The sequence below is a fragment of the Trachurus japonicus genome, chromosome 7 (assembly GCF_045865225.1).
Source record: "Trachurus japonicus isolate A0001 chromosome 7, Traja_1.0".
Classification (NCBI taxonomy): Eukaryota; Metazoa; Chordata; class Actinopteri; order Carangiformes; family Carangidae; genus Trachurus; species Trachurus japonicus.
Window position 1 is genome coordinate 600,773 of NC_140913.1, and position 71,851 is coordinate 672,623.

General features: G+C 44.6%; 2 protein-coding genes and 2 long non-coding RNA genes across 4 annotated transcripts in view; 3 read left to right on the forward strand and 1 right to left on the reverse strand.

Moving 5' to 3' along the window:
- Positions 1-657, forward strand: part of LOC146983897 (uncharacterized) — a 1,410-nt gene extending 753 nt beyond the window's left edge. The window contains exon 3 of the long non-coding RNA XR_015036125.1: positions 541-657. This is a non-coding gene — a long non-coding RNA (uncharacterized LOC146983897). The remainder of the gene's footprint in view (positions 1-540) is intronic.
- On the reverse strand, positions 516-19,788 carry mthfr (methylenetetrahydrofolate reductase (NAD(P)H)). Its single transcript, XM_085780725.1, has 12 exons — positions 19,687-19,788; positions 17,362-17,623; positions 16,763-17,001; positions 16,451-16,561; positions 10,205-10,398; positions 9,875-10,125; positions 8,485-8,619; positions 8,206-8,386; positions 4,961-5,143; positions 4,762-4,863; positions 4,550-4,669; positions 516-807 (listed from the first exon to the last, which is right to left on the reverse strand). The coding sequence occupies exons 2-12, from the start codon at positions 17,607-17,609 to the stop codon at positions 586-588; spliced, it is 1,986 nt and encodes a 661-aa protein (XP_085636851.1). The 5' UTR covers positions 17,610-17,623; positions 19,687-19,788; the 3' UTR covers positions 516-585.
- A 1,861-nt stretch (positions 19,789-21,649) lies between these two features.
- Positions 21,650-53,311, forward strand: clcn6 (Cl-/H+ antiporter 6). The gene is made up of 23 exons (XM_085780714.1): positions 21,650-21,801; positions 23,904-23,963; positions 24,082-24,147; positions 24,544-24,609; positions 24,699-24,765; positions 25,020-25,126; positions 25,217-25,343; positions 26,140-26,207; positions 26,874-26,932; positions 27,025-27,157; positions 28,801-28,914; positions 31,762-31,928; positions 37,158-37,269; positions 37,389-37,518; positions 38,300-38,453; positions 38,665-38,821; positions 40,556-40,662; positions 44,486-44,672; positions 45,084-45,244; positions 46,504-46,660; positions 50,256-50,363; positions 50,475-50,600; positions 52,623-53,311. The coding sequence occupies exons 1-23, from the start codon at positions 21,727-21,729 to the stop codon at positions 52,701-52,703; spliced, it is 2,589 nt and encodes an 862-aa protein (XP_085636840.1). The 5' UTR covers positions 21,650-21,726; the 3' UTR covers positions 52,704-53,311.
- A 529-nt stretch (positions 53,312-53,840) lies between these two features.
- Positions 53,841-54,964, forward strand: LOC146983900 (uncharacterized). The gene is made up of 2 exons (XR_015036204.1): positions 53,841-53,960; positions 54,067-54,964. It is a non-coding gene; the product is annotated as an uncharacterized LOC146983900 (long non-coding RNA).
- The last annotated feature ends 16,887 nt before the right edge of the window (positions 54,965-71,851 follow it).

The following is a 71,851-nucleotide window of genomic DNA, read 5'->3' on the forward strand; positions in this document are numbered from 1 at the left end:
GCTATAAAAGCGCCGCTGTTTCACTATTTAACTCAGTATCAGCTGCGTCACCTTTACTTTGAAAGTCCAGTGGAGCTGGAGCAACTTGATAACCAGCTTGATAACCAGCTTCGTAGTACCGTGTTAACTCAGACCGGGACTTGAGGTTTTGTTAAGCTGGAACATGAACACAAAGCTTGGCTATGTTGAGCCTCCTTCGCAGTACAGGCCGGAGGAGTCGGTGTTTTTTTTTTTTCCCTTTCCTTTATTTTTAAAGGACAGCTGGAGAGAGACAGGTAGGCTATGCGGAGATAAAGTGAGGGAGGATTGACCATGGATGTATTATATTATAGATCCATGGGATTGACACGCAGTTCCATTATTATCTGAAGCTTTCAGGCAACATTATCACCCCTAAAAATACTATATTGGTGAGAAATGAACGAGGAGGAGGAAGAAGAAAAAAAGACGTGTAAACGGCTATTGATTTTTCGAAACAGTTATGATTTGTTATCCGTGTACCCATTTACACGTGTAGATGTTGACACCCCTACTCCATAGTGTTATTTTATTTTCCTTAAAAAAACCTGTGTGAAATGTGGGACTTTATTCAGACACTGTCAGGTCACTGAGTGTCTCTGGAGGAGCATCGAGAAGCTCAAACATATCGTCAATCACCTGCCACAGACAGTTCTCTAGAGGAAAGTCATTGTCCACCAGGTTAACCAGGAAGTAGTTGTCGTGGATATACTTGATTATCATCCGCGAGGGAGACTCATCTTCATACAGCTTGGCCCATTGCTCGATCCACAAGGCGAAGGCCTCGTCCTGGGGACAACATGGGGACAGTCAGACAAGATCCACCAGACCAAAAAACTGCTGGTGACATCAATCACACAAACACAACATGGTGACAGTTCTGCCCATTTATGGAAGAGGATTAGGGCCGCAGTGGAAAAGAAAATGAGTTCTGACCTTTTCCTCAGAATTCAGACTTTTTTTTTTATTGTTAAAAAAAAAAAAATCTCCTAGACTGTCTCTGGAGCAAAGGGGATTTTTTCTCTCTCAAAATAAATCTCAGAATTCTGACTTTAAAATCAGAACTCACTTTTTTCACCCCACAGCGGCCCTAATCCTCTTCCGTAGCCCATTAGACCTTTTCATAATACAGGGATTTGACCCAGCCCCCCAAACTTCATGTGTGAACCTTTCACAACTGCAGGAGATGAGTGGGGACTGAACAATCATCTCAACAATCTTCTTTTGTGGACAATCTTACTTTACCATGATCCATCTACACAATATATTACTACTACTACTACTACTACTCAGATTAATCTAGATATAGTTAGAAATTACATTTAATAGGTTCAATGCCCATTGGCCCACTGGCCTGCTAACTGCAGCTGGTGACAGCACCTCTTGCTCTGCTCAGTAACCTTGGTGAGTCTGGCACAGTGCCACTTGTACCAGCTCTCCAGCTGAGCAGAACCACAACTACTGTCCCCAGCAGCTGTCCAAGTCTGAGGAGTTTCAGTGCATGTGGGAAACAGGAGGATGGACAAGAGCAATTAATGAACTCTCAAATTAAAATTTGTACATATAGCACTTCATGAATACTCTGTATAAACTAAGAAGAAAGTGTGACAGAGGACTGTGGGAAGAAAAGTGGCGAGCAGACAATCATTCAAAAGAAGCACTAAAGTGTTGGACAGGTAGGAATCACAATTTCTCTTCAAGATGTTGATATAACACCAGGGAAGAGACAGGATGCAGATCAATTACCAACAAAGATTGTCATGATCTTTTGGCCATTCTCCTAATCAAAGGTCCTCACCATCCACACAGTTTTGGACAAATGGATTAAAATCTTCTGCAGTGATGAACCGAATCAGGACTGTGATCTAATCTTGATACTGTGAAGGATTCAGGGCAGAGTTCCAAAATTGGACCCGTGCAGGATTTTGATTCAGGGTTCTTCTTCTCATATTTCATTTCAATTTAAAGTGGGGATATACTATTAAAGAGGAACTATGCAGGATTTTTACCCTAGCAATGCTACATTTTTTACCTTAATTAAACAGCTTTGGAGTAATTGTTATTGTTTAATAAATGACAAGCAGCTTGTTAAGAGGCAGAATGGAGGCTGTTACAGGATAGGTCTGGGGCCGTATTCACAAAGAATCTTAAGGTTAAAAGTAGCTCCTAAGGGCCGAATTTAGGAGCAACTCCTAAAAAAAGTGGGTGTGTCAGTCTTAAATTTAGGACTCCTAGTTTTTTAAAATAAGAGTAATTCAAGTATTTTATGCCTAAAAGTAGCTCCTAAGTCTGGGAGAGCTTAAAAGTCCTCGTGAGGACTCCCAACTCAGTAAGACCTATTCACAAAGAATCGGAAATGGCTGCAGCCAGGCAAATGTATGGAGGACTGCGAATTGCTGCAGAGGGGGGAGCTGGAGCACCTGCCCCTTTGCCCTTTGATGCCCAACGTGCCTTTTTGTCTGTGTTTTTTTTTTTTTTTTTGGGTCATCTACAACATTTTCGCTATAAAACGGGAGTAGTGACGGTGACGAACTGTCCAATATAGGCGTCACAACGGTCGGACCGAGGTGACTGCGACTGCTGCGATGCAGTCATGCTGATGTGAGCCAAAAATATTTTTAAAAAGTTGGTGGGTGCGCTAGACACACACATCTGTTAGTAGTAATAGCTCATGTGATAAGGCTGCTCCCCCAGTATACTAAACTTATTGTTAGTCTGGGTTCAAATCCTGCTATAGGCCACAAATGTGGGTAATGCATTTTCTTTTCTCATCATTATTATGATCACCATATAGGGCTGTCAACGAATGTGAAAATTAATATTAAAATGTGGGAAGAAAAAAAACCAGCGGCTGCTTTGCGAGTGGACGCACTGACCCTCATTGCATTTGCACAGCGTCACACTGCAGAAAGTGAGACGCGACAAAAACTGTCGCAGAAAGATGCAGATGGCAGAGAGAAAGACAGAAAGTTCAGAGCCCAACTTGGCAGCAGAGAGAGTGGTTTGGACTCGAAGCAATCTAAAAAGCCCCGTCGGACCTGACGGCAAAAAAAAAAAAAAAAAAGTGGAGCGGAGCGGCCGGCGGCGAGGAGGAGGAGAAGGAGGAGGGAGGGGAGGGGAGGGGGGGCGCCGCCGCACTCAACAACCAATCACCGTGTTGAGAATTCGTGCACGAGAATTGACGTAATCCATAGCAACGGGGCGTCACCAGGGGCGTCACTCTTAGTTTGCTCTTAGTGATTTATCCTTAGTAAGAGTAGGTCTCAGCGGCTTTGTGAATAGCTTTTAAGAAAAAACTCCTACGTAAAAACTTTTAGCGCGAGTTAGGAGCACTCCTAGCGGTAAGATAAAAGGCTTTGTGAATACGGCCCCTGGAGAATTGTCTCAAATTTCTTAAACATTTGAACTTTTATGTAACATTTGTATATGTGTTTTCAGATTGAGCATATATATGATTTTGTATTGTAACGTAGGACCCCAGGAAGAATAGTTGCTGCTGAGGCAGTGACTAATGGGGATCCACAATAAACTCAACTAAACTAAATCTTGGCTGAAAAACAACTTTGTAAGATCAGCGCCACTGACCCGATGTCCCAGCTCTGGGCACCGCGACACAAACCCTAATCTCTTGTTTATGACAGATAAGACTACACAAATATACACGTCCAAACATCATATAACGTTATCCACCGCTCTATTGATTGATTTCTCGCCGGCTTCGTTGTAAACAAATGCACATGGAGGTGAGGAGGGTTAGCAACACAGAGGAAAAACGACCTGACTTGCATAGTTCCCTTTAGGAAATATAGTATATCAATATGACATTATGATGTGATGAAATGTATTATTATTGCTTACATTACAAATAAATGGTTGAAACATGAGGAGGCCAATAGATGACAGTTCTCTACATCCCACAAAAGACACGGAGCACTGTTGTATATTTAAAGGACAATTCCGGGCAAATTCAACTTCAAGTGTACATTTTTTTCCACAGACAGCGTCAGGTGGCTACTCAAACATGCACCAAGAAGTTTTTTTTACTTGAAGCAAGTCAAGAGTTGATATTCCTGTGTTTATGACACAAACGGGAGCTTTCCCACTGCACGTGAACACACCGAGCACGGCAACTTGGGTCTCATGCGAGGCTCCGGGAGACTTTGAATTAGATCTAGTTTTACAAACATGTCGGCTTGCTTGAAGTAAATAAACTTCTCGGTGCATGTTTGAGTCGCCATCTGACGCTGTCTGTGGAAAAAAATTGCGGCTTTGAGGGCTGTAAACAGCAGCAGAACTTGCATCCGCTCCCATTCATTGCTGCCATGGCGACGCGGGGACAGACACAACTACCGCAAAACAGGAGCAATTAAACTGAAAATCTTCAGATTCCTTCTTTTAGACCTAAAATGTTAGGAAAATACACCCCCGAGTTGAATTTGCCCGGAATTGTCCTTTAATATACAAACATATTGTTGGTTACTTGAGGATGGCAGCTAGAACAAGGCTGAAGGACAGCAGGATGGTCTCTTACCTTCCAGGACATGAAGCTGACTGGGTCCACCACCGTGGGCTGAACGATCTCCCTGCCAGGGAAGATCCCCCACGTCACCGCGTTGGGCTGCAGGTCGGGGGCGTTGGTCAGGTTACGGCCCTGAACACAAAATGTTCACCATGATGCGATGTAGACCCAAAGACAAACGTACAAAACGCACAAACTCAGACAAACTCGCTGTTTAAACTTACATGCACATTGACGATATGGTAGTTGACACGGGGCTCGTACTTCTTCAATACTTTAAGGAGAGCATTGACGTTTTCACTGGATGTGAAGAACTCCAGGTAGGCCTGTTGAATTTACAACAAGAGGACCATGAGCCAAACCCCTCCCTCTCCTGAACCACTCCATCCAAAACACACCAACAAGACCAACAGTGTCCACTACCTTCTGGAAGACGTAACCTCCGGCAGGTCCCCAGCCCACTACAGGGTCTGTGGAAGATTTGCCGTTGATGCTGGGCTGAGAGTTGATGGTGAGGACTCCTCGTCTGTTCACCTTCTCCAGCTCATCCTTCAGTAGGTTGGTCTCTGGGGCCAGAGGCTCATCGTTCCACGGCAAACACATCACCTGGCACAAGGAGAAGAAACCTGGAGTCTTGGATATGATGACAGTTTGTGACCTGATGTCTTTGTCCAAACCTAGCTGTCTCCCCACTTCCAGTCTTCATGCTTAGCTAGGCTAACTGTACCCTGACTCCATGGGACTCAAGTTTGAAAAACACTACATGACTGAAGGTCTTTGCACACCGAGTCCATTATTTTCGTATGCGTTTTTTTAAACCAACACTGAGGAACTTTTCAACCTTCATATAATATTTTCATAACTTTTGTGATGGTACATCGACTTACAACAGGTTGAATGACACCTCTGTCATGGCCTGAGGGGGTCTGTATTGCCTTCACTGGCACTAAGCAGCTTTGAGGAGCATGGTAGGACACCGGCTCTCACTAAAGTTTCACTTTCACTTTCGCGAGTGACGACGAGGAGGGAGCAGGCAATGCGGCACCTTTCCGTCGGATTGTGTATGTGTGTTTACTGTGAAATGATCCGCTGGTGACACAAACTTAGTTTGGACGTCTTCTGTTAATTTCCATGCACCGGGAGATCAGGATGTTTACTGCTGTACGCGCTAGTGCTCATGGGAAATGGAGTCTTCCTTCAAGCAAAACACTACCGCTTTGGGCCACTGGCGCCGCCAAACTCAACCAAAACTGAAAGTTCTTTAGTACTGCTTTAAAGGAGCTTGAGGCAAGATCAAGGAATAAAACTCATTAGCGATACAACGGCCATAGCAGCCGTCAGGGTTACTGCAGCCATCAGCCAAGCTGGTGCGGGAGCGCGCATCAACTCTCCACAGCAGTGCAGCTGATGATGTGACAGTGACACTGTGGCTGAATTGGAAACGGCATAACGTTACTATACCAGTGTTTTCCATTAATCAGCCGCCACAGTTTCGTTTGGGTCCGCCGCAGCAGTCTCTTACAGAAAAAAAGAACAGCTTTCACTATCTCTCATCTCTGCCAGTCAGCCCCTACCTGCTGTCTTTCTCACGACACACACACACACACACACACACACACACACACACACACGTCGCGCTTGGCTGTTAATAAACAGTAAATGCGCCATGCCGCGCTCGTTGTACAGTGCTCAATTTACCACGACACCCGGAGGTTGACCGCCCAGGCATCAGGTCAGCAGCACACCGGCCGCCGCCGCCGCCGAGCCGCTGGTGCCGCTCGGCTGCTCTAGTGGCTCTGCACTCCTCCGAACACGTCGGAGAATTTCCTTACAGGCGTTGTTTGGATAAACTGACCACGGATGAATCAATCGGCTCATTGTAAAACTATTTATTCATTTATTGAAGTAGCCTAAATATGGTGATTTTTGTACAGAGCCCCAAGGCTGCGCTGCTCACACACACCTGAAGCTTCACTTTTCATTCAAATGAACTAATGCGACTGCCACAATTGTTAGATTTCATCAATGAGACCAGCATTTATCTCCTAAAAACAATTCAACCAGCCGGCAGAAAACCTCTAAAAACCTGTGGGGAAGTTACTCGGCTCGTTTTCTTCCCTGGGAGGAGAACAGAGGCTGACCGGCCGATGAGCTCAGCTCTCCGGCTGCAGCCTCTGTGACGAGCCACTGCTGCCGCTCGTGTGTGGCTCTGCACTCCTCCGAAAAACAGATTGGGAATCTAAACTGTCACTTTCTCGCATGAAAAAATATTAAAATTTAAGAAAGTGACGTTATTTCTCTACTCGCTGCTCACATAACTGTTTAGACTGCAAGACATCCGCCGACCACCGCTGGTCGCAAGCGGTGGAAAACCAAAGCTGTCGAGGACGCGCATGCAGCGTCATTTGATGTCACATCCGCGGACAGCGCGGGAAATTCGGACCCAGAATTGCAGCGCATTATGCAGCACACAGCCTGTTCAAGGCAACGGAGAGATACGCGAGTGGGCTCATTCTTTTTGGTTTTGAACGCTTCATCGCCCATTAGCAGTAAAAAACTTAAAACGCATGTTTCTTCACAAATCTTGCCTCATGAACCTTTAATCTGTCACCTGACAAAAATCATTACGTACAGACGTCTTACACACCGAGTCCGATGTGTTTCAATCGCATGCATTTATATTCTGTTCCAAACTTGGGAAAGGGAGACAAAAGTTGTCACTCAGTGAGGGTGACTTTGTGGTCCTCTCACTTGTCAAGAAATAATAATAAGAGGACGTCAAGAGCAAAGAGAGCTGCTTCTAAATGAGCTGTTGAATTATCATGATCAGTTATCTCACACACACACACACACACACACACACACACACACACACACACACACACACACACACACACACACACACACACACACACACACACACACACACACACACACACAACACACACACACACACACACACACACACACACACACACACACACACACACACACACACACACACACACACACACACACACACACACACACACACACACCAGGACCTAACAGCCTCGAAACACTGATGTGATTGGCCAGAAAGCATTGTCACGGTTGTGGAAAACACTGAAAATCAAACCTGTTTCGAAAACTTAAATGACAGACAACAACATGAGGTCTTTTTTTTTTTCGTGCCGCAATCTCGGACGAAAAAAACGGACTCAGTGTTCAAAGGCCTTAATACACTGTGAACATGCTCTCATTCAGTTTCCCCCACCTGTAAGTCTCAGGCTCCGCCCAGTGGCCCACAAAACTCCCAGTTAACCAGAAATGGTCAATTCCCCGGTGAGCATGTTTTTCCTTCAGTTCATGTCAAGTGAACAAAGCAGGTGGCAGCTTGGTGACCGTCAAGGTCACGTGCTGTGATTGCCACGTTTGCACAACAGCAGTGTTTGATTTGTGGCGACTGAAATTCACACACATGTGAACCACTTACACTACATGTACTACAGTGTCTGATTTGAGACAGCAAAAGTGATCACACCTCGTTGCTTTGTCAGAGATTTTAACATCGCAGTCTCACACAGGAATTCTATAGTTGGAGTTTCAGTAAGTAGTGATGATGTTGTGACTGCATCAAGAGACACTGCAGGACACCGGGTGTTGTCCTGTAGTGTGTCTCTGTTTACCTTGTGTCCACTGCGGTTGGGCTGAGCTGTGATGTAGCAGGTGAACACCTCAAACACACTCTCCTCGTTCATCAGCTCCTCCCCCCACATCTGCAGCAGAGCATCTTTGGATGACTTGCTCTTCAAGTAGAACAGGTAGTAGTCGTTTAACTCGCCAAAAGCTGGAGATGAGGAGTTGCCCCTGAAGAAGTCAAACAGATTTGACATTTATTCACTGATACTGAAACCACTACTTCACTTTTGTCACTAAAAATCTGTCGAGGGTGTAATGGAGCTTGCCATCTGCCGTTGGGGAACTCATCCCAGTCCTGGGTTCTGTATATGTAACTCTTGGGTCTGGAGGCCCAGAAGATGGGTCGAACGTCCTCTACCTTTCGTTTGGGATGGGCGCTGACAGCCCAGGGAAGAGGCCGCCTGGAAACAAAGACAATCGGAATCGCAGCCAAAAAGCAGGAACCCTCTCTCCACACAGCCAGATTCACCAAGTCAGCTCTTTGGTTCCGTTTAAACCTGTTTAGACTTGATATTTCGTTTCGTTTCGTTTATTTCGGTCAATACATGTCATTAAAAGAGAAGTACAAGAAGCGTCTTTGGGTCACTGAAAAAGCGCTATACAAAATTAATGAATTATTATTTATTAAGTAACAAGACCAGAGAGAAAAAAATAAAATAAAAAAATAACATCGATCAGAGTAAACAATAAGTAAACAGAAAAAGAAAATTTGGACCGAAAAGGCATAGGCTGAAGCATAGCTTATTACACCTACCCTGTTACTCAAGTTAATTTAAAAGTTTTAAGATGTACAATTTGTTATTTATTAATAAAAGAAATAAGCAATCACAAAAGAGTGAAAAGAGAGAAGCTGCTTAATTTGATTTCCCTTTCTTCTTCCTTTCCTTTCCCTTCCTTCTTCTTCTCCTTTCCCTTCTTCCTCCCCTACTTCCTTCCTCCTCAAAAAAATAGGAAAAAAAGAAAAGAAAAAGACAATCAAACATACAGAACAAAACAAAACAAAAATAGCAGCAGCATAGCACGTGTCACCACTCATTACTCTAACTTATATAAATTAACCATCCTGTTTTTACGTACTTTTTAAAATAAGATTATGGTATTGCATGTTTTTAAGTCATTCTCCAATTTGTTCCATAAATTAACAGCTGTTACCGTAGTGCATTGTAATTTGGTGTTGGTTCTGGTTTTTAACTTTCTAAATATACATACCCCTCTGAAATTGTAATGGCTTTGTCTTAGATTTTCTGAATACAGTCAGGCAGCATGTTGTTGTTAATTTTGAACATAAGCTGTGCAGTTTTGAAATCCACCAGTTGTTTGAATTTGAGTTCATTATAATTGATTAGTTGGATGCTTATAATCGACTTTGTTTATAAGTGTCATAGCTTTTTTTTTTAAGTAGAAAAATTGGTTTGGTGACTGACTTGAATGTGTGTCCCCACACTTCTATACAATAAGTTATGTATGGTTTTATTAGGGATTGATACAAAAAATTTTTTGAATTTGTTATTAAGATATTTTTACATTTATATAGAATTGCCATGGTTTTTGATATTTTATTCTTTAAGAAGTTGATATGTGGCTTCCAGCACAGCTTATGATCAATAACCACTCCAAGGTCAATCAGATCTGTGAGCAGACGGAGGGGTCACTGACCTGGGGTCTTCTGTCCACAGCCCCAGCTGCCGGAGCACCTCCATGGTGGCCACCTCTCGGTTCAGAGTGTAGAAATGGAGGCCTGGTACCTTCCCACTGTCCAACAGCACACGGCACATCTCCACTGCCTGGTGGATGCCATAGTTACGGATAGCAGCGTCGTTGTCTTTGATGGGCTCAATGACTCTGGTGATTTCCTCAGGTATCTCCAGTTTGGACAGCTTGACCAGCTGACGCAGGGACTGATAACCCTGGAGAGAAACAAGTTCAAGTCAAGCTGAATCCTGAATTATTAGTTGGTTTGTTTGTTGTTCCTGGACTAGTGATTACCTGAATGGGGAAGACTCCAGGTAGGATGGGACATGTGATGCCAATTGCCCGGCAGTCGTCCAGAAACTTGAGGAATGTGTCCGCCCTAAAGAACAGTTGGGTGATGACAAAATCTGCTCCTGCATTCACCTTCTCCTTAAGGTGAGTCAGATCCTGCTCATAGCTCTCTGCCTCAGGGTGACCTGTGGGGTAACCTGGATACAGCAGCACATTTCAATCATTTCCTCCACGTTAAAGGTATAGTTTAACATTTTGGCTAATTCACCCACTGCCATAATCCCTATAGTCACAGCAGTAGGTTTATTACCTTTAATTGTCAGTGCATGCCGTTTTGCGATCGGTGGGACAGAACAACTCCAAAACGCTCTGGTGGACAAGTTGTGACCTGAACATTTATCACGCTATGAGATAATAATGGAACATTACTAAGTGGAGTTGTTTTCGAGGTAAATACGTAGCCGGAACTACATTTCAGACTCGGCTGCTTGGCAAAGTGATTTCAAAAGCAAGTAGTTCAGAGTATTTGCTTCATGTGTCGTAGTGTTACATAATTAGGGCCCGAGCGGCGACTGCAAGTCTCTTATTATTCTTACCCGTCAAAGATCGCATTTTTGGGGACTTTCCCATGCTCGAAAAGTTATGCACATTTGCACACATGTCCAGAGTGCGCAAAATTTTCATATTTTGGTGCCATCGCACATGGGCGTGGCCAAATGGCTAAATGGCGCCCCCTAGGCATATTAAAAAAATTCAGCCCCTCTTGGCAGTTTCACCTAGACTAGGGATGTGAAGATTCACCGATTCATATCGGTGGTCCGATATAAACGTATGCGATGCGACTGCACCGGTATATTCAGGGTACATCGGACATAATTTATGGTTGAATTTGCGATGAATCTCTTCTAGCCTTCTACATCGGTAAATTCCATGGTTAAATCGATCATTTCATTTTCAGAGGCAACCTGAATGCACCATCGTGGAAGCCGTGCGCAGCCTCCTGCCCAGGCTCTGACAGCAGCAGCAGTAGTCAGAGCCACCGTCTTGGCATGATCTATAATAGTGCTGCACGATTTGATAAAAATGTGCGATTATGGTGAAAAATATTGCGATTTGCGATTACGATATTGTAAATTAATGCTGTAAGGAGTCTATTTGCTTGATTATCAAGCACAGCACAGGAAATAACCATATTTTAGGAGTGTATTTCTCAAATAATAAGTGTTTCCTTACAGTATCTTTGTATTAAATAAAAATAGGTAACTTTTTGTGCAGTTTCATAGTCTACTGCGATGCCATCATTTATTACAATGCCTTTCTCCCCCCTCCCTCCTCTCACAGCACACAGGTACACAGGTAACACAGAGACAGACAGACAGACAGACAGACACACACACACACACACACACACACACACACGCGCGCGCGCGCAACGGAGGAGACGAGAGGAGACGGCAAATGAGTGTGGCTGTTACCGTAAAATAAAAATAAACAAATAAATAAAAAAGACAGTTAAAAGAAAACCAAACACCGAAGCTTTCTGGTCGTTCGCCCCAACAGGCATATACCTCCTCGTTTTTTAAACGCACTGCACATGTTGCGGAGGAAAACACAGCTCCGTGACGCTAAAGCCCCACACCTGCTGTAATCACGGGGAGACGGTCCTGCACAAGGGGGTGGATCTGACTACACGCAGGCGTAGCTCACAGTCGGCCATATGAGGACGGGCAACTCTCTCTGACTCTGGCTGCAGTTACAGTGCAGTAGATAGGTGATCCAGTCATCTTTACTAAAAAAACGATTCATAACTCTGTGAAAAATAAATCAGTATGTAGCTATTACTTTAACTATTTGCATAATGTCACTATAATGTTACTTTTACAAAAAAATATACATTATTAAAATTATCCGTGATTCTAAATATGCTGCATCATAACTGCATAGACGTTCATAAAAATCAAACCGTTTTGAAATCGGACAAAAACTGAGCAAGTTATGGTCATTATAGCAGAACATGCACCATAGGCTTAATGCTCTGGGGGAGAGAGTTGCCCGTCCCAAGATGGCCGCCGTACTGGCTACGCTTTGTCATTGGGAAACAGCTGCGGGTGAGTCATCTAGTTCTTATATATATCTATGGTCCTGCAGCACACGGAGCGCTGTCTGCCAGCTGGGTAGTCACGTGATCAGACCTGCTGGTCACATGACTACTGACGGAGTCTGCTATGCTGCACACATTAGCGGCTCTGCTCCACACACTACAGGAGATAAAGTCCCGTTTACGCACATTTATGTACTTTAAATCGCCAATCGCACTCTTTCGTGCAATTACGTAATGACACGGCGTGACATCGCGTTTGCGATTGCGATTAGATTAATCGTGCCGCACTAATCTATAAACCCACCAATTAGATCCTGCCAAGACGCACAAAAAAAGCCTCTTAATGTCATGGTGAAATCCCAACAGGAAGTCGGCCATTTTGATTTGAATTTTCGCTGATGGCGTGATTTTGGCCATTCCTACACCTCGTATTTTAACGAACTCGTCCTAGGGATTTCACTCGATCGTCTTTAATTTTTTATTCCAGCATCAAGACCCCACGGTGATCTTATCTTGTGCTGTACAGGTGTGTAGGTCATAGGGCGTGGCTGCTAGGGCTCGATGAACTTTGGCAACTGTTTTGGAGCACGCCATCCAAATTCTAACAGCTCTCACGCCCACATACTTTATCTCAGCAACTTCAAACTTGCTGGACATGGCGATGACTCCGCAGCTGACACACACACAGCTGCTATCAAGTTCCCACGTAACACATACCGCCCCCCGGTGGTAACAGGAAGTGACCAGTTTTTACTTTTACAGGTACTGATGACACATAGTTGACCCCATCAACTTCATTCCACTTCTAAAACATGCAGAACAAGTTGAAGCTGCATCATGAATGCTGTGAAGCTACGAGTAATGGCGTCCGCGTGGCGTCCGTGTGGCGTTGCGGCGACTATCGATCCCTCGCCAAGAAAATACGTTTAGCTTTTTAATGTCTTCATGAACTCGCATCATCATGAAAATTGATACAGAGGTCAAGGGTGGCAAGGTCTTTCATCTGATAGGGGCAATGCCCATGGGCGGGGCAAAATGCCTCTATAGCGCTCCCTTTAATTTTTACAATACCCCTCACCATAGGTCTTTTTTTGGACTAGGAACATGAAAATCGGTACATAGGTGCGAACAAAAAAGTCTCTGACAGCAATGCTCTACTCCAAACAGGAAGTCAGCCATTTTGATTTTGGCGTGATTACCACATGTTGTATTTTAACGAACTCGTCCTAGGGATTTCACTCGATCGTCTTCATTTTTGTTTTCCAGCATCGAGACCCCATGGTGATCTTATCTTGTGCTCTGCAGGTGTGTAGGTCATAGGGCGTGGCTGCTAGGGCTCGATGAACTTTGGCAACTGTTTCGGAGCACGGCATCCAACTTCAAACAGCTCTCACGCCCACATACTTAATGACAACAGCTTCAAATTTGCTGGACATGACGATGGCTCCGCCCTGAACGTCCTGATATATTAACTTCCAACTTTATTCATAGCGCCCCCCGGTGGTAACAGGAAGTGACCACTTTTTACTTTAACGTGTACTGATGCCACACAATTGACCCCATCAACTTCATTCCACTTCTAAAACATGCAGAACTAGTTGGTGAAGCTACATTATGAACGCTGTGAAGCTACGAGTAATGACGTCCGTGCGGCGATGCGGCGACCATTTCTTGCCATGAAAATACGTTTGGCTTTTTGATGGCTTTAATGAACTCGTATCATCATGAAAATTGATACACAGGTCAAGGGTGACGACCTCAACGTCTCCATATGCTCGTAGGTGATCTCACTCGTGTCGCCCCCTAGTGGAAACAGGAAGTGCCATATTTTACATCAACATTGTGCGATTTCCACGAAACTTCACATGTGTAATGACTGTCCCACCCTGAACACAACACAACACCCATGTTTTGTTACACTCTACTGCCCCCTGGTGGATGAACCATCAACCTCTCATAACTCCTTCATGCTTTGTCCGATTCACTCCAAACTTCACATGACTGATGAGGGGCCACCCCTGAACGCACCCACCCACAACTGCTTTGCGCCACCTGGTGGATGAACAAAACACTGCATTTTTTGCCTCCTCCCAGGTTTTTTCTACCTTTCTGCTTCACGCCACAGCCCCGACATGCCTCAGGCCCCCGTGGTCGCATGGGAGAGCGAGGGCCCGTCATCGCTGCTTGCGGCTTTAATTATACGTTATTATCTCATAGCATGGTGAATGTGCAGGTCACAACTTGTCCACCAGAGCGTTTTGGAGTTGTTGGATTGTGTATTTTGGATTGTTTATTTAGGGCGGCACGGTGGTGCAGTGGTTAGTACTGTTGCTTCACAGCAAGAGGGTTGTGGGTTCGAACCCGCCGGCCTGCTGGGGCCCTTCTGTGTGGAGTTTGCATGTTCTCCCCGTGCATGCCTGGGTTCTCTCCGGTTATTCCGGCTTCCTCCCACAGACACATGCAGGTTAGGTTAATTGGCGACGCTAAATTGCCCATAGGTGTGAATGGTTGTATGTCAGCCCTGCGATAGACTGGCGACCTGTCCAGGGTGTACCCCGCCTCTCGCCCGAAGTCAGCTGAGATAAGCTTCAGCTCACCTGTGACCCTAGTGCAGGATAAGCGGTATAGTAGGGATGGGCATTTCGAATAATTTTCTAACCGAGTAACCTAACCTTGTCGTACCCGGGTAACCGAATACTGTTATAAAAAATAAAATGACGTCATGTCTGACGGACAGAGCGCAGCCAGTCCGCATTACTGACACACAGCGTCGTCAGACAAAATATCAGGTGGATAGTAAGAGTAGAGACTGGAGTTTAAGTTGCACATATGGGGCATATGTGCACCTTTATGCCGGGGAATAAATGCGCTGCATGTGCTCTGAGCGCTGAGCGCAGCGCATTTATGCCACGGCTACCTCGGAGGAGAAAACGTTTTCTTCTTCTTTCTAAACCATTAGCGGTGCTTATTTATTAGTCCACACTACATTTTGGTGCCTTCGGTCCTCTCTACCTCGCATCGTTCCAGGAAATAACTGGGAAGGTTTCAGAATGTTTGTAAACTGAAAGCATATTTTCTAACAGACTTGATGACACCTGTCGTCTCCCTGCCGACGGTTTACGCCGAGGGAACCACCACAGATTCTTGTAAAAGGTTTGAAAGTCCGAGCTCTATCCAAAAACGCTTTTACACAGCAGAAAATCACGTTGCTTGATCCGAAACTGTTTAACACTACAAAAAGCTGAACCATGGCATGGTATAGTAATGTAGTTTGATCCGACACTAGACTGCGCTCTAACGTCAGGGTTTCCCGCAGCGCTTTCCTGTTAAGGCGGCCGTCAACAGATCCGCGCCCCCCCCCCCCCTGTCAACAGATCCGCCCCCCCCCCCCCCCCCCCCCGTCGACAGGTCAGACACCACCTTAACTAACAAATTTTCTGGGGGAAACACTGAACGTGCCGTTTTTTTAATCCTAGGTTAACCGGATAATAAATTCATAACCGAGTAGCAGATTGCCTACTCAGGTACCCAGGTACTCGGGTAACCGTGCACATCCCTACGGTATAGAAGATGAATGGATGAAAAAAGTATTGTGTATTTAGTTTGATGAGTGAAATGTGGAAATACCGAAGTGTTTCCCATTAATTAACGAGTCTGTGGCGGCCCGCCAGTCTCTCACAGAAAAAAAATAATTTTTTTTTTTCTCTCACGTATGCGAGAGAGGTGGCAGTTTGAGAGGCTGACTGGCATGAGATGAGAGCTGGTGCGCTAGCATGGTTATTTAAAACACCATCTCTGATCTCTGCCTGCACATAGATACACAGACACGGGCGCACGCTAAATGCGCTATATCGCGCTAATTGCTCAGCTGCAGCGCTATATCGCCCCCCTGTCGGACCAACGACCCGTAAACCCCCCCCCCCCCTCCCGTCGCGCCATGGTCTCCTGAAATCCTGTGGGAAACACTGTACCGTGCAGCTTCCGTACTCCCCTGCCAATCTAAAAAAAAAAAAACAGCTTACACCGACAATTAAAGGTAATGAACCTACTCCTATATGACTATAGGGATTATGGCAATAGGCAAATTTGCCAAAATGTTGAAATATCCCTTTAACTGTCTACCAGTGATCTGGACGTTGAACACATACCAGCTACGCAGATGTCAAAGTAGTCATCAAACTCAGATCGGATGTGTTTAACAAGGTCGATGGCGTAGTTGAAGCCTCCCTCTTCCTCCTCCCAGTCTGCCCCCACTGGATCTGTGGAGACATCACAATACAACACCTCAGCTGGCAGCCACATGTTAGGAGGACTGCTACAACTACAGAAATCCAAAGTGATGTAGAATAGTCTCCGATAAGGGACTTAGCACTTGGTTCTGCTGTCAAAGTGTTCAGTTTTGGCCAATACACCGGTTGAGGAAACAGGAAGGAATAGGAACATCTCCTACAGTCTCCTACCTCCTCTGAGGGCCATAATATTCTTGAGGCCCAGGTGCTTTGCTTTGGCCAGGTAGCCAGTGATCTTGTCTTTGGTCTGGTTGCAGCAGGTCAGGTGGAGGACGCTCTCCAGGCCACAATAGTTGACCGCTGTACTGGCAATCATCATGGATGAGGTTTCCTTGTCTGAACCGGGATCCCCTGCTGGGTGCCAGGTAATATCGATGAACAGAGGACCTCCGGAGCCCATACGGTCAAATCTGATGGACAGGGGTGTGAAGAAAGAAATGGTTAGGGAAACCATGAGGACAATTTCTGATTAGTGATGCCTATGGTCTTTGTACTTTCAAGCGGCTTCTATTCTACAAGTTTAGCTAAATGAAAATAGGTTACTGTAACATTAGGGCACACTAAGCTCTCAGATGTTTAGCTCCAAAGATTACAACAAGCCTCTTGGAGCTACTAGCTCGCCATTCCTGGACTAGGCTGCAAGAGGACAAAGAATTTGTGAGCTCTTTAACCCTGTCCCTGTGTCCCACTTTAGTACAGGCAATGTTGTTTCTATACATCATGCTTCCTGGATGAAAGATTTCATTCTGGCCCGGTTTGATTCGACATGCCTTGAGATGAGGTTGACAGCTCCACTGGCCGTGCGGGGAGGAAAGAACTCCAGTGAGAACCAGCGGTCTCCAGACTCCATCCTCCTCCGCATCTTGTCCCGCAGCCTGTCTGTCCGGTCTGCATCCAGCACCGGTGTGGAGCAGCGGGAACTCTCCTTGGAGCTCTCCCCGCCACTGTTGCTGGCTCCACTGGAGTCGCTCTTGCATGACTGCCAGCTGCCATCCCCTCGCTGCACCTGGTTTACCATGATGGTAGATTACACTGAGACACTGAGACACTGAGACAAGGAGACAAAAGTTGATGACAAAAGATGAATCAGACTCTGCTCATCAGTGCTGCAGACATTACGACTAACTACTCCCAGGCTGGTCTAGAGGTCAGCTGATAATAGATTAGTCTGATTAAATGGCACCAACAGGACATTTTATAAACTACTGTTGTCAGCAGAAGTTACAACTCTGACAGTGGCCAGTGGCTGCACGCCCTCCACCAGTCACACATAGGGCCTTCACACCGTTCTGGTTCTCAAACCCAATTTTGAACTGGCCAGCGCAACCAGACCGAAAAAATAACAGATTCCGAACCTGAGAAGTCAGTTCTCAATGGAACCAAAAAATAGTTGGTTCTTCCCTGTGAACCGTGACCTCATCAGTGGGCGTGTCGTATTCTCGGCTGTGAAGACGAGCAGGAAGGAGGAGGAGAGGACAGCGACTGACAACATTGAGAAAAACAATTTGCAGTGGTCTGCTAAAGAAATGCCACCGATTTGGACGTCTGCAGAGTTTCAGGGAAAGCTAGAAAGCAGCACAAGAAAGAACAAGTTGTGTGAATTTCCCTTTGGGCCTCAATAAAGTAAAGTCATTCTTATCTTTGAACTTGGGGAAGAGATGGCCAAGGCTGGGTTCACTGCAATACCAGACCCAATAATTCATTAAAAACTTAAAAAAAAAATCTGAAGAAAGATTACTGAGACAGCAATAAAGCAAAGATGTTGCCATGTTGTGTAAAGCAGACTAACGGACCCCCCCTTTGGTTCCACTTAAACTGGTGTGAACTGGTTCATCAGAAAGCACCAAGGTTCTGAGACTCCAGGATGGAGCCAGAACTAGAACCATGTGCGTCTGAAAGGTAATGGTAATGCCACTGAGTACCTGAGGTCATTTATAGTTTTCTTATGCAAATCTGCCTGTGTTGTCATGATTTTTTTCCAATGGGAGGAGGCTGGGCACAAAAGATGTTCCTGTGATTTCAATGTGTTGCATCACTCATGTGCTGACTGACTGCACTGACTGTCTGGACCATTGACAAGTAATGTGCTATTTCAATTAAATTCAATTAAATTCAAAAAACGTTATTGTCTGTCACAAGAACAGAAAATTGTCATCTGTTTAGGCTCAGTTAAACATAAACATACAGACACCAACATAAAAACTCACATTAAAAGATCTCACATAAAAACCATAAAAATTCTAAAATTCCTGTGGTGCTCACATACAAGCTGCAACAGCAGATAGATCTTGCCCTAAAAACAGGTACCTATTTCTTTTCGTTTAAAATACGCACTGCAGTACGGATAAAAGAGTTCTTGTAGGTCTTTTTTTGGCCAGGGGTACTCTGAACCGACACACACACACACACACACACACACACACACACACACACACACACACACACACACACACACACACACACACACACACACACACACACACACACACACACACACACACACACACACACACACACACACACACACAATCTTGTCTCATTGCTTTAATTCTTTCTCCCTCTCAATCTCACTATATTTCTCTCTCCCTTATAGAGTTGAAAGTCTGTGTTATTCTTGCCGAGTTATTTGTGTTCTGTTTCTGAACATACAACTGTTTCATTACATTACATTGTTTCATTCTGGCATGTTTGACTGTCTGGACACAACACTACACAAACAAAAGCACAGCTAGATGACTTGTTGTGTCTCTTTAAACATGCTGCTTTTGTTTGTTTACATTGACCCAGTCACCAGCATGTTGCCAGCGTCCAGACTGAAAACAGCGAACCTCCGAACCTCCATCCCGTGTCTGTCCCGCTTACACAGACCTTTTGGGAGGAAGAAGAAACATGGACCGGGCGATTTCAGAGGGTCCTCAGAGACCCGCAGAGACCCCAGACTCGTGCGTGTCTCTGTCGGCTGGGCTCAGAACAGCTAGCTAGTAAGTTAGACTGTGTCCACGAGCCACGTTAGCGCTTCAAACTTAAAGGAGAAACGCGGAGTTACCTTCGGTCAGCCCGGGTACATGCAGCGGGGAAGTGAAGTAGCTACACACCGGTTCTCCCACCTGGTCTGGCCGGTTCTCTTCGTGCTTCGAGTGTCCTACACCGGGTCCATCTGAGAAAGCACATTAGCAGCCACAGCGTAGGGGACTGAGGGGACGGGGTGGGGAGGCGCCGTTAAACCACTCGGGAAAGTTAGCTTCACATTCGACGGTTAAGGGAAATGTTAAGTGTAAAGTTTGCTTCACAGTGCAGAAGAGCACCTGTCTGTACTTGGATGTACAACGGAAAGAACATGGAGTCAAGTCACAACTTAAGTCTTAAAAGATGAAGTCAATTTTAAGAAAATATATCAAAATATTAAGAAAAAATGTCATAATTTTTATGGGGAAAAAAGTCACATTATCACAAGAATAATAATAGCCTAATAAGAGTCATAATATCAAAAATTTCCAGAAGGCATACAATTACAAGTTTTTATTAACAAAAGTCACAATATCAAGAGAATGAGTCATAATTTTGAAAAAAAAAAGGCATAAAATGTCAACTAACAAGTATATTGGGAGAATAATGTTGTAATTTTATGAGGAAAAAGTCCTGATATTACAAGTCTTTAAGTTTATGTTCAATTATTTAGGGAAATAGAAGATATCCTAATTTTACCTGTAACTGTAGCCTAATTTCATTTTTTCTATTTTCTAATCCTTAAATCATTATTACTTTTTCATCATCATATTTTGACTTTCTGTTCTCCAAATATTGTGATTTATTTCACACTTCTGACTTCATTCTTGAAATATCATATCTCTTTCTTTTTTCCTTGATGTGGCCTTAACACAATATGGTTGTACTACACTCGCATTATAATTTATTTTATTCATGAAATTAAAAAAAAGAAAAGAAAATTCGCCCATACACCAAAAAAAATCTATTCATATGTTAAAAGTTCCATTTACATATATCTAATAACATCACACTGAGGGGACATTTGACAATAGCTTGTTTAAATTTTCCCAAATTGATTAAATGTTTCAGAAATCTGAAAGTGTCTTGTACTCTCTCTGGAGATTTCAGTCCAGGTGCTGTTTAAAGGCTTAAAGCTTTACCTTAAATGTCTAACACCTATTCACATGAGATGTGAACGATCGAAGTTTTCCTAAAAAACCTTTCCCTTAACTGTCGAATCGAAAGCTGACTTCAGCATCTTGGGGTGGGCGTCAACAATGAGGTGCTGCATTCAGGTCATAATGGAAACCGAAAGTTTGGACACAAATCGAGGTACTTGCACAGATGAGTGCAGCGGGTAGTTCAAACCTCATATGGGCTTGTTACGGAGTTGTACCTCTGATTTTAATTTTGAGCCTTATTCAGATATTCTATTTAACTTTTCACAATGATGACGCGGGCTCATTATATATTTATAGTTGAGTTCTCTCACATAATAATGTGACAAAACCATAGACTGTAAAAAGAAGGACAAAACATATATTTTCTACAAATATCCAGTTGTCTGATAGAATAGCTAATTATATAATAATATATATATCCTAATGGAAGCAAATCTGAAAATTGAACGTGATCGTCCTCAGGATCGTGCCCAGTGTAAACCAGCAGAGAATTTATTTTCTCTGCGCCGGTGGTCTTTAGGGGAATCTGATCTACCCTGCCCACTATTGTAATAACCATAGACTGTAAAAAGAAGGTAATAACATGCCGATACACAACTATTTTGGAGCATAGCCTGGAGCGTAAACCCCACACGTTATTTCGATGTTTTGGAAAACCGTCGAGTGAGTAAACCGTCCGCCTTTGTCGTCACGTGAGGATGAGATGCTCGTGCTGCTTTTAAGTGTAATGGGAACTCTGATAACATTTTCCTGTAGTTTCAATGCTAACAACATACTGTATATCCGAGATCAAATTTTATTGACGCCTATGCATCGGCCGGGATGTTGTTTACTGTAAAATATCACATGTTGTACCAATTAGTGTACTTTTACAAATTCCTCCAGAGGGTTTAGTCCTTGTAAAAAAAAAAAAAAAGTGGCCGGGTTTCTTACGGGCTCTGAACGCAGCATGACACAACAACGAAGATGGCGTGTTGTGGAAACTGCTTTTGTTGCCAATGTTGCTGCAGAGAGGGAGAGACGCGGACACCAGAAGAACTGGTGAGTAAACATGTCGTGACTGGTTAAAGCGAACTCTAATGATTATTTATTAGTAATAATATAAATAGAATGATGTCAGTCTCCTCAGTGTGGTGTATCCTGGCTCTGCTCCACCCCGCTCCACTGACTGTCCCGTTGTCTTCCAGCATTTACAATCACAGCATAATGACCCTACACCCATTAATACTTAACCAGCAGCTGGGCCGACAGGCAGGGACAGGGACTGTCCTCACAGTGGAGTCTGGACGAAGGGAGCAGCAGTCGCTGTTGTTCCTGTGTTTATGTAGAGGAGGCCCGTTTAAACCTGTCAGTGGAACGGCTCCCTCCTTTTCCTTCACTCCACTGTGTTTAGCTAATTGATATTTTTGCCCTCCTCTACCACAACTTTGCTCACCGTCCCCTTAACACATCATGTCCTTCAAATTAAATGTACAGGATTGTGGATGGAGTGTGGCGTGTCCCTCTGACTGTACAACTGAACACACTGCTATAACCAACTGACATACACCTGGCCCATATTACAGCCCAGCCTTGTTTTCCTCCTGCCCCGTAACGTCTGCTTCTATGGACTCACTCTGGCCCATTTAACAACTCATGATTGTCAGATGCTGCTGCCACAGTCTGGTGCCTGAGGGTTCATGTTTCTATCTGGGCTGCAGCCAGTAGCATCAAGACTGAGAAGGGCCTGACTATGGTTCATGTTGCTCTGAAGAGCTGCACTTTGTAGCTGGTTTATTTCAAGGTCCAGTGTCTTTCCTGGTTTGGACATGCCTTCCCTCTGATCGCTAACAAACTTTGCTGCTGATCATCTTTGTGTCACTACTCAGTCAGCAGGTAGCACCTGCACACTGCTGTAAAACTCCCAACACCAGGGGTGCAGATCCGATGTCAGGATTGGGGGGGACGCAAAAGTGATTTAAAAAAAAAAAATTTTTTTTGCCTGTATGCAACTCAAACCATGCCACCATAAATTACAACTTCGTAGAGGCTCGCCATATCATTCAAAAAGTACTGCACAGGGAATCATTTATTGTGCTTACCTTTCTTGTTTATTCGTCCTAAACAGCCAACAGCGCCTACTGCTTACCTAACTGTTAGTAAATCATAATTTTAAGGGTCTCGGGCATGTAATGTCTACTCACGTTCTTATTTTTCGCCCCCCATGACCCTCCCAGATCCCCAATTCTTCTCACCATCTTCCTTTTCTCCCATTGGGACTACTTTATGCATGATTAATTGATGGATGGTTGGTTGAGTATCAAGATTTGAAGCCCTAACCAATTGTGTAAACTAATTGATCATGTTTTTACAATGCCAGTTATGCTGTCTGAAAATACTTTTGTTCAATTTTAAATAATTTAGGGTATTTTTTATTGGGGGGGACAATTCATGTTTTTCAGAAATTGGGGGCGACATGTCCCTTCCGTCCCCCCTGGGATCTGCACCCATGCCCAGCACTCACTGGTATGTAGCGATGAAGCAATGCAGTGATGTGGCATGTCATGCCAGCAGTGAAAACCTGCAATGATGGCTGCTCCTGTTGACTTGGCTGGTGGCGCCAGGCCCAAGCAGCTTCCTGCATCCTCTGTGTCTATGTGTCCTCCTTTACAGTCTATGGTCCTCCCCCTCTATGACCTCTGTCTCTGCCGCCCAGTGGAGCCCGTTGGTGACTGTGTCATAACGTAGTGGGATTCTCCACTGTTATCCTAGCAGCCACCACCACCACTGCAATACATCATAGTAGTGTGTCCTGAATATGTCTCTCTGAAGGGCCCCACATCAGCAGCAACATTCACATGTCCCTGAAGACAGTGCTTTGACTGTGCAGCCAGAGAGGTCAGAGGTGATGCATTGCAGGATGTGTGTTGTGTCTGTGCACATGCCTCACTATGGACTCCACTAATCTTCTCCACAATGAAGCCAAAGAGGGGATCTCGACCTGGTTGTCAGAACATGGTGAATGTCCACCTGTATCATCATGACAGAGTCATCTTGATGGAGTAAACCATGTGCCAAGGCAGATAGAAAGCAACACACTCACTAATGAACTGGATATATGTCCAGTTGCTCGTAGTTATATTATATTTTGCTGTTTTTCCCAGACAATCCTTGGGGAAATCCAGGATGAAGAAGACGAGATCCTGCCGAGGAAAGACTATGAGGTGAAAAACTTGTGAAACACCATCATTACCGCTAGGAGAAGACTGTCCAACCTATGTTGGTTGATGTCAGACCCAGCTAATAGGTAGTTATACAGTCTTTTTTTTTTTTTTTTAATAGAGCTTGGATTATGACCGCTGCATCAATGAGCCCTATGTGGAGGTTCTGGAGGGGATGGACAACAGGGTAAGTAACAAGTGTAATATTTTCTTTGTGTAGCACATTATAAGTATAACATTTGTTTGTAGTTGCTTAATTAAAATTCAAGTGGGAGAAACTTTCTCAAAAATCAAAACAGTGACACAGGCTTGGTGCTCAGTATTTCTATATTTCTACTCGGTTTGTTTAGCATTAACATGGTGTTCCACGAGGGTTATGTTTTGGGTAACTTTTGTTCTTATACTGCATAATTAAGCTAGAATAATTATTTAATAATCAAGTAAACATTCTATACTATATATACATATATATACATACTATACTATATTCACTAGTACATTGTTCTCATTTGAGGAGAGATTAAAATGTTTTTTACTCTGAGTTTGTGGTGTTTTATATGAAATGTTTTTGTGTTGCCAACAGAAAGCCAAAAAGTATGAAGCAGTGCGGTGGATCATGGTGTTTGCCATTGGCGTCACAGTGGGTTTGGTAGGTGTATTTGGAGTATTTAGGTTTTCCTCTCTAGACTCAGACATGTTACTGCAGACCAGAGAATGTTACCTTCTTGTTTCTTTCAGGTTGGCCTGTTTGTGGATTTCTTTGTGCGCCTCTTCACCAAAGTGAAGTTCAGTGTGGTCGGTGACTGTATCCTTTAATAAGTCTGAATTCACTGTCATTTAAAGTGGATTGGATAGATTTTTCTTATCGTAACTAATTAGTTGGCTATGGTGTGTTCATACTATATCATTTTTATGCTTGTATGGAGCATCTCTCCACATTCAAGCCTGTAATGAACCACATCTGCTTGTCACAGCTGGATCACTCATCTCAGTGTCTTATTGAGATGATGAGATAATGCCCTGCTCCACCTTGTTCCACCTTATCTGAACAACCTCCAGCTGTGGAGAAGTGCAGTGACAAAGGCTGCCTCCCTCTCTCTCTGCTGGAGCTCCTGTCGTTCAACATGACCTTCATCTTCATTGCCAGTGTGTTTGTCCTCGTTGAGGTGAGGCAGCTCCGACACAGGAGAATACACACCCCCTGCTGGATCACGTGAGGATGCTAACGTGCTGAGTTCTGTTTCCCTGTTATCCAGCCAGTCGCTGCAGGCTCAGGAATCCCAGAAATTAAAAGTTACTTGAACGGTGTGAAGATTCCTGGAATCGTCCGGCTGCGAACGTTTCTGTGCAAGGCAGCAGGAGTCCTGTTCAGTGTGGCCGGAGGTAAAGTGTGACTCAGGGCTGTGTGGTGTAGTGTGAGTGTATGCAAACATTAGAGGAGGTTGTACAGAGTAAGGTTCCTGGCACAACTTCCACCTTCTTCCAATGTGCAAGGAAAGTAGGTCCCATTCCTTATTTATACTCCTTCACCCTTTGCCCCTGGCAACGAAGTAGCAAGAGATACGGGTAGAAGCACTGACTCCCCTATGACATGAAACAACACCACTATACTGTAATATGTTGTCATCTGCATAATAAAGCAAGGTTCAACTAATTTGCTGCTGTTGGACTGAAGTTACATTTCAGACATCATTCATTATATGACACATGAAAATATGTACAAATGTAGCAATGTCATGCAAATGATCAGTAATGATGTAACATTAGTGAACATAACAAACAGCATACTTGTGATTTTTAAGAAATTCTTCTAATGAATAATAGGGTTGTAGTATACGGACATGATTGAATGTGTAAAATAGCTATAGTTAGTTATCATTTTGAAATCTTCCTGAATGGCACAAATATATCACATGTGTGTGTGTCTGTCTGGTTGCCTGTGTAGCTGTATTGCTGGTGTATCCTCATTACCCTCCCCCTTAGAGAATGGAGATTCCCCCACCCCTGACAAATGAGACTGGGCCTTGTAGTGAACAGAAAAACTAATTTGATTTGATTGCATAAGAATTGATTAAATATCAAATATGGAGTTACACATTGTTTTTCCAGAGCCTCAGAGTTACTGATCTGACAGCTGCAGTGTGTGTCCTGTAGTGACTCTGTGTGTGTGTCTACTCAGGTCTGTTTGTGGGGAAAGAAGGTCCGATGATACACAGCGGAGCCATTGTGGGAGCTGGTCTTCCTCAGGTACAACACAACACAACATCCACACAATGTCAACAATTTAAGCTGACGCTGATACCCATGACTTTAGGAAAGGAAACCCTTGAAGGGATGGTGGGGTTGTATGATCTACAAACAGCCCATAAGTACTATAATTGCAGTAGAAGACTCTCTGCACTCCTCCCGTTAGCAACGCCAGCCCATAGCCCTGCCCAGAGATTTACAACCTACAGTGTTGTGAACAGACCCAAAGAAACGGCCTATTTTCACGGCCTAAAAGAGATTTTACCTGAACAATGGAACTAGGTTTTTTTTTTTCAGGTAAAACTTCTTTTAGGCCGTGAAAATAGGCCGTTTCTTTGGGTCTGTTCACAACACTGTATGTTGTAAATCTCTGGGCAGGGCTATGGGCTGGCGTTGCTAATGGGAGGAGTGCAGAGAGTCTTCTACTGCAATTAAAGTACTTAGGGGCTATTTGTAGATCATACAACCCCACTTTAAAAAAAATGCTACTATCCCTTTAATGTTCAGTGTGAACCAATGCCTGATAACTGATAACAAAAAACTGTGACACACTTAACTTAATGGACCTACATTAATATATACTATATAATTTGATGCAGTTGCAACTGCTGCCCTGACCCTTATTGTGGTGTAATGATGCAAATCCCTTTTTCCTCCCTGTATCAGTTTCAGAGCATCACTTTCAGGAGCATCAAGTTTGATTTTCCATATTTCCGCAGTGACAGGTACGGCTCATATTATCAGACCGCTCGGATGTCGAAATATGTGTGTAAATGTGTTGTCAAGCGTAGATGACTGTCTCGTCTTCACTATTCAGGGACAAGCGAGACTTTGTGTCAGCGGGTGCTGCAGCAGGAGTAGCTGCTGCCTTCGGTGCTCCTATAGGTGGCACCCTATTCAGTCTGGAGGAGGGATCCTCTTTTTGGAACCAGGCTCTCACGTGGAAAGTGGTATGTAACCTCTGCCAGGGAACACCAGACATTTCTACTCTCTCTTCAGACTCTGTGGCTGGATTTGTCCCAAAACTCCGGATGAGCCGTCCAAGTAGGACAGGACAGGCTGAGTGAATCAGCTCAGTGTCTCCACGTTAGTGAGTGTGAACCCATTGTGATGGAGCCTCTCGGCCTTTGACAGTGGTGGTTTATTTGTAGCTTGGTTGGTTCATTTGTAGTTCAACCTGATTAACTGGGTGATTTGTATTTTTATCAAGGGGGCAGTTGTCGGTCTGAGAAGTGAAGCTCACTTCCGCGTTCAAAAAACTGCAATCCCCTCGGATTCCTCTGGGGGCTGGTGTCAGAAGGGAGCATTCCTCATAGAGCCCCATGTTAAAATCGCCGACTTTACATCCTCAGTAAACATGTTAAAAGCCTGGTGTCAGAACGTTTTTTCGTCTCAATCGATAGTTTCTACCCCCGCACACACTCTGAGGGGGGTGAATTTTTTTTTAACTCTACAGTTTTACTGTTATAAGGTTAAAACTCTGACCAATTAGGGCGCGGAAACGTTGAGTGACAGGTCCGAGCAGCTCCGTGGACAGCTGCTTCGAGGCCAGTGGGCGGGTTCTCGGCCGGCCAATCCAACATGGCGCTGTTCAGGCCGCCATATTTGAGTCACAAAAACGACTCCCCAAAACCAATGGGTGACGTCACGGACGCTACGTCCATTCTTTTTACAGTCTATGATTTTTATTGATTAGCTGGCAGCTTTATTCAAATGGTTTTTTCATGCAGTATTCTGACTGGTTGGTTGACTTGTAGCTGTGTTCTAACTGTTAGGTGTAGTCTGATTGGCTGGTTGATATGGAGCCCTATCCTGATTGGTTGGGTGATTTAAAGGGATAGTTCCCCCAAAATTGAAATTTCACTCATTATCTACTCCCCCTCATGTGGACTAAGGGCTGGGAGAAGTTTCAGAGTCCTCCGTGGCTTCTCTGAGTTACAGGGGGTCTCGGCGTAGCAGTGCATGTCCATATAACGGTTGCAAATGGATACCAACTGTCTTCGTAACAAAAAGACACACCAAAAAACGTCCCTCGTGTATTGAAGCCCCGAAATGTGAAATTGTTCTGAAAAAAATTAAGTAAGTCTATATTTCAAGCTTGTTTGTAGCGGAAGCTCCTCTTCCTGGTCCGTCAAATTTGGACGAACCAGGGTCTGTCCTCTTCCCAGTTCGTCCAAATTTGACGAACAGGGAGGAGGAGCTTCGAGAAGCTTCCGCTACAAACAAGCTTGAAATATAGACTTATTTAATTTTTTTCTGGACAATTTCGCATTTTGGGGCTTCAATACAAGACAGACATTACATACGAGCAGCATGGAGGTATTTGGATGTTTTTTGGTGTGTCTTTTTGTTACGAAGACCCCCTGTAACTCAGAGAAGCCACGGAGGACTCTGAAACTTCTCCCAGCCTTTAGTCGACATGAGGGTGAGTAGATAATGAGTGAAATTTGAATTTTGGGTGAACTATCCCTTTAAAGATGACACACATGACTAGGTTAAAGTAATATTGAGGACACTTTACCTCTGCTCTACTGTACCTTTTATTGCATGAAGCATGAACAACTGAGTGTGATGCAGCGCTCTCCTTCCTCAGCTCTTCTGCTCCATGTCGGCCACTTTCACCCTCAACTTCTTCCGTTCAGGGATCAACTTCAACAAGTGGGGCTCTTTCCAGCTGCCTGGCCTACTCAACTTTGGGGAGTTTAAGGTAAAAAGTCGAAGCAAACTATCCTCTTCAAACTTCATTGTGATGAGTCTGATGTGATTATCACTGGTCTGAAATCCCAAGCTGTTTCTCAAAAAACCTACCTTTGTGAAGCAGTTGGATTTTAAATGCAGCATCTGAAAGATTCAGATCCTTAAAGGGATATTTCAACATTTTGGCAAATTCGCCTATTGCCATAAATCACTATAGTCATAGCAGTAGGTTCATTACCTTTAATTGTCGGTGCAAGCTGTTTTAAGATTGGCGGGGCAGAGACCTGAACTGCTCAGGTAACTCTACGGAGGCTCATGGGATTTCTATGTTCCTCATCAAACTAAATACACAATTCAACAACTCCAAAACGCCTGAATGTGACCTGCACATTCAACACGCTATGAAATAATAATGTTGTGAGGGACCGGAGCGGCCTCCCCACGTAAAGGGGACCAGGGCAGACCAGACTTAGGTGATGGAGGTTGGAAACAGAGCCAGCGAAGCGTCGAGTGCCAAAAGACAAGGTTTTTTATTTTACAAAAATCAACAATAATCAACACACCCTCTGAGGGCAAAAACAGGTCCAAAAAATAGGGCCCGACCGATTTATCGGCGAGCCGATTAAATCGGCCAATTATAGCCCGTTTGAGAATAATCGGTAATCGGCCAAAACTCGCCGATTGTCGCCGATATTTTCAGAAATAAAATGCAGGGAATAAGACTTTTTTTTTTTTTTTTAAGTATATTTTTTGGGTTTTCATGCCTTTATTAGATAGGACAGTTCAGAGTGTGACAGGAAATGGGAGGCAGAGAGGGGGGGAATGACATGCAGAATAGGGCCGTCCGACGCGGGACTCGAACCGGGGCCGCCTGCAGCGAGGACTATAGCCTCTACACATGGGGCGGGTGCTCTACCAACTGAGCTAAACACCGCCCCATAAGACTTGGTTTTACTTTGAAAATGTTCCCCCATTTGAAAAGATCCCCCGACATTAGGTTATTTATCCTGTAGAGGGCGCATCCAACTGCATCCTCTAACCACCTCACAGCCATAGACTCACACCAACACCAACACACCTGCAGAGTGACTGATCTGCAGCAGGACACGCTCCGCCATAGCCTTGTCATTCACACACATCACACAGCTTATTAATAACTTGATTGTTAACTGTCTCAAAACCAGTGTTGCTGCTGGCTTTCTTTTAACTTTTTTTTTCTTTTTCTTTTTTTTACACCGCGGTCGGGTTGTGAATTAATTAATTAATGCTCGTGACTCCGGCCGTGTTGGGTCCGAGATTCAACAAGCCGGTCGGGTTTTACAGTTATTACCGGCAGTAGCTACGCCGTTTATCAATGAACACAGTGGATGAGGAGGGTGAGTGACTGAGCTCAGGCTGTGTAGACTGGGGGGCGGGGGCGGGAGCGGCGGCGGTGCGGGTCTCTGACTGCAGCGGGACAATCATGTCTCTGCTCCGTGACACACTGAGCGCTGTGGGACCGGGGCTCGCGGCAGCACCCGCTAAACATTGAAAACAGCGGTGATACGTGCTTCCACGTCGAGTTCAACAAACCAGAAACGTCTGGAACAACACTGGAAAAAGTCGGCCCATACTTCTGAAGTAAGCGGAATATTTGTGTTAATATAAGTCTTAAATAGTTATATCTTCCGACAGCAATCACTTACATAGAGTGTTTTGACTGAAACACGGGTCTCTCAGTCCCTCTGCTCTGCTCTGAGCCGAAGAGAAAACATTTATCGTATCCTACAGTTTTTATCCAATGAGGAGAGAGAACGGCATGCAGGGCTGTGTGTACAGCCAAGGGACGCCGTGAATGTGGCGACGTAGGGACGAGGACTGTTAATCAACACACCCTCTGAGGGCAAAAACAGGTCCAAAAAATAGGGCCCGACCGATTTATCGGCGAGCCGATTAAATCGGCCAATTATAGCCCGTTTGAGAATAATCGGTAATCGGCTAAAACTCGCCGATTGTCGCCGATATTTTCAGAAATAAAATGCAGGGAATAAGACTTGTTTTTTTTTTTTAAGTATATTTTTTGGGTTTTCATGCCTTTATTAGATAGGACAGTTCAGAGTGTGACAGGAAATGGGAGGCAGAGAGGGGGGGAATGACATGCAGAATAGGGCCGTCCGACGCGGGACTCGAACCGGGGCCGCCTGCAGCGACTGTTCAAGGAAACTCGTATTTTTCCGACCGTGAAGTCGTACCAGTTCGATCTGGTATGAGTTCACCGGTCGGAAGTTACGAGTGGCCATTATAGTGACTTTCACCGGTAAAACAGGTCGGAAAAACACGAGTGGGTTGCCTGAAACGCTACAAAGTCGTAAGTTGTGACTTGAAGCTGTAATTTACGATTTCAAAAGCCTGCCTGGAACGCAGCATTAGCGAAAACGACCGGACCACTTACTTCTGCTTTAACATTACCACACATGAAGCAAATACTTGGAACTACTTGAGCTTTTGAAGTCACTCTGCCACGCAGCCGTGTCTGGGATGTAGTTCCGGCTACGTATTTGCCTTGAAAACAACAAAAACTAAAAACTAAAAACAGCTTGCACCGACAATTAAAGGTAATGAACCTACTCCTAAAACGATAGAGATTATGGCAATAGGCAAACTTGCCAAAATGTTGAAATATCCCTTTCAACAACTGTGTAGATAATCGGTAGCCTGAAGGTCTGGTAGGTTCAACAGGTGTGGGACCAGCAAGATTTATGGCTGGTAACTACTTTTTTGCTTTTTAGTTTAGTCATTTCACATGTTGTCTTCTCTGTAGATGATTATTGTTCATTGTCAGCCTGAGTGATGTTATAGTAAAACTACTGCTCATCAGTGTCCAGAGGGAGATAAGAACTGCCACCTGTGGACAGTTGTGGACCTGGCCTTCTTTGTCCTGATGGGTGTGGTGGGCGGTCTGCTGGGGGCGCTCTTCAACTGCATGAACAAGTGCCTGGCCAAGTATCGCATTCGACACATCCACCCCAAGCCCAAGTTCATCAGGTCAGAGCTGCTGCACGTCCTGCACAGAGTTTCCTCCACCAGCCACGATGGCAGTGGTGAACTGCCACTTCAAATGGTGTTTAGAATTCGCTGTTGGGCGCAAACCTCCTATGTCCAAAATTCTAATTTTTCAGGAAATGAAAAAAACCTTGTGGTTTTGTAATAATTGGACATAACATCATCAAACTTGGTACTGTGTCTTTACAAATAGTCAGATATTTGAATGTGTCATTACTTTATTAATATTTTACCCAAATCAGGCTCACGTGGAGTTAGGAGGTTTATGACCAACGAAAGAGTGGAGATAGAAGGTTTGTGCCGTCACTGATTATTGACGGACGCATCGACTATAGCTTATTGCATTACGTTATCATCAACTTACAGGTTACATAGTTTATTGTATCCTATTTTTCTTGAAATACTATGTTTTTCCTGTTGTTTAATGCATGTGGCCAGATAAGTGCACTATGAACAGGTAAATGACGGACTGAACTGCACTTCAACCTACCGTTTTCCACCAGCACCTCCACTTCCGCATCTCAGGCCTCAAAATAAATCATTTTCCTTTACAGCGTATGTGTAAATTAAACATTGTAGCTATGTATTGAAAAGTTATTTAGTCTAACAATGCAAACACCGGCTGAGTGTCTCCAATCCATGGATGTATTATAGATCGGGTCACTGACCAAGCAATGGGCTTATACTATAAATAATAATGCAGTAGTACAGTTTCAAGCACTTTATTCAAAATCCAAACACCAAGGTTTCCAAGGATATCCAAGACTCTTACGGTGCGTTCACACCAAACGCGATGGACGCGATGAACGCCACAACTTTCCATTAAAAGTCAATGTAAATGGCGCGATGACACGCGATGGCGCGTCGGGCGACGCGTTTCGGGCGATACGAGCGACGCGATGAAGCGATGACGCGGCCATCGCATCATCGCGTCCATCGCTTGAAGTTGAAAAATTTCAAACTTTTCAAGCGACATCGCGTGACGCTGTGCCGTGACATCCAATCAGTGTTGATATTCAACCACGTCACCGACACAGCTGCAGACACACATTTCAAAACATGGTGGAGAAGATCACTGTGGCTGTAGTCTCGCTCACCAGACCCTCCTACAGAGAACCTGTGGCTGTGTAAAAAAAATAAAAACAACCCAGGGGCTGTGTGTGTTTTCCTCAGATCAATAATATACATCCATGGCCGTTTCCCGGAGCTTTATGACACGACGTCGTACTTTTACCGCGGTCGTAATAAAAAAAGATAATGCCTGCAGAGGGTCAGAGGACCTACAGCTTCCTCCTTGTGAATATTTCATATGTATTTATATTTATTATTATTTCTCAGCCATGGTTGAGGAGAGAAAGAAAATAGCGGGAGGTGGGTTGCATCATAGCGCGCTGAAGCGATGAAGCGATGGTGAAAAATGTGACAAATATGTCAAGCGACGCGATGCTCGCGTTACGGGCGATGGCATCGCGTCCATCGCGTTTGGTGTGAATGCACGGTTAGTGTTGCACTGTTGTCCTTATTAGCAGTTAATTGCTGAGTGGTCTATGGCTGTGAGTGGGCTCTGAAAGTAAAAAGAGACGGTGTATGAGTATATCTTTGTCATAGTCAGAAATCCACAATAGTCACAGAAATAGTCATTATGTACGCCAAAACATGATATCACCACCAGCATTACTGACACTTCTGAATGAACTGTATTGTTCACGTAATTTTACGTTTCCTAATGGTCTGCACACAGCACAGGTAGCCTGCTTCAAAAAGAAAAAAAGTCCGCTGCATAACGTTAAGAAACTCTTAACAGGTTGGTGTAAGCAGGGTGCGATTTGCCGGGGGGGATGGTGGGGATTTCCCCCCCCTCTGTTTTCGATGTCCCCCCCTCTGGTCATTTATTATTATCCCCGGTGGGGATACGTGTTGTCCCCCCCACTGGTCAGACAGAGCCTACTTTAGATCAAGTCTATATCATTTGAACCGCGAGCCTTCCCCCCTACAGTAGCGCACAGCGTCTCCCAGACCGTCATATGTAGCCTAGGCTACTGTCAATTCTCGAAAAGAAAAAAAGGCGAGTCTTGAGGACGTGTCTGTTTGGAGCAGCTGCTGACAGATGTGCAGCTGACAGTGACAGTTTCCTCATCACTAAACCTGGGCCACCATCCGATCCTTCCTCGGGACAAAGTCTCTTATTGTATATTCTGTGTTTTTCCTCTCTTAACCGTCTCATTTCAGTTTTTGCCTGTTGGCAATCATCTGGTGCACCCGCTGTTTCTCTCTGGCGCACTCACTCACTCACTCGATGCGCATATAGCCTAAATGTTATTAAAAAAAAATAAAAAGGAAAAAACACAGATGCGCAAATTGAAATGACCTACTGTAGTGTAGACTGACCACAGCTGATCACAGCTTGTCGTGCCACACCTGTCACGTCTCTATGAACACAACTACGGGCTTCTTTTATTTATTTTTTTAGCCGCGGTCCGACTGCATCGGGTCCAGGCTTCAACACTGGTCGGACCTGGTCTGGTCTCTGCTCATTTATTTGCTCAAACTTGGAGCCAGACGGTCCACTGGAGACCAGAGTACGATTGAGAACGGCAGCCTATGACGGCCTGGGAGACGTTGTCAGGTGCGGTGGTACGGTGCGCCGGGGGGGGGGGGGTATGCACGTCACCCCCCCTCCCTCAGCGCCGCAAACTACCCCCCCCTCTGTTTTTTTCACAAATCGCACCCTGGGTGTAAGTGTAAAACAGTTAAGGTATGATGTACGTCAGATTCATTCCCTTGTAAATAAAACTACAAGCCGCAAAATTGATCAACACAGCAGCTACGTCGCTAGCCCGCTAGCTGCTTAACACACAAGTGAATGGAGCCGAGTTAGCTCCCGTTAGCACGGCCGTGGATCAATTGGAGATCGTTACGCTCTCGTTTCAAGTAGGTGACAAATCAAATAGTTGGCTTGCATGATGTGTTGGTTGGCGTTCGTATGGTCTTAAAACCGCTACACATTAGACAACAGTAAACTTAAACTTTTGACGTGAAAGTCGCGCTCCCAGCTGCTCCTTTGGTGAAGTAGTCCAGGTCGATCGGGTGGGGGTGGAGTTAGGAGGTTTGGTCGACAGTTTCAGGATCCAATGGAGTTAGGAGGTTTAGTCACAGGCAGTTTTAAAAACTTTTCATTGGTTAAATATTTGTAAAACCACAGTCAGACGTAAAGGGTGACCAATAGTACTGATTTATGGAAAAAAATAAAAATCATGATTTTTGGACATAGGAGGTTTGTGCCCGACAGCGACGTATTAAGGATCCCCATTAGCTGGTACCTTAGTAGCCAGCTAGTCTTCCTGGGGTCCACAAGGAACAACACAAAATATACATATATACACAACATATCATACATTTACATTTACAGTCAATCACAATAACCTAAATGTTAAAAAGTTAAAGCAAACATTTGAACATTTCCACCAATCTTAAACAGAGTTTTTCTTAGATAACAAAGTGGAACCACTCTTACTCGTATACAGCTCATAAAAAATAAATTTTCAATTTCTTTTTAAATACCTGTTTCCTTTCAATACAACAGAGGTAGTGAGGTAGATTATTCCACAGAGTTATTGCTCTATAGATAAAAGATCGTGACAAGGCCTTAGTTCTTGGGTGAGGCACTTCCAACTGACCACTGCTGGACCCTCTAGTGCTATAGTTGTGCACAGTGTTTCTAAAAACAATTTGTAGTAAATAAAAAGTCAGGTGCTTTACTGATCAAGACTGACTGAAATATTACTGCAGTGCTTGATGCTAACCTGTTATCTACCATCAGCCATGAGAGGGAATCATGCATGCAGTTAACATTTGATCGGGTAGAACAACTCAATACCAACCGTGCAGCCTTATTTTGGGCGATCTGCAGCTTTTTGAGCTCAGTTTTTGCAGCAGATGCCCAAACCACAGAGCAATAATCCAGGTGTCACAACACCAAACTCTACAATCTGACACATGAGGGGTCGAGCAACAAAGGAAGCACATTTCCTGTGTTCATGTTGTGATTAGTGTGTGATTTAAAGGGATAGTTCACCCAAAATTCAAATTTCACTCATTATCTACTCACCCTCATGTCGACTAAGGGCTGGGAGAAGTTTCAGAGTCCTCTGTGCCTTCTCTGAGTTATGGTACAGACACACCAACTCCGGTGGCGGCGGATCCCGATGCAACAGATCACCGAGCGCACTGGCGAGTGGGCGGTTCTGTGTGACGTACTGTGGCGCTTGAGTTTCGCTCTGCCGTTTCCAACATGGCGGCCGGGTCACAAACGATCTCATTTTACAGTTAAACAACACACTAAAGTATGTTTCTGAAAACATTTGAGGCGGGAAATGTGTAGTGCAGTAACAGAATCTTGATTCATATTTGATCAACACTTTCTCGTTTGATAGTTTGAACGAAGTTTCTGGAGCCGGCCGCATTGCGTTGGACGGACGTCATTTGCATAAAGTTCAATCTATCGAACTTTATGCAAATTCACATACGGCGACAGGGCCGTCAACTCGACGTGCTGTGTCCATCATGCACTGTGCGGCCGGAACTCCTGCTCTACATAGACAATGAATGGGATCCGTTGACTTGACGTCCGTTGCCGGAGTTGGTGTGTCTGTACCATTACAGCGGGGCTCCGTGCAGCACTGCATGTCCATATGACGGTTGCGAACGGAGCTCACTTTTCTTCGTCCAAAAAGACACACCAAAAACATCCAAATACCTCCATAGTGCTCGTCTGTAATGTCCCTCTTGTATTGAAGCCCCGACATGAGAAATTGTCTATGTTTTAAGCTTGTTTGTAGTGGAAGCTCCCAGTGTTGCTCTGCCGGAATCTCGCGCGATTTGCGGAGCCGTGAACTGGGTGTCAATGCAAAGAGCAGTGCTGGGAGCTTCTGCTACAAACAAGCTTAAAACATATACTTATTTAATTTTTTTCGGAACAATTTTTCATGTTGGGGCTTCAATACAAGAGGGACATTACAGACGAGCACTATGGAGGTCCACATGAAATTTGAATTTTGGATGAACTATCCCTTTAAGTGCTGAACGCTTTTGAGTGTGTTGGTGCAGGTTCTGAATGAGCTGAAGCGCCTGCCAGAGGGCCACAGGTCAAATCAATCACACATCAACAAACGTGTCAGAGGTAGATGTTGTTCTGTCTGCACCTTTTCCCAGAGTTCTTGAGAGTCTGCTGGTTACCATGGTGACGACAGTGGTGATATTTGCAGCCTCCATGCTGTTGGGCGAATGCCGTGACTTGTCCTCCCCCACAACTCACAACTCCACAGTAAGTCCACTCTTAGTCAGTCACACTGAAGCTCTCACCTCTCTCTCTCTTTAGCTTAATGTATATTTATCATCACAAATGAATTACCAGTACCTAAATTGCTTCTTTTTTTTTTCTAGGTGTCTGGCAGTGAGGACATCAATTCAACCATCCGTCAGTTCTTCTGTCCCAACAAGACCTACAATGACATGGCCACGTTGTTCTTCAATCCACAGGAGGTTGCCATCCACCAACTCTTCCACCAGGATGGTGAGATGAGTTCACACACACACACACACTTTCAAACAGACTGACTAAATCATATCAACTTGACGAGAGAGAGAGAGAGAGAGAGAGAGAGAGAGAGAGAGAGAGAGAGAGAGAGAGAGAGAGAGAGAGAGAGAGAGAGAGAGAGAGAGAGAGAGAGAGAGAGAGAGAGAGAGAGAGAGAGAGAGAGAGAGAGAGAGAGAGAGAGAGAGAGAGAGAGAGAGAGAGAGAGAGAGAGAGAGAGAGAGAGAGAGAGAGAGCCATTTCTTGGCATTGTTCTTAAATGAGTTGTATAATGGAGACATTCTGATTGATAGTGGAACTGAATTCCATTGATGTGATGCCCTAAAGGAGAAGACAGCCTGACTTCTTAAGGGAATTGTGCAGTCTCCCCTTGCTGCGCCTCTAGTAGCCCTATTGACAGAAGATCTGAGGTTTATGAAACCAGATAAAGGAGGAGGAGCTGAACCATGCAAGATCAGCTCAGCAGTTTATACTTATTCAAAATATGACGATGATGAAATCTGTAGGGTTTCTTGTCTAATATTTTAAGTGCTTATTTATATAATGATTATATTTCATTTAATTCTTGTGGTGTTTGCGGTAGATTATCAAATAGATGATTTGATTTGCAACATCACTCAGTTTCCCATGGTTCCATGCTACCCTGGTGCTCTGTCTGAGTGTGGATTCTAAAAATCAGCAGAAAGTAGCTTTTAAATGATAAATGCTCCTGTTACTCGCTCTGTGTGTTTCACACTGACTGGTTGCCCCGCCCCCTCAGGTACTTTCAGCCCTGTCACTCTGTCAGTCTTCTTCCTGCTCTACTTCCTGTTGGCCTGTTGGACGTACGGCGTGTCTGTCCCCAGTGGTCTCTTTGTCCCGTCCCTGCTGTGTGGGGCGGCTTTTGGACGCCTGGTAGCCAACATCCTCAAAGTGTAAGAACAGTGTTCTAATGTTCTCTTCATGTTCTCCTCAGGTTCTAATCACAGGGGTGTGCCTGGAAACCAAATACCACAAAGCATCATTTCACTTGATATTTAGACAATTTAATATCAGATGAATAGTTTGTGTAAATCTGTGTTTGTCTTCAGCACCATGGACAGAGTCAGGCTTTATTGATTCCTCACTGTGTTTGTCCTCTGGCAGGAAACTGGGGATGGACATCTACTCAGGGACATTTGCTCTCATCGGTGCTGCTGCCTTCCTGGGAGGCGTGGTCAGAATGACCATCAGCTTGACTGTCATCCTCATCGAATCTACCAATGAGATCACATACGGGCTGCCCATCATGATCACTCTGATGGTAAACTCTAATGTTTATTTACAGCCACTGCACTGTATTTTTTAATCTTCCATGCATGAAGGAGTATTAAAGGTCGGGTTTGAGATCCTGGAAAAACTGTTCAATGCTCAATCAGGCCACATTTTGAAAATACACAAGTCGAAAGTCGCAGCCCCCTTTCCAGACTGCTTTCTGAAGCTTGTTCAGTGTTGGGTTCACATCAAGGTGAAGCTAAAGGTGTTGCCCTCGTGGCACAACTCAGGAGGAAAGGCAGGGAGAGCAGGCCAGCTGGCAGACTGGTTCATAGGAAGAGAGGGCAGGCCGGTCTAACAGTAGGGGAAAGGGCGGGAGGGGGGGGGCGGTGCAGGCGGCGGTTGGTGCAGAGAGATGGAGCTCCGGTGGATCTGTGGAAACACAGAGAGAGTGCGAGACACCAAGGCCAAACTACAAAGTGCAACAAATAATGATAATGACAGTTCAAAATGTACTGAGAGGAGAGGAGAGGAGAGGAGGAGAAAGGAGAGGGCTCTGTGTAACCAGATGTGTCCCCAGCAGTCTAACCCCTTGGTCGCACTGCACGCGGAAGCTGCGCGCGGCTTCTCGGGCGCTTGGGTGGTCGCACTGGGAGCTACTTCTCCTCCTCTCTCCGCGCCGGTCAGACATCGACTGCAGTCGTTCATACTCGTATTCACTCGGTTTTCCACACACACGTCATTTTAAACATGTGTGTGTGTCTCATGTGCAGACGCAACGGTCAAATATGTATAGATGGACAAGCAACAGCTTAGTCAATCATCATTTAGCCTAATTATTTTATTTTGAAAATTGACCGGATTCTCTCGCCTTTTCTGTGCCCGACTTCCTGTCTGGTACGATCTGGTCTATCCAGCTTGACAGACGGCGCTCGCGGCACGCGTGAAAAATAGAAATGAACCAATCTGAAGCGCTGCAGGCGCGCGCACTGCGCTCCACAGCGCTCCACAGCGCGAGATGTGCGACCAGGCAGACCGGTTCACATGTGCGCCTATCTGAAACTGCCTCCGCTCCAGGGCGCTGCGCTTCAGTTCTGCGTCCAGTGCAACCAGGCTGTAAGCCTACTGCAGTGTAGCTATAAAATGGTTCAGAGCTACCTGAACCAGCCCTAACTAAAAGCCCTGTCATAACTAGACGTCCATGATGATTGGATGGTGTTTTTATAGCACTGTCCGTCACACAGGTGACTGACTTTTTTCATTTTTGTGAAAAAGTATTGAATTAATTGGTTGCAATCGGATTGTGAAGAGGATTTCCATCAGTTCAGTAAGAACATGCTCCAGAATAGGATCTCCAACCCTACCTTTAAGACCAAGGATGAGGAGTTTTTCATCATGCACTTTGAGGAAAAAGTTGAAATGTAAAAAAAAAAAGATTGTGTATTTCCTTCTGATCAAATGGAGTTCTCATTTCAATCTCTTTAAAGTCCTAATGCTTCATCTACACTGTGTTTATGAGCCAACAGAGACAGAATGTGTTTGTTGCTGAAGTTGATTCAGTTTGTTTATATCATTCAATCTAAATCTTAAAATAAAAACCAAATCATATTTGACCTGATTGTCAAGCTTTGTTCTCAAAGTTGATGACAAAAAAAATCATTTTTTCATCCATGGCTCTAATACTCTTTTATACCTGTGAGTCTGAGATATGGATCGTTGTGTGTACAGTACAGTCATGTATTTCCTGTGTTCATGTGTTGAATGGGTCTGTGGTGATCATCAGGTTGCCAAGTGGACTGGAGATTTCTTCAATAAGGGGATCTATGACATCCACATTGAGCTGAGAGGAGTACCGCTGCTGGAGTGGGAGACCGAGGTTGAGATGGACAAGTAAGATCAACCTAAAAGACTAAAGTCTCTGTCTTTCTGCACCGGCCTGTTTTATGTTCTTTTATTTTGGTCATTTGCTGCGTGCATTACGATCCAAAGCCTTCCTGCTCAGAACAGTGCAGCACATACAACTAATCTGATCTGTGTGTGGAATATATGAGGATTCATTATCATGATAGAGACAGAAAAATATGACCGATTCTGACAGGTCAGTCATTATATTGTATTGTTGTGACATTACATTTTAGTACTGCGTAGAGGTTGGCATACTCACTATTGTACAACATTAACAGATGAGCAAAGTTTCAAGGAAGTTTATTGGACACATCTAGAAAATGGAATAACAAAACATGAAACTAAGACAAGCTACATACACTATGTACACGTGTGTGTGTGTGTGTGTGTGTGTGTGTGTGTGTGTGTGTGTTGGTGAGAGTGTATGGCTATGCGTCGGTGACCATGTGTCTGTGAGGTGTGAAGTGTGATCTCAGACAATGGGAAAGATGGAGGATGGTTGCTCTGTTCTGAGACAAAAGGGGGTTACAACCAAATGGCCTCCAAGGCCAACTACATGTGATGTGGGGGAGGTGAACAAAGGTGTGTCCTTTGTTCAACGCTCAAGTTGCATGTTGAACATAGGTTAACTAAATATGAGACTATAGCTGACAACAACAAAGCAACAACAACAAAGCTCAAGTATTTTAACTGATTTCAATCAATACATACATTGGCATGGTTGAAGTACTCTATGCTTAGTCAAGGTGCAAGGTAATCCTAACTAGGCCCAGTTACCAAGTCACATGAAGGTGAGAAGTTCCGGTGCTGGTGGGGATTCCTGCGGTTGCAGGGTTGCCGGTCCTGTTGCGGTTTGTCAAGTCCAGTGATTGTGTCTTTGTCCAGTGAACTACAGCCGTCCTGGCTGTGTAGTTTGAGTTCCGTTGAGGAGAGTCCTTCTCCTTGCAGAGTTGGTTGGTTGTTCTGCTTGGCGTTGTGGCTCCGTAGCTCAACTAGCAGAGCTTGCGTCGTGTTAGCTGGTTCCTTTTCTTTCATCCGTTGGTAGGCACTCGCGGCGCTACCAGTGGAGGCGTCTGCCTTGTGCAGGCCTCATGGAGATTGGAGAGCTGTAGCAGTAGCTCCAGGTGAGGAGCTGAGAGGAGCGGCAGCTCCTGCTGAGGTGAAGAAGAGAAGAGGGCGAAGAGCGAGGGAACTCAGAGGAGCGGCAGCTCCTTCTGAGAACCACTGAGAAGAGAGAGCAGAGAGAGAAGAGAAGGGCACTTCTCCTTTTATATGGCCTGTGACCTCACAGGTAGGGCTGGGTATTGTTGAGAATCTCACGATTCGATTCGATTTCGATTCATTAGGTCACGATTCGATTCGATATCGATTCGATTCGATATTGATTGAAATGCTTCGATATCGATTCAGTATCAAGCAGAAATACACAAATAAGAGTACCAGATTTTTTTTTTTTTTAATAATTATTTGTTTAGTTTCATGCCTTATGAACAGCCATAGTATAACTCATAGCATAACAAAATATGACACTGCTTTAACACTGAACTACAGTGCAGCTAAATTTAAATTAGGCTATGTGATACTTTCCTCTTGGAAAATAACTCATAACATTTTGAGTAATAAAACAATACAAAACAATATTATTAATAATAGTTGACTGCACAACTGAAAATATTGTAGCGACCCCGCAGTAATGTTCTTGTTATGATGTTTAAGTTCTGTGATTTCTGACTGACTGTCAATGTGTATGGTACGGGCAGGTGGGATGAGAAACTGAGGGGCTGGGGTGAGTGTGAGGAAGACAGAGTCCTGTCTGTGTGTAGGTGAGTGAGTGAGGAGGAGCAGAGGAAGAAGTGAGAGCAGCTGTCAGATAAGTTCAGGGTTTCCCGCAGCGCTTTCCTGTTAAGGCGGCCGCCTTAACAACAAAGAGCTGCCGCCTAAACTAACGTCTTAAAAAAAAAAAAAAAGTAGCGATATTCGCCGCCGCCGCCGCCCCCCCCCCCCGTCGGACGATGGCCGCATCCTCTCACACACATACACACCACAGAGAAGCACGCATGCATAACAGCAGCGCGTGTTGAAAGCGAAAGTTAATACGGCACGGCGCGGTGCGTCCCTCCCCCGACGATCGATCCCCGCTGCTGCTGCTACTCACTCCCATATTGTTATGGTTTGGTCTAGTGCGGCCCCCGTCCGTACAGCGCGAATCACACGAGACTGTTGCTCGCAGCGCCCCCACTGGCCAGGGGCTTGAATCGATTCCAAGGGGGCAGTTGTCGGTCTGAGAAGTGAAGCTCACTTCCGCGTTCAAAAAACTGCAATCCCCTCGGATTCCTCTGGGGGCTGGTGTCAGAAGGGAGCATTCCCCATAGACCCCCATGTTAAAATCGCCGACTTTACATCCTCAGTAAACATGTTAAAAGCCTGGTGTCAGAACGTTTTTTCGTCTCAATCGATAGTTTCTACCCCTGCACACACTCTGAGGGGGGTGAATTTTTTTTTAACTTTACAGTTTTACTGTTATTAGGTTAAAATTCTGGCCAATTAGGGCGCGGAAACGTTGAGTGACAGGTCCGAGCAGCTCCGTGGACAGCTGCTTCGAGGCCAGTGGGCGGGTTCTCGGCCGGCCAATCCAACATGGCGCTGTTCAGGCCGCCATATTTGAGTCACAAAAACGACTCCCCAAAACCAATGGGTGACGTCACGGACGCTACGTCCATTCTTTTTACAGTCTATGATCGATTCAGAAGATTGCTGAATCGATATTGAATTGCAGAGAAAAGAATTGCAATGCATTGCTGAATCGATATTTTTACCCAGCCCTACTCACAGGTCCTGGGGCCATACCTGACCAGTGGTGGGTCAGTAGTGGAGGTTTCACACCTAGGTGTGAAGAATTGAAGGACGCTGGGAGGCTGAGTTCAGAGGGTTTCCTTTGTTTGGGAGACAAAGGAGGCCATGTGGTCAGGTCCTCCAATTTGAATGGGCTGGGTCCCAACAACGTCCGGCGTTTGAGCTAAGCTAATCAGCTGTGCGCCAGCTCTGCCCGCATCTCCCTTGTTACTGCACGCACAGTCGAAAGGATGGTGTCTATCAGCTTGTCATGGACTCTGGAGTGAGGCAAGACACGAAAAAAAATGTTGGCGTATCCCTTTAAAGAGAAAAGGGGAGTTTGTTATGTGCTACTTTTCCCACTGCGCATGTGCAAATGTTTGTATGTTCTGAGTCAGGAAGTGCAGTGTCGGTCTTTGTTGTTGTCGTGCACGAGTTGGAGTAAAGTCATGAAAACGTACAGTTGTCGTCGGAGTTACTGAACTAACACATTATAGTAATATGGTATAGTATAGTAGCTACTGGTGGTTAAAGTAACTTAACATGGTGAGTGCTGCTGCAGATGGGCCTCCACAACCAGTTCACTTGAAAATGAAAAGGGTATGGACCTGCCCAGTTGACTAAAAATGATTTGAAGGGTTTATTTAGGAAAATAAATGAAGAAATGAAAAAAAATAAATAAATAACAGCGCTTTAAGAAAGTCCTTCCTCTTTCCCCTCCTTGTCTCCGTTCTTTCTCCCTTTCTTCCCTTTTTCTTATCCTTCTTTCACTCCTCTTCTCCTCCCCCGTCCTTCCCATCTCTCCCCCCTTTTCCTTTCTCTTCTCCCTCTATGAATTCCTTCATTTATATCTGACGTGTCTGTATCTTTTGACGTTATCAGCCACCACACACTCATTCTGGGTGAATTCTCCCATCGCCGTTCATCCCACCTCTTGGTGTTTTTAGTGTGTATCATTTCTCTCGTCTCTCCTAAGGCTCACAGCCAGTGATATCATGGAGCCCAACTTGACCTATGTGTATCCCCACACGCGGGTCCAGTCTCTGGTCAGCATCCTGCGCACCACCGTCTACCACGCCTTCCCCGTGGTCACTGAGAACCGGCAGAACGAGCAGGACTTTATGAAGGGCAACATCCTGGTCAGCAACAACATCCGCTTCAAGGTTGGTCCTGCACCGCTGACAGCCGGGGACACACGGGACAACCAATCAGGCTCTAGTGATCTGCCCAGCCTGCTAGAACATAGAAATACACATTCTAGCTTTAGTTCAGCTATTAGTCTTTAGTCATTTCTTCCTTTTTCTTGTGACAGTTTTAATCTTAAATGTCTTTTTTGTATGAAAACATCCCTGTATTGTGTAGAGCTGTACTCAGAGCAGTAAGCAGCCAGTAGGTGGAGGTAGAGGATAGAGAAGAGTGTGTGATGAGGCAGCACAGTGGTTCCGTTTTAGGACGCGCACGCTGATGTGTTGATTTTAATTTAAGAGCTTCTTTAGTCACATCAGTGATCAGTGATCTGATTTGTAGGCTGCTGATGTACCAGTGTAAATGTAACCCATTGCTGTTGCATGCAGAAGTCCAGTGTGGTGTCCCGGGCGGGGGAACAGCGGCGGCGCTGCCAGTCCATGAAGTCGTACCCGTCCAGCGAGCTGAGGAACGTATGTGACGAGCAGAGTGCCGTGGTGGAGCCTGCAGAGGAGGGAGAGGACCTGCTGCAGCAGATGTTAGAGAGGAGGTGGGAGACACACACACATACACACACACGCTTAAGATCACAGTCAACTAAAGGTGACATTTAAATGGACAACGAGGAGTTTTGGAAAGCGAACATTTCCCATGAGCCTCCGCGGGCACTGTGAAATTCTTGGACCGGTGCAAGACGAACATCTTGCCAAGAATGTTTTCATTCATCAAGAATGAAAGTTGGAGGTTTGAAGACGATCAGATACTGTTGTAGTTCCGACCATAAACGATGCCAACTAGCGATTCGGCGGCGTTATTCCCATGACCCGCCGGGCAGTGTCCGCGAAACCGAAAGTAAAGAAACGCTGGTCGGCTCGCCCAGCATTTCCACCACTAATAATAATAACGAAATAACGACAGAGACAAAACAATATATTTATCGAAAATGGAGCCATTAACAAGTGTGGGTAACGTAGATTCATCCACATTAATATGAGACTTTTTTATTGTCACGGAAATGTTGGTTCTGCCGATGGAGAAACTCCTCGTTGTCCCTTTAAATAAAATACTGTTAAAGGGACAACGAGGAGTTTCTAATCGGTTATAAAAAAGTCTCACGTTAATGTGGATGAATCTCCGCTACCCACACTTGTTAATGGGCCCATTTTCGATAAATATATCATTCTGTCTCTATCGTTATTTTGTTATTATTAGTGGTGGCGGAGATGATGGTCGAGCCGACCAGCGTTTCTTTACTTTCAGTTTCGCAACGAGTCATGAGAATAACGTGGCTGAATCGCCGTTTATGGTCGGAACTACGGTGGTATCTGAACCTCTTTGAACCTCTGACTTTAATTATTGATGAATGAAAACATGAGTCCGTCTTGCGCCGGTCAAAAGAATTTTACGGTGCGCGCGGAGGCTCATAAAGGTAGTGTGAAAACGCTTCGCTTTTCCAAAACTCCTCGTTGTCCCTTTAAAATGCGATATTACATGACATACATTGCAATCTATTGCCTTTTTGCACAGTAAATGACATCTCCATGGAAAACTTTGCCAGCATCTGTTTTATCTAATAAGATAAAGTTCATATTGTTTTTCATAAAGATTATTTTCAATTCATATAGTAAAAGACCATCAATTAATCAACACAATATTGCCACACAAAATACTGATATATTATGCTGCATTATTTTTTCCCCTTCACCTCTGCTGTAATGATAAATGATATCATAGAGGTGAATACAGAGTGGGATTCATTTGTCAGTCATCTCTTCTCTTCCTGTGATCATCTCACTGTTGTTGTCACAGACACGCCCCCTACCCCAACCTGTACCCAGACCAGTCTCCCAGTGAGGAGTGGACCATGGAGGAGCGCTTCAGACCGCTCACCTTCCACGGCCTCATCCTGCGCTCGCAGCTCGTCAACCTGCTCATCAGAGGGGTGTGCTACGCCGAGAACCAGTCGGTCAGTCCCACACACATACACACACGCGGGACACTACCCTGAATCTATGGTCATTTCCAGGAGACTTACCCATTTCGTGACCAGTGAACCCCTCACGCTTACTCTAACTCCTAATTCAGTTCTACACTGTCACATTCAGTGACTCTGATATTTCTTTTTCAAAAGGAAGTCCTCAGTCCACCTGCTCAAAGTTCTTCAGGTTCTTGTCCGGTTGATGCAACCTCACTGAGAACCTGCCTCAGATCTTCTTTCCACGAGTTAAACCTATGTAGACTGGTGCCACGGCCAGTTGACTTTTACACAAGCTAAAGATTGCCACTTTCCCACGTTCCAGTGATAGATGATCATTGATCATTTCTGATCTCATTGTAATACTTTCAATTTTTTGAAAATAGTTGTCATAGTTTAAGTTAAACATTTTGGTCATGATAGCCATGATAGCCCTGGGTCCATGATGTTGAGATCAGGACTCTGTGGGGGTAAATGGTCAGAGGGATTTGCACTTATACAACACTTTTCTAGTTACTCGCTTTACACTGTTTATGCATTCACCCTTTCACACACACATTCATACAATGCTAGACACAGTGCTTGAAAGCTAACCATTCACACTAGGGATGCACATTTTGAATTTTTTTTCTGACCGATAATCGACGCTCGTTAACCGATTATTCACCGTTAACCGATAAGATTAAGACGCTTGCGGCGCACGGCAAATTTTTTTTTTTTGCCGTTAAATACACACGTGCGCCGCGACAGCTGATCAGTGGCTCTGTCTCAGCTGATCGCGCTCTGGAGGTTAGATCATCCAATGTAGAACTGTTTTTATAAAGTGCAGCCAAACACCAGGCTGAAGGAACAGCAGAGCTCCTGACAGCTCCTCTGTGGAGCTGCAGCAGAGCTGCAGGTGAACAGGCTGGAGAGCAGCGACGTCCTCTTTTTTCTTTCTTTTTTTTCCCTCAGCGCCGTTGTTACAGATGATACACATCTATGTCCGTGTAGGCTACATTTATTGTCTGACCTTCCTTCATGGGGACTGCTATACTGTCGGTCCTCCTGTGTAACTTTTTGCTGCGAAATATGACTGAAGGCACGTGAACTCTGCACGTGTCGACACGCCCCCATGAGTTGACGACATAAGGAGCTAATAAAATAAATAAATAACCGATAGTATTAATCGGTCAAAGTTCTTGTTATCGGTTAACGGTTAAACGGTTAATCATGTGCATCCCTAATTCACACACATTCACACATACGCATACACACCCAATGCACAGATTGGGGGGCAGGTGTGGGTTCAGTCAGTGTCTTGCCCCAGGACACATGGACATTGTTGTGTTTCCTACTTTTGTTTATCAACACAATAACAGAGTCGGCAGAGACGTTTTATCGCTTTTTACTTCAGCTTCTCTTAGCATACAACCGGAACAGGATATGACAAGACAATTATGTCATTACGCACTTAAAGATACAACAGAAATAAAATAAGTCTGTTTAAAGCAATACTTACCTTTCTGGAACTTTTGCACATTTCTTTGTCTAAGTTAAAATGCTATTATAATCTGATGATACATTAAAATGTAAGAGAAACCCAACAGGGTTAAAAACTCATCATTTTTTCATTCTCATATAATTCTGAGAAAAGTCTGACCAATAATATTATTCGGTCCGATTAATAAGATTTGACGAGCGACCGAACCTACTTAATATGTAATCACTTTGTGCACCCCTCTCCTCCTCTCCCCCCTCCCGACCAGGAAGAACGCTTATTGACAGAGCAGTAGCAGGACATGAGCAGAGGAGACTAGAGTCACAACACACAAGAAAGAAGGTTTTTGGAAATAAATAGTTTTTTAAAAGACCAATAACTGCGGCCGCAGCTGGTCGCGGAGTTTCATGTCTGATATTGTAACGTTGATAGTGAGCAGCCCCGAGTGATACGTAAACACAGGAAGTCACATGTGTCTATAAAGCATCCAGTGCTAACGGCTAGGCTACTGTTAGCTCTGTGAGTTCTCAGCGGTCTGGACCCGGTGGAACCCCGGACCGGCGCGGCGCGGCTCGGCTCGGCTCGGTCTGGATTTATTTTGGCCCTGAACCAGCGCATCAGGTGGCGCTGGTCCGGCCGCCAGCCCGGCTCGTTGAGAACTGTAATCTGTAACAATCACTTCCCCTGCGTCTCCAGTAGCAGTAGGCTAACAACAGTTTATTATAAAACTCATCAGTCATCATCACTGAGTCCGTTTATATGGTTTAAAACTCCGGTGTTGTGTTTGTTTGTGTTGTTCCCGTTTCACTCGCGTTCCTGTTCTGTTTACCGTTGCCATGCCAACGCATGCAGCAGGGAGGGAGGGGGCTCGTGGAGATGCGGCAGGAGGGAGAGGTGGGTGGGACTTGTGAGGGAGGTGGAGCTGTTGATTTTCAAATGTTTGTGCTGTGCTGAGTGAAATGCCAGATCGGTAAGTATTGCTAATAGGGATGCACCGAATATTCGGTAACCGAATATATTCGGCCGAATATTGCAAAAAAAGCAACATTCGGCCTTCTGTGGAATGAGCGCAAAGCAAGGCCGAATATAAAAAAAAAGTCTGATAAATACGCGACTGCGCGACGATCAAAACGGCAGCTTAAACCCCAGCTTTATTAGAAAGTGACTCCTACTGCTGGAAAAACAACAGCAACAAGAGCAGTGGGGGGAAAGCTGCACAGCGACCGCGCTCACCGTTGCACGTCGCTCCAAGCCTGTCTGCAGCGGAGACACGGTCACTGAGAGGGCTGAGTGAGGGGACCGTTCCTGTAGGAACGTGCCTTTTAATGAATCATTTAAAAATCAAACACCCTGAACAGCATGCTGAGTAGGCTACGAGAGGGAGAGACGACTGCAGCAGTTAAAATGAAAGTTCCTCGTCCCAGCATGTCGCCCACTCCATCCGTGGCCGACAGCTTTTAAAACAGTGTTTCCCAAGCTTGGGGTCGGGACCCCACATGGGGTCGCCTGAAATTCAAATGAGGTCGCCTGAAATGTCTAGTAGCCTAATTGATGAATTAAAAAAAATCTGACCAAGAAAGGTTAGGAACCACTGTTAGATCTTTCAGCACTCACAATGGGCTGATATAGGCCTAAATGAAAAACTTTAAACTTGTTGTGCGTTTTTGATGAGCAACGGCAACTGGAATATTCAAAAACTGTTAGAATAGTCTATAAACATTTACTTTCTTTGAAAATTAAGCTCAAAAAAATATTTTATTTTAAAACTTTATAACCACTTTCGGTATTCGGTATTATTCGGTTATTTGGCCAAGCGTTTTGATTTTATTCGGTATTCGGCTTCGGCCAAAAAATGCCATTCGGTGCACCCCTACTGTTTAATACACTACAGACATGGCGCCTGGAGGAGCCGGGGCACAAACCACCGACCTTCCAGTTAGTGAACGAGCCGCTCTACCTGCTGAGCCACATGTGGTCAGACCATCAGCTGCAGGACTCCTTATTGGTCCCGGTTATATCTTTAGAAACCAATAACATGGCTCCTGATTAAAAAGAGTGTAAACATGTAAGCAGTAACTGACCATCTCCCCACCCCCTCCATCACAGAGCGCCACTCAGCCCAGGTTGTCCTACGCAGAGATGACTGAAGATTACCCACGATACCCTGACATCCACGACTTGGACCTGGCCCTGCTCAACCCCCGCATGATAGTGGTATGACCCATTCAAGCTCTAAGTCAGAGAATCGGTTCAATTCAAACTTCAAACAAGAGTAGTGAAGGTGACAAAAGATGAAAATGATGATGTTCTGTGATGTGCTTCCAGGACGTCACCCCCTACATGAACCCATGTCCCTACACAGTGTCCCCCAACACCCGCATCTCCCAGGTCTTCAACCTGTTCAGGACCATGGGCCTGCGACACCTGCCTGTGGTCAACGCTGTTGGAGAAGTGAGTAACGAAGGTTACGATGTTGTAGCCCTACAGTAGTTATATTAACACAGGCGGAGCCGTCTACTGGACTGTATGGGTATAACTCTCCTTCAATCACGTATGCGAGATGGCCCACTGAAATTTGCATGTACGTAGCCGGCCAGTAGGGCGCGCCTACCTTTCCCGCCCTTTTGCGGGTATATAAGCAGGTGCACTGCAGTGTTGTTTTTGGCAGGCATTTTAGATTTAGTCTTAGTCTTTTGATGAAAATACTTATTAGTTTTAGTCAATTTTAGTCATTTCTATTTGTGATAGTTTTAGTCGACGAAAACTCAAAAAGGTTTTAGTCTAGTTTTAGTCAGTTTTAGTAAAAAAAAAAAAAGTCTTTTAACAAATTAATTCAATAAAGGAATGGTTTTACACATAATGTTTCCACCCAATGTCAAATACTTTATGGTCTAAGTATTATGCACTAGCTACACACAGATAAAGTGGTAACAGTAGTGCATTCAGTGTTTTTTCTGCTGGATTATATTTAAAATACGTCCATATATCTTCAGGTCGAGTGACGGCAGGTGTGTTGAGCAGAATGTGCGCTGCATGTCAGGTGGTGGGTGTGACCACACAAGGATGGGATGCAGCAGCATTGCAGATACTTTTTGATTTTAGTTGACAGATTACACGCACAATAAGCAGAAATGTCATGCATTTTGAACGTCTGACCACCCACCCAACCACTTAGCCCTGTAACAGGCAATGGTGGATCCAGCCCTAGCCGCTTGGATGGTTTTCACCACCTGCGCAGTCAGCCCAGCCCACATTAGCCTGTCCCTTTCAGGGGCCAGGCTTGAAGTGGCTGGCCCAGGATCGGCAGCGCCTGCCTCCTGTGACAGAGCCCCCCGGAATTGGGGAATGGACCATGGTGGAGCCGCCATCATTGTGGTCAGCTCCACGTACCACGGAGCTGACCGCCGGTCGGGAGCCACCAGAATGACCCTCAGCCACTCCACTCTCACTCTCTCCAGTAGCTGGGGGATTAGACGGAGGGGGGGAAAGGCATAGAGTAGGCTTCTTGGCCATGGCGCGTGTGCAAACGCGTCCACCCCCAAGGGTGGATGGTCTTGTGGGCTCAGGGAGAACCAATGGGGGCAGTGTTCGACCTGTTGGCAAACAAGTCCACCGTTGCCTTCCCAAATCGTGTCCAGATCTGCTGTACCACTTCTGGTTGTGGCTCACTGGCTTCGGGGGCAGTGGGGGGGGCAGGGGAAGCCCGACACACTCCTCTGCAGTCGTCAAGACTTTCGGGAAGTCGAGCTTGATTGAAGCGGCGCCAAACACCGTCGAGCCGTCGGAGAGGGAGAGTTTCTCCTCCTCGTCTCGTAGCGGCGGCGAGTCTGCAGCAAAGGCTGAGGCGGGTCTGGTCAGCGGCGCTTCATCAGGCGGCGTGGTGGTGGTGTACGCCGGAGCGGCGTCTTCCTCCTCCATGGCATCATCCTTCCCGCTCCTCCTCCTCACTGCCATCAGGAGACAGGGTGAGAAGAGCTTCACCGGCGGTGAAGTGGTCGGCTCACTGCTGGTGGCGAACCCGGGGGATGTCTCGGCAGCACGGGCAGTCCGGGCGCTGCTCCAGCCCGGCGGTGGCGTGCTTCCTCCCGAGACACTCGAAGCAGAGAAGATGCGGGTCTGCTGGGGCGATGATGCCGGCCGGGCAGGGGCGTTGTTCCTGAAGCAGCGACTCCATCCTTGGAGCTAGTGTGACAGTGGGCACTCGCCGACGCTAAAAGTAAAAGGAATGAGGGCAGCTGGCGGTGCACCTGCTTATATACCCACAAAAGGGCGGGAAAGGTAGGCACGCCATACTGGCCCAGCTACGTACATGCAAATTTCAGTGGGCCATCGCGCGTACGCGATTGGAGGAGAGTTAAACCCATAGAGTCCAGTAGAGGGCGAAGCCTGTGTGAGATATATCACACTGTGGCCATGACACCGGGGGAAAGTAACAGCTGTGTCATGTTGTTTATTATTTTCCATCTCTTTCAGATTGTTGGAATAATCACAAGACACAATTTAACCCATGAGTTCCTGGTGGCCAAACTGCGACAGCACTACATAACCGTGTGACTCAACCCGACTCAGGATGAAGTCCCACAGTCCTCCCCAACCTGGACTCTGTGAAGTCTGGTCCTGAGCCTCCATCTCAGTCCATTCCCAACGGCATGTACCGCATTTATTCCCCCAACACACACAGGAGACACTCAAAACACACACACACACACACACACACACACACACACACACACACACACACTCTGCTACAGTAGGTACAGTAACACAGTTCTCCAGGGCGAGGAACTGAACCGTTGTGTCACAGTGTCTGTGTTGATGGAGTGTCAGCTTCACATCCACTGGTTTCACTGGACTTCAACTCCGATGGAAACATATTTGACCTCACCATGTTTATCTGTGTAAAAAGTCACAGGTCCAGATGATCCATGCGGATGATTGACAGTTCATCAACACTGGTCACTGTGCTACAGGACTGAGTGTTCAGCTTAAAGGGCACTATCATGTGTTTCTGTCAAACAGTGGAGTCTGACACTCTCAGACCTCTGGACCATACTCTGTAATGTTATGTTATAAAGTGTATGTCAAAGTGAGTCGGCTCTGAACACTGGGTTTCTCAGGTTTCTCTGCTGCAGCCACAAACTGATGTCATCTCACCACTTCATTACTTTTTTTTTTTTTTTTTTTTTTAAGTATATTTTTTTTGGCTTTTCGTGCCTTTATTTGATAGGACAGATGAGAGTGTGACAGGAAATGGGAGGCAGAGATGGGGGGAATGACATGCAGGATAGGGCCGACCGACGCGGGACTCGAACCGGGGCCGCCTGCAGCGAGGACTATAGCCTCAACACATGGGGCGGGTGCTCTACCAACTGAGCTAAACACCGCCCCACCACTTCATTACTTTATATAATCAGCTGCTCTGAAGTCAGTCTGACTGAACAGCATCATAGATAGTTGAGGTGCTCATTTGGTATTTTATCAACAACGTTGGCTTGAGTGTAGCAGCTGATTTCTCCTTCAGTGTCATTTTAGCCAATTTCCCACACAACTATTAATGTTTTATATACAGCTAAGTGACAACAAGCAGGTGATGGGACTAATATTTCCTGAACGGCAGTGATCTTAGTTGCTTCTCCACTCTCACATTGTTCTCCAACTGGGACATGATGTGATGTTGCTCAGTTTTACACTTTGGGTTCAGTCAGTCAGAGGGAAGAGAGCTTTTAATGAGGCCTCAACAATACTTCCTCAGCTGAAAGGTACCATAGTAAAATATTAAGATCACCCTGCGGCCTCTTAGCTGCTGGGCTGGTCGCCGTCGGCACCTCTGCACCCGTAGTCAGGCGACTGGTTTGTAGTGAGGTGACATTAGTTATTAGTTATTAGTTAGACACCAGACAGGAGCAGGCATAGAGAGATTACATATAATCATTTCTGGCCGGTCTGGTTGGATATACGGGTTGGGAAAATTTTCCATGCGATCTCCAACGGGTGCTTTCTGAGTAGGAATGGAGCGCAGCCGTGTCAGTAAAGTTAGTACTGTGAGGTCATGAAAAGTCCACAAGTTGTGCTTGCCGCAGCACTGAAACAAAAACCCACAATAAACAAACTACAAAACTACAAAAACAGGTGACAAGCAAACTTAAGCTAAATATTAAGATGCAGTAACATAATGTCATAGTATTAGTAATTGCTTGAATTACTTAGGTGAGTTTTCCTCTAACTATGGAAACTTATGATAAAACAGATGAGTTGACAACCTCATGAGCAGCAGCATTATTTTGTTGATTCTTCATGATGCATGTGAATAACCCCTCACTGCATCATAGAGGGACACAAAATGAGACCAGAAAAAAGAGCAGCTGAATGTAGGTTTCTAAATGATGGTCAGAGATGCAGCTGTTAATGGGATAGTTCAACATTTTTATTGCCATAATCCCTATAGTTGTATGAGTAGATAGATTAATACTTTATTCATCCCTAAAGGGAAATTCACAAAAGTAGGTTCATTACCTTTATTGTCAGTGCAAGCTGTTTTGAGATCTGCGGGGCAGAGACGCGAGCTGCTCAGCGAACACTATGGAGGTGAGCGGTACTTTTGCCTTTTCCTCCTCAAACTAAACAAATACACAATCCAACAGCTCCAAAACACAATCATGGACAAGTTGTGACCTGCACATTCACCACGCTATGAAATAATCGTGTATAATTATTAGGGGTGTAACGGTATACGTATTCGTCCCGTGCCGTCACGGTACGGGGGTCACGGTTCGGTGCACACAGTCACACGACGAATACGTCTGAGTGAATATTAACTCATTGAGTGCCGCGCTCCTTTCCAAAGTTTTAGTCAAGTGTACCGGCAAATTAGACCATATTTGACTTTTTATTTTAGAGCCATAGTGTATTCTATATTATTGCCACCAACACATACTGTAGCTCAATTGAAAGGTTTAACTTTATGCTTCAAATGACCACAAACCGTTTGTTTCTACGTGCCTCCGTTCCTGAGAAAAGTCAAGCTAAACATGGCTGGGTTTCACCAAAATCCCTCCTTTTTTTCTAGAAAAGGAGATAGAGCGTCTTTTATGAAAGGTGCGCTGTTTGTGTCTGTCGCTCTTCTGACACTCGCATTTCTGGATCAAAGGGCTCGTATAAGATAAATATACACAACAATTGTTGTTCTATTCACAAAACCACCATCGGGGGCGGGGGGGGCGCCACTAAACAGCAATAACACAGACGCACCGTGCCGTGTCACAGCCTCTCGCCGCGGAACGTGAGGCTCTGTCGGCCACAGCGGCTCGCGAACACCGGTCCCGCCGGTGGTCGGGGTCCTTCTGGGGTACGGGTCGGTGGTGCCGGTCTGCTTTGGCCCAGAGACCATCAGATTTTACCGCGGGAGGACTTTGGGGAGGACACGGTGTTGCTCCAGATGAAGACCGGGCGGGACAGTGGGCTGAGAGCTTCCTGGTTCAGCTCCCAGCTGCTGCAGCCTCTGCAGGTGAGAGCGGAGCAGCAGCGGAGCAGCAGCGGAGCAGCAGCGGAGCGGCTGCGCTGCATCTGCATGCAGAACTCCATTTGCAGAAGCTGAGTTATGATAAAAACTTCCAGATCATGAGCTGTCATGTGACTTTGATCGTCATCTATTTCAGTTCTCCTCGTCGTAGAGTCCCCAAATTTACATATAATGTGTATTAAAGTGTCTATTTTCATAATTTAAAAAAAAAGCAAAAAACGAAAAATTTCGTTTTTGGCACTCAACGCATGGGGACGAAAAACGAGAAATTACGTGGTTGGCACTCAATGAGTTAAAAAAAAAAAAAAAATAGTTGAGTCCTCCCAAGGGGGCAGTTGTCGGTCTGAGAAGTGAAGCTCACTTCCGTGTTCAAAAAACTGCAATCCCCCCGGCTTCCTCTGGGGGCTGGTGTCAGAAAGCAGCATTCTCCATAGACCCCCATGTTAAAATCGCCGACTTTACATCCTCAATAAACATGATCAAAGCCTGGTGTCAGCACGTTTTTTGGTCTCAACCGATAGTTTCTACCCCCGCACACACTCCTGAGGGGGGTGAATTTTTTTTTAACTCTACCGTTTTACTGTTATCAGGTTAAGATTCTGGCTAATTAGGGCGCGGAAACGTTGAGTGACAGGTCCGGAGCGGTCCGGAGACAGGCTGCTTCTCGACCAGTGGGCGGGTTCTCGGCCGGCCAATCCAACATGGCGCTGTTCAGGCCGCCATATTTGAGTCACAAAAACGACTCCCCAAAACCAATGGGTGACGTCACGGATGCTACATCCATATTTTTTACAGTCTATGGTCCTCACTCCAATCTAGGTGGCGGTATTCTGTTCTTCGATATTCTTTTTTTTTTTTTCTTTTTTTATAACACAAGACTGATTTCAGTTTTACATTCAATTAGTGTCTGTTGTACCGAACCAGTACCGAGCCGTGACCCCTGAACCAAGGTACATACCGAACCGTGACTTGTGTGTACCGTTACACCCCTAACAATTATGGAACATTACGACACATGAAGCAAACACTTGGAACTACTTTTGCTTTTGAAGTCACTCTGCTGAGCAGCCATGTCTGGAATGTAGTTCCGGCTATGCATTTGCCTCGAAAACAACTCTGTCTCGTAATGTTGCATTATTATCTCATTATTTAGTTCAGTATGTAGTTTGATGAGGGAAATGCGAAAGTACCCTGCAGCTTGCGTCTCTGCCCCGCCGATCTTAAAACAGCTTGCACCGACAATTAAAGGTAATGAACCTACTCCTAAAACTATAGGGATTATGGCAATAGGAGAATTTGCCAAAATGTTGAACTATCCCTTTAAGAGTTCAGACATAACTTCAGTCATGAAAAACTAAACAGTGAACACGTTAGTGGGAATGAGTTTGACCCTATTTGTAGAGGTGACAGCTTCACTGACTGACTGCGGTACATCAAACTACCAAAACACAACCTTCCTCACAACCCTCAGAATCTGTCTTTTCACCTTCTTTTTTTTTTGGATGATTTTTTATCATTGCTGTCACTGTAGCACTTTTGTTTTTTCGACTATTGTCTGTACATTTGAATTTTCTGTGTAAGTAACTGGAAATTGCACTAAACTCATGGGCCTCGCAGCTTAGCAAGACTTGAGGAGGTCCTGGAGGAGTTCGCTCATTCCACGTAGGACACAGTAACATTTCTAACCACTTCAGAAGACGTGATTTTAGCACTGAAGACATGTAGTAATATGTTAGCTCAGTGAGTTCAGTATTAGAAAGTGTCAGGGCTCAGAGGATGTTGGCCATGGTTTTGTTATGTAACAGGGAATTTAAAGTGAAACTGGAAAATCAATTTCTATAAACTATTTGGTTTTAATGTTTTCATATTAGATTTGTCGCAACATATACTATCTCTCTGGTCACTTTCATTTTCATGACTAAAAGGGACTAAATGTAACTGGGAACAAAAGGCAAGTAAAAGGAAGTGTTGTATTTTTATTCATGGATGGGTGAAGTTCACTGTATGTTAGGTTAGATGGGTTATAACGGCACATATGCACATCAAACATCCCACACTTGTTCCTTATCTCTTCTGTTTTATTTAAGAGATTATTTTTTTATACAATTTTATTCTTATGATTTTGCTGCCTGTGCTGTGAATGATTCAGTGTCATGCAATTGTATTTCTAAATGGACCAAGGTTGTCCTGGATATTATTATTATTTTTATTGTTATTGTTTATAACCTTAATTGTTGCTCACTTTTATTTTTATGTTTCCCAAAGTACAGATGGCAGACTATGAGATTAAGAGAAACGGTGGACAGTGTGTAGTCATACCTGATGGACTGTTACAGACTAAAGGACGAAAAAACGAAACGCTGCAGCCATGGAACAAAAAGCAGAGAAACTCTGTCTTGTGCCTTTATTTTTGTTTAATTAAATAAAGGTCCTTCTGTTTTGTCAATCATACAAAGTGTTTCTGCTTGTTTTGTTTGTTTGTTTGTTTGTTTTTTTCTTATAAACAACATGGTTACCTGAGCCATGAAGATTTTTCGAACAAATGAGTATCAATTGACTATTTTAATGCAATGCCAGAGTAATGAATCAGTAATAACAATTTCACACCAATAGAAGAGTTGAAGTAGTGAAACTGGAGTTTTCATTACAGGTGACTCTATTGATGGGAAGACAGCTCAACACTTTTCATCTAGTTCATCTCCGGTCGAAGTATTAATTAATCAAAAGGGATCTCTCCTCTGTCTCTCACCCTGAGGTTTCTCCAGTTTTTCCCTGTTAAAAGAGTTTTCCATGGAGTTTTTCCTCAGTGGATGTGAGGGTCTAAGGACAGAGGATGTTGTTATGATGCCATGTAAAGCCGTTTGAGACAAACTGTTTGTAATAACGGGCTATACAAATAAAATTGCCTTGCCTTGCCATTTATGGATTATTTCAGCAAGCAATTCAGCTCAGATTTAATCTTTTGAACTAAACATTCAGGAATTACACAACCTTAAAGGGATAGTAGCATTTTTTTAAAAGTGGGGTTGTATGATCTACAAATAGCCCCTAAGTACTTTAATTGCAGAAAAAAAAAATACAGTTCCATTGTTTGCTATATTATAATTTTTCCAGCCCCTCAAAGTGCAGGAAAAACGCAGTTTTTATTTGGACCTAACCAACTCACGTACCCAAATAAAAACTGCGTTTTTCCTGCACTTTGAGGGGCTGAAAAAAAAATTATGTTATAGCGAACACGTGTATTTTTTTTCAGGTAAAACCTCTTTTAGGCCGCGAAAATAGGCAATTTCTTTGGGTCCATTCACAACACTGTATGTTGTAAATCTCTGGGTAGGGCTATGGGCTGGCGTTGCTAACGGGAGGAGTGCAGAGAGTCTTCTACTGCAATTAAAGCAGAAGTAAGCGGAATATTTGCGTTAATATAAGTCTTTTTTGGGGGGGGGATTTTATGCCTTTATTTGATAGCCATAGTAGAGATAGACAGGAAGGGGGGAGGCAGAGAGAGGGGGAATGACATGCAGGAAAGGTCTGCCCAACGCGGGATTCGAACCGGGGACGCCTGCGTTGAGGACTGTAGCCTCCACTGCGCCACGCACCGCCCCAATATAAGTCTTAAATAGTTCTATCTTCCGACAGCAATCACTTCTATAGAGTGTTTGGTCTGAAACACGGGTCTGTCAGTCACTCTGCTCTGCTGTAAGCCGAGGAGAAAACTTTCCTTGTATCCTACAACCTTTATCCAATGAGGAGAGAGAACGGCATAAAGGGGCGGTCCTCTCTGTGTGTGCAGCCAAGGGATGCACGTGAATGTGGTGACGGAGGGACGAGGGCGGGGACTGCTAACTCCATCTGCTGACAGGAAGTTAGCCAAAACCACCGGATCGCTTACTTCTGCTTTAAAGTACTTAAGGGCTATTTGTAGATCATACAACCCCACTTAAAAAAAATGCTACTATCCCTTTAACATTTCTCAAATTTGTCTTTGCTGTTAAAGTAATAGCTACATACTGATTTATTTTTCACAGAGTTATGAATCGTTTTTTTAGTGCAGATGACTGGATCACCATCTACTGCACTGTAACTGCAGCCAGAGTCAGAGCAAGTTGCCCATCCTCATGTGGCCGACTGTGAGCTACGCCTGCGTGTAGTCCGATCCACCCCCTTGGTTTGAGTGACAGGCACGTCTCCGCTGCCAGGGGAGTGACTTTGATTGACAGGTCAGGTATCATGAATCAATCCGATTGGATGAAAAAATTACCCAAACGTGCTGATTGGCCACGGGCGCAGAGAGCTGCGCCCGGAGGAGAATCTTGAAGTAACCAATTAGAGACCAGCATGAAGTCACATGGAAGCCAAAAGTTTAAGAGCCCACATACACACTCATTAGGCCGGCGCCCCTCGCTATTGAAATGTATGAAACAACCCAGAATAAACCCAATATGGAATGGAAAGGCTTACAAATTTCAAAGTAAAACCCATTATATGAGTGAACACTGAACAGATATGGTAATTACTTTTTATCATGTTATTTATGTTTACTGTCTCTACACTTTTTTCCTGAAATTTTGATGGGGGCGGCGCCCTAGCGCCCCCTATTGACCGGCCGCCACTGCAACACAGTAAGGAGATCTAATAACGTTCAGCTCAACCATTAATTTCTTTTAAGCAACTTATTTTGAACATTATCACAACACATCATTGTAACCACATTGTTCTTTTCTTTCTTTCTTTTAAGTCTTATAGTCTTTGAGCCAAGCTGGTGGGTTATGTGCTCTAACAGGACGACTTCCGGTCTGTTGCACATTTCCAGGCTCAACTGTTCCTCCAACTTCAGTTTCTGACTGAGCTGAGGTTTCAGGAAGCTCAGCGGGTACTGAAGTCAGATGAGAAGCATGCCATGTTTTTCCATCATCCAAGATGTAGGTGCTCGGACCCACTTGCTTTTTGATCATGATGGGGGCAGAGAATTTCTGATGTCCCTTTAACACATGTACAGGTTTGCACACCCGCACCTTGTCTCACTCTCTGAATGAAGGAGTGCGAACTCCACGTCTTGTATCAAAGTACGTCTTCATGTGCTTTTGTCGGAGAGACGCAGCACATCATCACGTGCTGTCATGGCAGGAGGAGAAAGCACGTCGAGCTTCGTTCTCATCTTGCGGCCATGCATCAGTTCAAACGGTGATGCACCCGTCAGCTGTAGCTCTTTTCCATGCCTTGTTTTGAAGCATTGTGGCCTGGATGCAGCTTTTGAAGACTCTGTTAAACCGCTCTATTGCACCGTTAGCAGCTGGGTGGTACACAGAGCAGCGGATATGAGTGATTCCTCTTTCTTTCAGGAATGATGAGAATTCAGCAGATGTAAATTGCGGTCCATTGTCAGTGACCAGGGACTCTGGATCACCACACCGGCTGAACACACTGCTGAGAAATCCAAGCACAGTTACCGTGGTGACAGATGGTGCAAAAGCTACTTCGGGCCATTTTGAGTAGTAATCGGTGAGTGTGATTGCAAACCTGCAGTCGTAAATTGCATTTTCAAAAGGTCCAACTATATCCATGCCCAATTTCTTCCAGGGGCCTTCAGGCAGAGACACAGGTTGCAGCGGTGCCTCAAAAACCTTTGCAGACTTGTCAGAGCTTTGACACACTGAGCATGCAGATATTTGAGAACGTACCAGTGCATCCATTCCAGGGAACCAGTACAACTCTCGCAGGCGCTGTCTTGTTCTCACAATGTCCTGATGACCTTCGTGAGCTAGAGCCAGTTCATGCCTCATCTTGAAGTAAGGCTGCAGAATTGGCTCCACGGCTTTCACAGAAGCTGGCCACTGCTGGAGGATCTGTGCACGCAGAGAAGCAAGTTCAGAGCAGGAGGAGGAAGCATCCTCAAACTCACCAGCAGTCACAGAGACAGGACATGTTGACAGCAGAGCCACGAGTTCAGGATCAGAGTCTGTAAGGAGAGGAGAGGCAGCAGGCAGAGGTAAGCGTGAAAGGCAGTCGGCTGTGTGATTGAGTGAACCAGCCCGATAAACAACGTCATAAGTGAAACAGAGAAGGCGCGCAGACCATCTTGCAATGCGCATCCCTGCTCTATCAGTCCCTTTCGTTGAGAGGAGTGTTGTGAGGGTCTGTTGGTCGGTGCGCAGTGTGAATTTCCGGCCCCACAAGTAAGTCCTCCATTTTTCCACTGCCCAGACACACGCGAGAGCCTCTTTCTCGACAGTTGAATATTTCCTCTCAGTCGGCGTCAGCGTCCTTGATGCAAACGCCACTGTGCGTTCTGTGTGATCTGGATGCAGCTGAGTGAATACAGCACCAAGACCATAATATGATGCATCAGTTGAGATTATGGTTGGAAAGTCCGGGTCAAATAAAGCAAGGGCAGGGCTATTCACCAGTAGCTGTTTCACATGAAGAAAGCATTCTTGAGCTCCATCAGTCCATTCAAATGTGGCATCTTGACGCAGACAGGCACGGAGTGGTTCTACCACTGTGGCGTAGTTAGGTATGAATTTTCCATACCAAGACAGCATGCCTAAGAAGGAACGCAGGCTGCAGGCATTTTTGGGGGCAGGAGCCTGTGTAATGGCTTGTAGGTGTTCTGTGTCAGGCTGAATGCCTCTTGCTGTCACTAAATGTCCCAAGAACTTTAAGCTGGTTTGGCGAAAGTGGCATTTCTTTTCATTCAGGTGCAAGCCTGCATCTTTAAGGCGTTGCAGTACAGTTTCCAGAGCTGTGTCATGCTCCTGTGCCGTGCGTCCATAGCAGATTATGTCATCCAGGTAGTACTGTACATTAGGCACACCACTCAACACTGTCGCCATCAGTCTTTGAAATGCTGCTGGAGCTGAAGCCAGACCATAAGGGACTCTGCAATAACGAAACAGTCCCTCATGTGTGATGAAAGCAGTTAAATCCCGACTCTCAGGATGCAGCAGCACTTGGTGATACGCACACTCCAGGTCAATAGTTGAAAATACAGTTGCACCTGAAAGTGTCGAGAGCAATTCCTCCATGTGAGGAAGAGGGTAGCTGTCTACTATGATTGCTTTGTTCGGCTCTCGAAAGTCTCCACACATTCGAATACCTCCCGTTTTCTTTTGTGTGACTACTATTGGTGAGACCCACGGAGAGGCTTCAATGCGTTCTATCACACCAGCAGAAAGTAGTCGATTGAGCTCCTCTGACACAGCAGCTCGCACTGAGAAGGGAAGGCGCCGTAGCTTTTGACGCACAGGTGCAGGTGTTGGTGTGACTTTTACCTTATGCATGAACCCTTTGGCGCATCCTACGGTTGCAGGAGAGGCTGGCTGTGAGGTGAGAGAGGCCACTGCAGCTGTAGGGAGCAGAGGAGGAGGTGAAGCAGTTGGCGGATGTACAGTGTTGTCCTCAATGTGCAGGCGAAGGGCAGATATTAAATCCCGTCCCATCAGTGCAGTTCCTGAGTCCACCACATAGAAATTTGCCATGCCTTTAAGGCCATCCATGTGTACAGTCGCTTTCATGCATCCTAGCACTTTGATAGGGGTCTTTGAATATGTCACCAGTCGGACAGAGGATTGATGGAGTGGAGCTTCTCTGAAATGCTCCTCATAGATGCATCGAGGCAGAACAGAAACAGCAGCACCTGTATCCACAGTCAGTTTCATTGTTTTAATTGTCTTTGCAGTCTGAATGTCCACTTTGCACTGTATTCTATCCGGAGAGTCTGTTCCATCCACCAGCAGCAGCGTATATTCAGGCATTTCAACCTCTTTCACTGCCTGAGTTTGCTGAGATTGACACACACGTGCAAAGTGTCCTTTTTTATTACAATTTCTGCATGTTACTTTGGCTGCTGGGCATTCACGTGAGTTGGCCAGGTGTTTTTGTGAACCACAACGGAAGCAAGCACGTGCAGATGAGGCTGAGGCAGGTTTATTAGCAGGTTTTGCAGAATTCTGCAAAACCTGCTAATAAACCTGCCTCAGCCTCACGTGGCTGTCTTGGCCTGCATGCTGTATCATGAGCCTTCACAACATGAACAGGTAAGTGCTGATCACCTGCCATAGACTTAGCTTGTTCACTGGCAGATTCAACTTGAGTGGCTATTGTAATAGCATCAGTTAATGTCAGTTTATCTTTAAGAAGCAGTTTCTCCCTGATGCGAGGGTTAGCCACATGCTCCACGAGCTGGTCTCTAATCATATCATCAGCATTGGCAAATTCACATGTTGCAGCAAGCTCTCTTAGTGAAGCAATGTATTGTACAATTGACTCCTGGGGTGAACGTGTGGCGCTCCACCACCACGTTAACGGAAGGCATGAAATGTTCATTTAATGCAGCAATGGCGGCTGCTAGGTCGTCACCTGTGTTCGGCAGAGTATGAAAGATCTGCTGTCCCTCCGAGCCCAGACAATGCAGAAGTAGCGCTCGTCTCCTTGCTTCTGGCCACGCGTCTCCATTTGCACGGATGACCAGGAGGTAGTTTTCGAACATCCTCACCCACGTCTTGAAAGGAATGGCCGGCTCCCCCGGGCAAGGCAAGAAAAAATCCGGGAACGGCGCATTTACAGCCATCTTCCGCAAAAACATATGCAGGTTCGACTCGTCGCCAATTTGTTATGTGGGTGAGTCCAAAAAGGAAAAGGTAAATAAGGTTGTAACAGGGTTTATTACCACATGGTAGCACAAGCAGAATATCACCTTCTCTGTAGCTCCAGGATCAACAACTAACAGCACAGTAGTTACTTCCGCCTTTCTTCTTCTTCACTCACTAACTCACAGTGCCTCCTAGTGGCAGAACATGGATGCAGGAATACTAAGTGAACACAACACTGCTTACTGATGAGACAATTACTGTAAACTAGCAACAGCATTAACGGAACATGCGTGTGAATGCTGAAAGCCATTGCTGAACCATGCTGAATTAGCAGAATAAATTGACAAAGACATGCGGAATGGCATACAAGAAACATGTCCAAGGAAGGAATTGAACCCACAACTCCATGAGTAGTAACCTAACACACTAACCATATGGCCACAGAGGACCTGAGTTACAATGAGCTTTATACTATGAGGAATCAAAGACTGTCCAATGACAGCTGAAAAATTGGAATCAAAAGTCAAGCAATGATGTGAAATGACTGAGGCAGGAATCAAACCCATGACCTCATGATCACTAAACCTTTACTCTGCCACTCGGCTACAGAGAGCACACTGCTTTCAAGACTGTTGTTATTCATTGTAATGTGATGATTTGCTGCAAACTGGTACGAGTAATCAAGGAGATAACAAACACCTGTAACCAATTGAAGGCGGGGGAGGGGAGGTTAATTCTGCCAGTGACGTCCAATAGTGGGCAGCGCAGGACAAGAAATGATGGATACAAATCATTCAAGAGCTTTGCTTTTCTCTGCTGCTCCAGTGCATTTAAATCTTAGAGCAGTAGTATAAACAAGAAACATGTCCACAACCCTGGACCTCATGATTGGCAACCTAGCAAACTAACCTCTCAACCACAGAGGGAGATAAAACATGCAGAATTTTATACCGTGATAAATCAAACACTGTCCAATGCAGCTGTAGTTTACACAGTTTAAACAAGGAGCAAGTTATCAGAAATCAACAGAGGAAGACTGGGGGAATGATTCACTAACAAAGTGGTCGGGGCTGGATATGAACCTGCAACCTTCAGTACATCAGCCCAGAGCTAACCACTTCACCATAGTTACATTCAATGAGAGAGGTTGAGACTTTGATGAATGTGAGATTTTTCAATGATGCTTAAAAAGAAAGAAAAGAGTATAAATGAGCCATTAGAAGTTTGTCGACAGATCAGAATTTGACTTTGATGAATGAAAATCAGAAAAAGTTAAATATTTGAAAAAGTATAAAAAGTATGAAAAATTTGAATACATCCGATTAAGTCCAGAAAAAGCTGCACGTTTTGATATATGAATTGTTGAAATAGCACAAAGTATGAAGGACTAGAAGAAGACCGTAAAAAGGCGGAAGAAAATGGCCGAACAGAAGAACAAGAGTGTGAATGCTTTCAGCATTCACACCAACTAGAAAAAGCATTTCCAAAAATGGAAATGGTGTGAATGCTGAAAGCCATTGCTGAACCATGCTGAATTAGCAGAATAAATTGACGAAGACATGCGGAATGGCATACAAGAAACATGTACAAGGAAGGAATTGAACCCACAACCTTCAGTATATCAGCCCACTGATCTAACCACTTCACCATAGTTACATTCAATGAGAGAAGAGTAAAAGAAATCCCTGTATAAGAGGCTCACTGACTTCTGAAGAGAGGTTGAGACTTTGATGAATGTGAGATTTTTCAATGATGCTTAAAAAAAGAAAGAAAAGAGTATAAATGAGCCATTAGAAGTTTGTCTACAGATCAGAATTTGAATGAAGTCTCTAGCAGAAAGTACAACATGCATGAGGCAGGAATCGAACCCACGACCTCATGATCAATAAACCTTTACTCTGCCACTTCGCCACAGAGAGCACACACATAATCATGTTGTCATTGATTGTAATGTGATGATGTGCTGCAAACTGTGGCACTAGGAATGAATGAGTCTCTTAACGAACACCTGTAACCAATTGGGTGGGGGAGGGGAGCAGAATTCAACATAACATAACAAGAGTGCTCCCCTTGGATTCAAACCAGTGACCTTAGGGTTGACAAGCAGCCACCTTACCCACTACACTACAGTGGAGTTGTGGGGAAGAGAGGTTGAGACTGTGAGATTTTTCAATGATGCTTTAAAAAAAAGGAAAAGAGTAGAAATGAGCCACAACAAGTAAGTAGAGGACCTTTTTGTGACTTGTGACTTTTTTGATGAAATCAAAGAAAGTATAATGCCCATTCCAGCGAATTAAAAAGTTGAGCTCCTGCTACTCTGCTGTGAAAAAAATTGCATTGGGCTGAATGGCAGAGAGAGAGCACCCAGGCTGCATTTAAAAAATATTTTAAATTATTCTCTGAGTCTCTGTGCATTTTTGACGGCATTGTGAGACAGAAGACAACCGTGGCTACAAACTGTTTCCAAAATCATGAGTGTAGAGTGTCATTTGTAGCTTTGCTGGCAGTTTCAGAAGAAAAGTTCCAGTCGCTTTTTTGGATCTCCTGCACTCTACGATGACGTCACCCACTCTGACCCAACCCCATACACACTCATTGAAAAGTGTGAAATTTGTCAGAAATCCTCATGTGCTTTTAAAGGATTTATCTCAAAAACGGTACAAGCTATGAAAAAGTTGTACACACAGGATGAATACATTAGAAGTTTGTCTACAGCTCAGAATTTGAATGAAGTCTCTAGCAGAAAGTATGGTGAAGCTTTAGTGGCTGAAAGAAGTAAGAAGATTTGAAGAGTTTGAAGACTGTTCCAATGCATTCTCTATGGGGGGAAAAAAAAATCAGAAAAAGTTAAATATTTGAAAAAGTAGACTTTCACTCTGCCTCTAGGCCACAGTGTACACACAGTCGCAGAGACTGTTGTCTGTTGATGAACTGCACTCTGTCTCACTCTGAAGTTAACGAGCCCAAAGCTGCACCTGTTGGAAACACACTGTGTCAACACCAAGAAAGCTTGAGAGTCAAGCTTGAATGACTTACAATGAAAATTTCTGTGAATTTCAGGCTGAGAGCAGCAGTTTCAACATGAAGCAAGTTATCAGAAGTCAACAGAGGACGACTGGGAAAATAATTCACTATAATCGTTGTTGAGGCAAGATTTGAACCGGCAACCTTCAGGTCTTCAGCCCAGTGATCTAACCACTTCAGCATAGTTACATTCAATGAGAGAAGGGTAAAATAAATCCCTGTATATCCCTGAATTAGCAGAATAAATTGACAAAGACATGTGGAATGACATGCAAGAAACATGTCCAAGGAAGGAATTGAACCCACAACTTCATGAGTGGTAACCTCACACTCACACTAACCACATGGCCACCGAGAACCTGAGTTACAATCAGCTTTATACTGTGAGGAATCAAAGACTGTCCAGTGACAGCTGAATAGTTGGAATCAGTCAAGTAAAGTCAAGCAATGACATGACTGAGGCAGGAATCAAACCCATGATCTCATGATCACTAAACTTTTACTCCGCCGCTTCGCCACAGAGAGCACACTGTTTCCAAGATTGTTGTCATTCATTGTAATGTGATGATGTGGTACAAATAATCAATGAGATAACTAACACCTGTAACCAATTGAAGGCGGGGGCAGGGGAGGTGAATTCTGCCAGTGAAGTCCCATAGTGGGCAGCGCAGGACAAGAAATGATGGATACAAATCATTCAAGAGCTTTAAGCCTGTGCATATTCAAGAGCTTTGCTTTTCTCTGTTGCATTCTTGGTTTTCAAAGTTCCAGTGCAAATCAATCTTAGTGCAGTGGTATAAACAAGAAACATGTTAACACAAACCAAGATTGAAAGAGGTAAAGAGAATAGGTGGGGGCGCATATGCATTATCAAGTTTGATGATCAACACAAAGTTCAAAGTGGCTGACACACTAACAAGATTGCTCAGGTGGGATTTGAACCAGTGACCTTGTGGTTGGATGACCAAGGTAGGAATCAAACCCACAACCTCATGGTCAGTAGACTTTAACTTTGCCTCTAGGCCACAGTGTACACACAGTTGCAAAGACTGTTGTCTGTTGATGAGCTGCACTCTGTCTCACTCTGAAGTTAACGAGCCCAAAGCTGTACCTGTTGGAAACACACTGTGTCAACACCAAGAAAGCTTGAGAGTCAAGCTTGAATGACTTACAATGAAAATTTCTGTGAATTTCAGGCTGAGAGCAGCAGTTTCAACATGAAGCAAGTTATCAGAAGTCAACAGAGGGAACAGGACGACTGGGAAAATAATTCACTATAATTGTTGTTGAGGCATGATTTGAACCAGCAACCTTCAGGTCTTCACCCCAGCAAGCTAACCACTAGGCTACAGACAGAGACAGTATGTTAGGGGCAAAGAAAACCTTTAATAAGAGGATCACTGGCTTCTGCTTAAAAAAAAAAGTAAGGAAAGTGCAGAAATTAGCCACACCAAGTAAGAAGAGGACTTTTTTGTGACCTGTGACTATTTTTGGGTGAATTAAAACGAATTAAAAAGCACTTAACAGCAAGTTACAAAGTTGAGCTCCTTCTCCTGCTGCTGTGAAAAAAATGCATTGGGCTGAATGAGAGCAGAGAGCTCCCTGGCTGCATTTAAAAAATATATTAAATTATTATCTAAGTCTCTTTGCATTTTTGACCAGAATTTTAGCCAGAAGACAAGTGTGGCTACAAAACTGGAGAAAATAATGTGTCTAGAGTTTAATTTGTGGCCGTGCTGACAGTTTAGCCAGAAAAACAATGTCACCACTCTAGCTCTGCTCGTTAGACGCAACACACACCCATTATAAAGCTGGATTTTGTCAAAAAACTTAATGATTTTAAAACTGGCAAATATCAGAAACTGTTGAAGATATCAATAAGCTGAGTCATAGAGGAAAGTTTGTCTACAGCTTAGAATTTGAATGAAGTCTCTAGCAGAAAGTATGGTGAAGCTTTAGTGGCTGAAAGAAATAAGAAGATTTGAAGAGTTTGAAGACTGTTCCAATGCATTCTCTATGGGGGGGAAAAAATCAGAAAAAGTTAAATATTTGAAAAAGTATAAAAAGTATGAAAAATTTGAATACATCCGATAAAGTCCAGAAGAAGCTGCATGTTTTGATATATGAATTGTTGAAATAGCACAGTATGAAGGACTAGAAGAAGACCGTAAAAAGGCGGAAGAAAATGGCCGAACAGAAGAACAATTGTGCACTAATAAGTATAAAGAAAATGGCGGAGAGGAAGAACAACCAGACCAGCTCTCTGCACTGAAGCAACTATATGGAATACAGCCAATACTACACTGGTGAACAAGATAAGATAAGAAAAAGAATGATTTTAGACAGCATGGTACTTTAACTCTTTCACATTGGGCCGCAAATTTCCCCCAACCTGGAGGGAGCAGTCCACTGCTTTCAGGTTGAGAATCATGGCTTCACACATGAAGGACTGTTGTGGTGAAGAGGGAGCTGAACTAGAGGGCAAAGTGATTGAAAGAATGAGATCACAGATGTAAAAGGTTGAAATGGGCTTCCTGCATGGGCTCAGCCTCAGAAACAGGGTCAGGAGTACTAGAGGGAGCCCCGAGTAGAGTCCCTGCTGTATCCTGAGTGCCCTCATATGGAGGTCTTGTCCAACTGGGAGGAAACCCTGAGGCAGAAGCAGAACTCACTTCCCAAAGACTTGGGAATGACTCAGGATTCCCTAGGAGTGGCTGGAAAACATTGCCAGAGAGATGGATGTCTAGAACCTCCTGCTTAACCTGCCTGCACCATCACCCACCCCTGGATGAACAGAAGGACTGGTTTGACAACAAAGTCATTTTCTGTCTATGTGCTAAGCACTGTGGACCCACACTGTGCTCATTGTCTCACTGTAGCCAGGACAGGTGCACAGTGCAGAGCTGGAACTGCCAGATAAACCCCAACAGGAGCAGTTCATCATTAAGCAGCTCTGACACCTGAGTGTCCCAGTAACAGGTGGAGCTCCACTTTTCAACACAACAGCGCTGTCATGGCTGACCATCTAGTCTGTTGGCTCTGTGATGCTGGCAGAAAGACCTGGGGCCAGTTTCACTAGTCAGAGTTTGTGTGTCAAGTTTGACACTTTCATCAAAGTAAAGACTGACTTTTGAAGACTAATAGTGTTGCACCTGGTTGTAGGCTACACATTCAAAGTGCCACATATACAGTGGCAAGAAAAAGCAGGTGAACGCTTTGGAATTTCTTAGTTTTCTGCATTAATTGACCATTTAATGTGATCCAATCTACTGTACAAGTATAAACAAACACAATGTGCTTAACCTTATACCGCACAAACAATTATAATACTTAATGTCTTTATTGAACATATCCATAGTGCAGGTGGAAAGAGTAAGTTAACCCTTAGATTGGACACCATACAACAAAGCAGAGCGAAACATGGCTCATGACTTCTAGTCAACCACACTTAAGGAAAAGGAAATGGATTTAATCTGGAATCAGTAAATAAATCTGTCAGTTTCATCCAAAGTGAGATAAATGATTACATATTCCTCCTACAGAATAGATGAGCAAACACACACTAGGAGCCACCAAGGGCCATACAATCTCTTGGTTATTAATTACATTTCATTAGGTTTTCATAGAAGTTCAGCTCTCCGTGATTTGATGCACTTCTGGGGGGAACAGCTGGACTCCCAAGTATTTTTGTTTGTGTGTTGTTACTTTAAATTCAACTTAACTTGAACCAAAGTTTCCGTCCCCTCACTGGCAGTGAACCTGTTTGATGATGTATTTGTGACACTTCATATTCCAGCTGCAGCAATTGAACCACAACACTCAAACATCATGATGAGGGATGATGATATTTACAAGAGGCTCTTGTCTGATTGGATGCCACACTGTCATTCACCTCTGCTAAATCCAGCCAGCGACACAGCTTCACCTTTAACCTGTGGGGTAATTGAACCATGTTGTTTGACACATCACATGACAGCTGAGTAGATCTAGGAGGTGGAAATCAGATCTCTGTCATTATAGTGGATTAAAAAGCGAAGAGAAACAACACTTGTATTGAATGTAATTGGAGGCAGCCTGATGACAAATCACTGCTGCTTTAAGAAGAAGCAAACATATCACGGCTGCCTCATCAGAGCTGGTTACATCATCCCCACATATTCTACTCACACACAGAGGTGCTTCATAGTCAAGATGGGTCACTGTATCTCACTGGCCTTGTGTCCTCTCTAGTTTCGTTTCACAGTAAGCCCGCCCACCCACCCACTGACCTATCCACACACACAGAAAGACCATATTCAGCCCTGGTGTTCACATCCATTTTAGGGGACTGGATGCTCTAAATACAGGGATGAACGCACCCAAGATGCACCCACACAGCAAAAACTCAAAATCTTTCCAAGAATATTTGTCTTATTTCTTGTCAAAATGTCTCATTTCTAGTCAAAACTAATCTCTTTCCACTTAAAATAAGACTCATCACCTAAAAATGTACTTGTTTTTAGATAATTTTCACTTGTTCCAAACAAATTTTCACTAGAAATAAGACTTAGAAAAATCTGCCAGTGAAAGCA

Excerpts from the sequence above, each read along its gene's own strand:
- mthfr (XM_085780725.1), bottom strand. The coding sequence starts at position 17,609 with ATGGTAAACCAGGTGCAGCGAGGGGATGGCAGCTGGCAGTCATGCAAG. Across the intron at positions 10,399-16,450 it reads CTTTGACATCTGCGTAGCTG|GTTACCCCACAGGTCACCCT; the intron begins GTATGTGTTCAA and ends TGCTGTATCCAG. Across the intron at positions 4,670-4,761 it reads ACCATATCGTCAATGTGCAT|GGCCGTAACCTGACCAACGC; the intron begins GTAAGTTTAAAC and ends TTTTGTGTTCAG.
- clcn6 (XM_085780714.1), top strand. The coding sequence starts at position 21,727 with ATGGCGTGTTGTGGAAACTGCTTTTGTTGCCAATGTTGCTGCAGAGAG. Across the intron at positions 28,915-31,761 it reads TCAACTTTGGGGAGTTTAAG|TGTCCAGAGGGAGATAAGAA; the intron begins GTAAAAAGTCGA and ends ACTGCTCATCAG. Across the intron at positions 50,364-50,474 it reads TCAACCCCCGCATGATAGTG|GACGTCACCCCCTACATGAA; the intron begins GTATGACCCATT and ends ATGTGCTTCCAG.